This window comes from Schistocerca nitens, chromosome 1, assembly GCF_023898315.1.
Source record: "Schistocerca nitens isolate TAMUIC-IGC-003100 chromosome 1, iqSchNite1.1, whole genome shotgun sequence".
Taxonomy (NCBI): domain Eukaryota; kingdom Metazoa; phylum Arthropoda; class Insecta; order Orthoptera; family Acrididae; genus Schistocerca; species Schistocerca nitens.
In genome coordinates, this window is record NC_064614.1 from 775,497,180 (window position 1) to 775,569,268 (window position 72,089).

The following is a 72,089-nucleotide window of genomic DNA, read 5'->3' on the forward strand; positions in this document are numbered from 1 at the left end:
TAACTATAGACTTTTCCTATGAAATAATGAACTTTTAAGGGCCATCTATAGCTGGGGAAACGAGAAATGCTCTGACTTCTGCAACAACAACATAAGTGAAGTCGTTACATGTTTATTTTGTACCGAGGATGTGCTTTTTCATAAGATGCTGACCTTACTTGTCCTCAGTTCCTCACGTAATAAACTTAATAAACCACTGCTTCAGAATTCTCTCACAATTGTGTCTGCACAACATGTTAGTGAGGTGATACTTATAAACTCCGCTGACTTTTGGCAAAAGAAGCGAATTGTAACATGGCATCAAGAGAAATGTGTAGGTTTCACTCAAAATTCCGCATTCGTGACACTTATCTGAAAGTTACAAATGGTTAACAAACCAGACGAAAATAAATCGCTGCATTTTCGGCGGAATTCTTTTTACATACTAATCAAAGAGCAGGTGACAGATATTTTTGAATGTTCGCCATGAACATTAAAGCTTGGTTGACCTTGTAGACTGCATTGTTGGTTAGGTATGCTAACCGGTTGGTTTTGTTGCTGTTGTTGGGAAAAACGTCTATTGTTACCAAAATGTGGTTCTTGTTGCTGATAATTTTGACGATATTGATAATTAAAATTGTGTCTGTTATTAAAGTTCTGGTGGTTGTCGTTCCTAAAGCGTCTGTTGGCTTTGCTATTGTAATTACGTGGCTGATCGTAATTGCTGTACGTTTGTTGACCTTGGTTATTATAAGAAAAATTTTTGTTTAGAAAGGAATAATCCGATTGCTGTACTTCCAAAAGCTGTAACAGATCCCTGAATGCCGAGATATTTTCTTTTTGCTGACCCGTTAAAAGTGACACTCTTAATGATCGTGGCAATTTAGAGATACATAATTGAATAAGTGCAGATTCACTGTATGGTGCACTTAGGTACTGGTTTTGTTGGACCATATGCTCAAAAAATTGCGTGACACTGGGAAAATTTGAGTTCTCATAATTTGGTAAACTAATTAGTTGATCTTTAATTCCGCGCTGTGTCGTCTTCGACCAATATGCTGACTGAAAAGCATTCTGAAACTCTTCTACCGAATAGCATTGCCTCGCGATCGGTCTCATACGAGTTGCCGGTTCGCCTTCCAAAAAACTGCAAATAAATTCAAGTTTATGTGTTACGGGCCAAGTCGGTGGAAAAGCAAAGCTAAATTGTTGTATCCAATCCAGTGGGTGAATCTGTGTTCTGTCATTTTTAAATACTTTAAATTTTCTCACTGATAGAAAATGTTTGTAATCAAAATTATCGTCTCTGTATGACGGAACAGGTTCAGGATTGTATGAGAATCTGTTTGACTGTGACTGTTTGGAATCTAATTCACGTACTCTCTGTAGATTACCTAAATTATACTGGCTGTATGAGAGTGAGAAATGTTCGGAATTCGCCGTATGCTGTGACGTGTTATTAACTGAAATATTTTTTATCTCTGTTACTTCTTGCTGTGAACTTGACAATTTTCTACGTAATGTATTATTAGACGAATCTATCTCACTGATCGTCTGCTGTAAATTTTGGAATTCAGGTGTTTGGTTAAACAAAATCGGTGCAGTATCGTCTGATTTGTTGTCATTATTACTTTCGATAACATCAATACGACTGGCCAATTCATCATATTTTTCAGTCAGTATTTTTGCCTGATCATCGTTTTTAGTGTCAGAAGCATTAATCTGTTTTTGTAATTTACGTGTGGTTTCGTTCAATTTTTTAACGTCGGCTTTGATGACGTCAGAATCCTGTGTTAGTTCTAATTGTTCGAGTCTGTCTGTCACTGTCTGAAAGTCCGTTGTGTGTGTGTCTGTTTTCGATTTAATATCGGAAATTTCATCACGTAATTCTGAGTTCAACTGCTTGATGGTATTAATTTCGTCGGACACTATAGTAATATTGTTGTCTATGTATGTTTTTGCTTTCGCAAACAATTTACGTTTGTCTTCTTGTCTCTGTGCTGTGATTGTTTCCATGACTTGTCGTTTTACTTTATTCTGATCCTGTATAAATTTACGGAAACGCGTATCACTGTTTTGTAGGTGATGATTAAAACGTTCGTCAATTTGAGTGTTCTGTTGGTCGAATTTCGCGTCCATTTTTGCATCCAGTGTGCTCGAAAGTTCTAAACTCGTCCTGTAACTGTGTTGCCTTCTCAGAGCATTGTTTACCGACTGCACAAATTGCGTCTCTAAGTGTTTCTGTTGTAGCTGTTTGCATATCCCTTAATTCTTGAACAACAGATCTAATTTCTTCACTACTTTTCCTAGCACAAGCCTCAATTTCCTCATGTAATTGTTCCTTAGTATCATGAGACTGCGCGGCAACGGCTCTAATCTGTTCACTAAGCTGTCTCGAATTGTTGTCTACTTTTTCATTCAACTGTTTGGAATTGTTGTCTAATTTTTTACTAAGGTTGTCTTGATTTTCATTAAGTTGTTTGATCTGTTCATTAAGTTGTTTGGAATTGTTGTCTAATTTTTCATTTAACTGTTGTTTGAGATTTTCGTTATTTTCATTAAGTTGTTGTTTGAGATTTTCACTTTGTTGTTGTAGCAATCTTGCTATAATTAGTTCCAAGTCAATATTACCGGCTCTATTCTCTGTGCTGTTTGATGACGTACCTGCAACTGTCACGTTTTGTGTAACCATTTGGTTATTCTGTGATTCTTGAAAATGTTTCCCAATCGGATGTGCACTGTTAGTCACTACCTCGGAATTAAATAAATTTGTCGTACTCTGATTATACTGTTCATTTTCATTAGAAAAATTTGTCTGTTCGTCACGTGAATTTTGCAAACCGGTTGTGTTGAGCTGGGCAGCGCTCATTGCAACAGAACGCCCCGCATCATCAATTGTCGTTAGATTAACAGACGACACAATTGAATTTGTCTGTTCATCACTAGGATCAAAATCAACATTAGTGGTCGGTACACACTGATTGTCCGTAAATGAAGGATTGTCATCATTACACTACGTGTCACAAGTACTATCGGTCAAGTTGTTTAAGTCGGTTATTTAACTCATTATACCTCGCGATGTACTATTAACAGTTTTTCGCGGCATTTTTCTCAGAATAAATTAATCACAAATGAAATAAGCACAATGCAAAAAGCAACAAACACAAATACAACAAAGAGCAACGAATTGCCGATAATCTGTGAGAGAAAATCACAAAATTAGTAAAAGCGTTGCGCCAAATGCTAATTATATTTAAGTAAATAAGAGCAGATATCTGACTACTTATCAGAAGATTCACAAAGAAATACGATCCTGGTCCGGATGTCGCCAAGTGTAACCTCCCCACAAAAATTTTGAAAGTCAATAATAGTGAAATTGTAACCTCCCAGCAAGAATATGAAAGTCAATCTTAAGTGAAACGTTGTCTTCCCACAAAAGTGAATAATAAAAATGAGCCAAGCGTAACCTCCTTGCAAAATTAAAGAATAATAATGGCCCAAATGTAAAGTCCCCACAAAATTAACGTTAAGATGATTGCTCATTAAACCCACAATAATGTTAATTAAATAATGATCCATGAACTGAATAAAACATCTCAACAGCAATAATTAAACCTGACAAATTTTATGACAGCAGCGCTGACCTACGGCCCTGTGAAATAATTAAACCAAAATTCTTACCTCAGTAAAACTGCGTCTATATCTGCTCTTATTTTTCGGCACAGCTCCGTGCAATGCTGGCCCATATTTAATTCTGATTCTAGGAGGAAATGCATAAAAAAAATATTCCTTAAATTGAAATGAATGCTTTTTCTTCAAAAGAGTGGAAAAATTCTTTGAATTGAAATGATTACTTTTCTTTAAAAGATTTACTTTATAAAAAAATTATTATTGGGGCATTTCTTGAACAAATTAATTACAATTACGATACATTATTAGCTGAGCGCAATGCTGCTTCATTACCTTCTACAATAATATACATATCGTCCACCACATTCCTGACCAGACTCGTGGGCAGAGCACATCGCGGACGCATGCCGACTCGCCACACACAACTGTACCAGACTGCTACTGCACACAGAGTGCAACTCGCAACTGTTCCTGCCGACTCGGTACACGCAACTGAAGTAGACTGCTACTACTATCCAACTGTCGACTCGCGCGGTCAAGCGCAGACTAGCAACGATAAATAACTCTCTGGTCAGAGATTCTGTCATGCCTCGCCATCGCTGGCAATGAATACATACGTCTTTCAACTCTGAACAATAAAAAGTATGGGATCCTCCACATGAATACTAAAAACAAACCATTAAATTTTGGTTACATGATAAATAACAAAAAATTTTAAGGTTGTTGCTTTAGCTCAATAGCTAGTGATTAGTTACGAACAACTTAAACTGGAACCATCATGTAGAAAATCTTGTTGAGAAGGAGAACCAGGGACTGTGTTTTATTGGCAGAACATGCGGAAGATTCACCAGATCTGCTAAAGAGACTGCCTACACTACACTTGTCCCTCTTCTGCTAGAGTATTGCTGCATTGTATGGGATCCTTACCAGACAGGACTGACGGAGGACATTGAAAAAGTTCAAGGAAGGGCAGCTTGGTTCAAATGGTTCAAATGACTCTGAGCACTATGGGACTTAACATCTGAGGTCATCAGTCCCTTAGAACTACTTAAACCTAACTAACCTAAGGACATCACACACATCCATGCCCGAGGCAGGATTCGAACCTGCGACCGTAGCGCTCGCGCGGTTCCAGACTGAAGCGCCTACAACCGCTTGGCCACAGCGACCGGCTAAGGGCAGCTTGTATTACAATAGGGAAGAGACCATCACAGATATGACGAGTGAGTTGGGGTGATAATCATTAAAGCAAAGTTATTTTTCAGTGGGCGAGATCTTTTCACAAACTATCAGTCAGCAGCTTTCTCCTCTGAATGCAAAAATATTTTTTTGGCGACCACCTACATGTGGAGAAATGAACATCATAACAAAATAAGGAGATAAGAGCTTGCATAGAAAGATTTAGGTTTTCACTTTTCCTCGCACACTGTTAGAGAGATGGAATGGTCCAGGAAAGAAGACACGTAAAGAAGACCCTCTGCTAAGTACTTGGGTGAAAATTGCAGACTAATACACAGCGTTATTCATAAGTAACTCGGCTTTCAAAAGACAAGTACGCACAAAACTACAGGACATACAGAAAATACACGAGTATCAGAGGATAGAGCATCTCCTCAAGTTTTGAAGTCACGTAACAATCGCTGAATGTGGGCGTTATACGTGCACGGATTTCACTCACGTAACTGCTGCAGCGCCTGGTATGGCGCAACGCCAATAGCCCACTGGAAATATGATCACTGGGTGTAGGCGCAAACTAATTCTATACAACAATACGGAGTGGTTGATTGGCCTGCATGTTTTGATACGCGGGACCCTCTTGGTACGCCCTACAACTATTTCAAGGTGCGTATTGCGAATCTAAACTTTGGGAGGTGCTCTGTACTGTGTGTCTATTTTCAGTATGTCTTGTAGTTTTCATGCTGTAGTCTTCCGAAACCCAGGAGGTACTTATGAGTCACCCTGTATACACCGAGGTGCTAAATTCGTGGACCACCTCCTAACATTTAGTCGGACCTCCTTTTTCCCGACGTAGTGCAGCAACTCGACGTGGCATGGACTCAAAAAGTCGTTGGAAGCCATGCCGCCACTATATCCGTCCATACTTGCGAAAGTGTGCAGTATTTTGTGCAGGAACTGACCTCTCGATTATGTCCCATAAATGTTTAATGGGATTCATGCCGTGCGATCTGGGTGGCCAGATCATTCCCTCGAATTGTTCAGAATGTTCTTCTGACAATCGCGAACAACTGTGACCTGGTGACACGGCGCATTGTCATCCATAACAATTCCATCGTTGTTTGGGAACATGGCTGCAAGTGGTCTCCAAGTAGCAGAAATAACCATTTCCAGACAACGGGCGGTTCAGTTGGACTGAAGAACGCAATCGATTCCATGTAAACACAACCCTCACCTTTATGGAGCCGCCACCAGCTTGCACAGTGCCTTGTTGACAACCTGGTCCATGGCTTCGGGGGATCTGCGTCACGCTCGAACCCTGCCATCAGCTTTTATTACGATCTGAAATCGGGGCTCATCTGACAAGGCCACGGCTTTCCATTCATCTAGATGCCAACCGATGTAGTCGCAAGCCCAGGAGAGGCGCTGCAGGCGATGTCGTGCTGTTAGGAAGAGCACTCTCGTCGGTCGTCTCCTGCCATAACCATCTCACATTTCACCGCAATGTTCTAACGGATACATTCGTCGTACGTCTCACATTGATTTTTTCGGTTATTTCAGGCAGTATTGCTTCTCTGTTAACACTGACAACTCTGCGCAAACGCCTCTCATATCGTCCACGATGTTGTCTGTGGTGAAAGGTAATGTCTGATATTTGGTCCTCTCGGCACACTCTTGACACTGTGGATCTCGGAGTATTCAATTTCCTAACGATTTTCGAAATGGAGTGTCCAATGCGTTTAGCTCCAACTACAATTTCGCGTTGAAAGTCTGTTGAATCTCGTCGTGCGGTCATAATTACGTCGGAAAACTCGTCACATGAATCACCTCAATAAAAATGACAGCTCCGCCAATGCACTGCCCTCTTATACCGTTTGTACGTAAGCAATATACGCAATACTACCATCATCTGTATACGTGCATATCGCTACCTCATGACTTTTGTCCACTTAGTGTAATTTACTACGTAATGATTCGACCAGTCAGTTACTTTTGACGACAGTGACTTGATCGCATGAAGTGAACGTTCTGAAATCATAGGAGATGAAAATATATGTGCCCATTTCAATCATGATACTACCTCCAATTTCTAAGTTAGTGGTCAGCTATTCGGATTTGTGAATTTAAAAGATATGCAAAATCTGTCGTATTTATTCTGCACAAGACTCACAAAGCATTCAGAATATGTGCTAGGGATGTATGGAACGACTCTTTTACTCAAAAGTTGAATGTTTACCGGGATGAAATTTGCTAATAGATTAAAACCGAGTGCTGAATGAAGGAATTCACTTTGGGTTATATGGCACAGTGTTAAGACACTGGACTTGCCTTCGGAGGTATGGTTTTCAAATCTCATAGTGAAATGGTTCTTAAAAAGGGAAACTCGTCGTTCCTTTCCCTGTCTTTGCCGGGTTCTGATGGCCACGATGTTATTCGCTCCACAAACCAACATCACCATCGTTATTTTCCTTCTTTGTCGAGTCCAAAGGTCAGAGTTTAAATTGTTAAATAGATAGGGCTCTGTCTCTAAGATCTCGACGTTGACTGGACGATAAACCCTAACCTCATTTCCCTCCTTTTTTCGACCCTGTGTCAAGCTTCGCCGCACTTTTAATCTGGGAAAATAACTGTCCATATTTTATTAGCTCTCCTACTTTAATAGTGTGAAGTGCAGAGAACCACGTTATTCGAACACGTTCTGTAAGGAGTGGGAGGAACTGTGCTCCATGACAAGAAACAAACCTTACAAAACCAATCATCGGCATAACTGACATAAAAGTTTTCTGGGTATGGTACCATGTCATAATGTAAAAGGAAACAGTACTGGAGAAACCAACATGGCGGCACAGTTACAGCGGCATTCTTCTTGGTCTACTTTGATCATGAAAGCCTATGCAATTACATCGGCGTAATTGTGTTGCTATTGACAGTTGGTTTCTTTTCTTATACAATTTTTGAGTGATGACTGACATAAAATTAATGATCGTATGAAGTTTATGAAACGAAAATTCTATTACAAGCTCCTTTCATTAGAGGCCTCAGTCTGGTGCTTATCAGAATCAGTCACCCTGAAACAAAGCTGGGGTCTCCAGTGTTGAAAACAAATGCGATGCTTGATAGTAAGTAGGCGCAGAGGCCGGCGAGTGAACTCGTTTGCGGTACTGTCGAGTGAGCATTTCCGCTCTGTCGCCGCTCTGCAATACTGTCAGGGCCCGCCAGTTCGAGGACATCTTTCCACACTAACGACTTATGATTTGGTCCTCTCCCTTTTCCCCTGTACAGTTCCACATAGAGTGACCTGAATTTGATCATGGTTTTAAGAGAAATAACAAACATATGACCGCTAGTTTAAGGGAGGGTTATGGGAGATTTAGTTGTGCTGTGCACACAGAATGCTGTGGCTGGTAGATGAGCAGACGGCAGGGCACTTGTGGGGAGAGCACTAGTGGTGGGGGCTGTGGGCAGGCGCTGGAGGGGAAATGCTGAGCGCTGGAGGGGAAGTGCCGTTCTAAACTGAAGCCACACTCACATTTTTTGTAAATATTAAGCGGTGCCCCTTTTAATTATCAATATCGTCAAAATTATCAGCAACAAGAACCACATTTCGGTAACAATAGACGTTTTTCCCAACAACAGCAACAAAACCAACCGGTTAGCATACCTAACCAACAATGCAGTCTACAAGGTCAACCAAGCTTTAATGTTTCGCCGCGTGCACGTATAGTCCCAGCTACAACAAATAGTAACGCACGCCAGCAAGGAAATAACTACGTACAGAGAACACAGTATTTCAATTCCTATCGCAATGCACCGTATAGGAATGACTATCACGACAGACGTAAAAATAATGAGCAAAATTTTCAGCGTACATCTAATAACAGTCGGTCTTACCAACAGCAAAATCATCCGCAAGAACATATTCTCATGAATGAACCAGATAGTAGATATCATCCTGAGCGTAATACGTCTGGAAGAAATAACAGAACAGTTCAAATAGTGGAAATGCCACAGCATCTTGCCGACAATAATAACACGTCAGATAGGATTTGACTAGATACAGTACAGGTCGCATCTTCCAGTAACACAAGCACTACTTTAGACACGCAGAATGTTGTTCACGAAAATGTAATTACTTTTGACGACATCCGAGACACTCTTTTGCAGGAAAGACCAGTTGTTCAGAAAACCATTTCACATCCTGTCATCGAAATTAAAATTGGTTCATCGAAATTTTCAGCAGTAATCGATTCTGGATCACCTATGTCAGTTATAAATGAAGAAACTTTCAACGAGTGTAACAAAGAGAATACCTATCCTACATTACCATTAGGCAAAACGAAAGTGAAAGGAGCAGTATCGAGTAAAGGAGTAGACGTTAAATTACAGACACATTTATCATTTTCCATTGCAGGTCACACATTTCACTCAAATTTTTGGATTGTTCCTTTATTGACAACAGACGTTATTTTAGGTACTACTTTTCTGGTACAACACGACGCAGTTATTGATTTTCAAAATTCCTATTTAATGTTGAAGGATGAAAATGTACAATTGGCTTTAGAATTTCAGCACTCATTATCTGCGGAAGAACAAACAATTAATTGTACTGAGGTCATTTCCGTATCACGTAGCATAGACTGTAATTCCACATTGTTCACGGATACGTACGTGCATAACTATAATACTCCAGACGAAGCTGACTATGAAATTATGCAGATGATTTCTGATAAAGTTAAACAAAGCAGTGCAAATACAGACGACGAACGCACGCAACTACACAAAATTCTTTTACAGCAAGCTCCAGTTTTCGACAACATTCCTGGTACTATGTCCGGTTTCATGTATGAATTTCAAGTCAAACAGCACGATACATTTAAAGCCAAGCATTATCCCATTCCATATATCCATAGAGAACAAGTTAAGAAGGAATTGCAAGATAGGCTCGACCAGGGAATTATTGAAACGGCAGTTAGTCCGTACATAAACCCGCTCCATATCGTTAAGAAAAAAGATGGTTCACTTCGCCTCGTACTTGATTCGCGTCACATCAATGACATAATTATTAATGAAACAGATCGACCACAGACACTAGAGGAACTACTACAGAAATTTCACGGTACTGCTATTTATTCTACGTTAGATCTTAAATCGGGATTTTGGCAAATTCAGCTCCATCCGAACTGCAGAAAGTACACAGCATTTCTCTGTTTTGGTGACTATTATCAATTTTGTAAATTACCATTCGGTTTAATTATTTCTTCAGCAGCTTTTATTCGCGGTTTGAACACAATACTTCCGACAGAACTAAAAGACAGAATCACAACGTACGTAGACGACATTCTTATTGCAGAAGCTAACTGGTCTGAACATAATCTGATTCTTGAACGACTGTTGCAAACTTTTCGTGCACAAGGACTCACAGTTAATCTCAGTAAATCGCATTTTGGCAAAACTTCTATAAAATTTCTTGGACATGTAATTTCAGCAGAAGGCATTACGCCTGACTCGGAAAAACTTCAAGCTTTACGTGACATTACTGTTCCTACGACGAAAAAACAACTACCCAGCTTTTTGGGTTTAATTAACTTTTTTCGTAAATTTATTCATTAGGCCTACTCTGCTTTAGACACCCCCAGATTATGTCAATTGACAGGTAAAAATACTATTTGGTCCTGGGATAAGCAAGCACATTCTGAATTTATGAACCTGAAACATGCTTTGTTAAATGCACCACTTTTATCGCACCCGGATCTTACTAGAAATTTTTCCATTGCCACCGACAGTTCTAACACAGCTTTAGGCGTACATATTTTTCAGGAAATTGAAGAAGATGGTTGTACAGTAATTAAAAACATCGCATTTGCAAGTCGCATTTTGTCACCTGCTGAACGAAATTATTCTGATACAGAACTTGAAACATTATGTGTTGTTTGGGCTTTAACGAGATTTAGGCATTTTCTTTATGGAAGACACACCACCGTTTACACAGACCATAGAGCAATACAATTTTTACTTTCGACTGAATTTACACACGACAGATTAAGCAGATGGAAACTTTCCTTGCAGGAATTTAATTTTACAATAGTTCACATTCCCGGCACACAAAATGTTGTAACAGACGCACTATCTCGTTCTCTCGGCGACAATCAGCAAGACATCGCAACCAACTTCTGCAAAGCAAATTTCAGCGTCATGTACATTCAACAAGTTGCATTTGAAAATTTTATTTCGTCGTCATTACAGGACATAGCACAAGAGCAGAATAAAGACAACGTATGGAAAGAGATTAAACACCTTTGGCAAGATAGGAAAAATGTTAACGATTAGAAACCATTACACTGTACGCAATGACATTCTGTTTCGCCGCTCTCATCCTGACAACAACAATTGGCTATTATGCATTCCTGACGAGCTTGTTAACGAATTAATCTGGTATACTCATTTAAGTTACGCACATTACGGAGCTAGAAAATGTTTTCTTATACTGAGACAAAATGGTTCAAATGGTTCTGAGCACTATGGGACTCAACTGCTGAGGTCATTAGTCCCCTAGAACTTAGAACTAGTTAAACCTAACTAACCTAAGGACATCACAAACATCCATGCCCGAGGCAGGATTCGAACCTGCGACCGTAGCGGTCTTGCGGTTCCAGACTGCAGCGCCTTTAACCGCACGGCCACTTCGGCCGGCATACTGAGAACATGGAGAAACGTGTACGACGAGTTTTAGCGTCATGTAAAATCTGCCAGAAAGCTAAGTCAGACACAACTTCTCATATTCCTCTTATATCCCATTGTACCTGTTAAATTAAGACATATGGCCGCTGTAGACATTTTTGGTCCGATTCCCAGAACTAATAGAGGTTTTTGCTACATCTTTGTCGCTGTTGAACTCACTTCAAAATTTGTTACCTTCACTCCGTTACGCAAAGCTACTGCTAAAACTGTTTCGAAAGCATTTGTAAAACATTTTCTATTTCATGTAGGGCATGTGTTGAAAGTAATTTCCGACAATGGATCACAGTTTCGATCTGCTATGTGGACACGTATGTTACGAGCTAGAAACATTTCTCCGATCTATATATCCAGGTACCATGCTTCTTCGAACCCTTATGAACGAATAATGAAAGAAATTGGTAAACTGTGTAGAATATACTGCCATAAAAGACATATTGATTGGGACACACACATACACTCATTCCAGGATGTAATTAATTCCATACCAAATGAATCCACTATGCTATCTCCGTCTGTTATACTGAAAAATGTTGAACCACATAACAAAATTAAAGAATTAGTAACATTTCCTACATCTCGTCGACTACGACACCATGAAATAATTGACATTGCGCTGAACAACATCAAACGTGCCGCAGAGCGCCGGAGAAGACAACAAAAACAGGTTTGTATACGCCGTGATTTTCACATTGGACAGAAGATATTAGTACGAACACACTATTTATCCAACAAAGTAAAAGGTAGGTGCAGTAAATTTGAACTTCTATACGCAGGTCCATATCGGATTCGCAGCATTCCTCACCCCAATGTTGTACACGTCGAAACTTTGAGAACCAGAAAATCGAAAGGAAACCACCACGTCTCCAACATCAAACCCTTTATTGAATGAACATACTTTATGATTTATCACACTGTAATGCCATTTCCTAATTTTTTTATGACCATTTACGCAATTATATTCACATGAACACTTACTGATGATTATCGTATTTTTTTTTTTCTTGGCAAGTGCCCGGCAAGGTAAGGTTAGCAGGTCGCTCTTCTTGTCGTTACACATCAGACCGTGCCTATTTTTCCAGATAAACTTACGTATCTTATGAATAATTATGCAATTTTGCCTAGTGACATATTAATTTTATTAAGTTCTCTCCCCATTAAAGTCTTTAATTCTCGCCTCTATTATCTACACAACATACAAGCTGAACACAAAGAAGGTCACATTTCTTGTCATCATTTTTATGTATGTATGATTGTTTTCCTGTTTGTTTGTATGCACTATGAATTAGTTAAGATATAGCAAACACCAGTTGACTTTGACATTTTTGCCTTATAATATATCAACATCGTGACTATTTTACACCTTTTTTTTTTTTTTTTTTGCTGCTACATTATGATACTCTGTGTACATTTTTGCATCTGAACACTGTCTATTTTTTTTTGACATATTACGTTTTCTGTCATGCTATGCTGTATGCTTAATTATATCACTATAAACCAGTTTTTATCTAATGGGTATATGAATTAAATGCAAGACATTAATCTTTGTTCATCATTTTCAGAAAGAAATAACGTGTAAACGAAATAAATTAAACAGAAATGGGAATTTCACCTACGGAATAAACGAAAGAAGATGCAAAAACCTTATGAGGAAGAGTAAATGGATCAGGATTAACAAGCATTAACAAGAATATACTATACACATCGTAGAATAGCAGTCTTAACTATTTTTTTCTTTCAGAATACGAAGCGATTGATGCAAGCTGTCAGACAGAACTTCACATCTTAGTTTTAGTGAGGAAATGTGCTAGAAATAAGGAATAGTTGTGTAATGAATAATGAAGTTTTTTTTTTTGCAGATGATAATGAATGGTGATGAATAATGATGAAGAATATGCAACTATGAATAATGATGTTTTTCTTTACAGGTGATGATAATAATGGAGTTATGATAATGAAGTGATGGATAATGAAGTTTTTTCTTTACAGATGAGGATGATGTTGAAGTTTATGTATTTATGCTCTGTAGTTATTTAAGTATTTGTTGCAGTTCGTTTTGACAGTATGTGTTGTATTGCATAGTATGATGACTGAAGGTTTTGGAAAGGACAGCTAGAGAACACATTTTATACACATTTCACTACCTGTTAATTCGAAGTTCACTACTTTTCAGCATAAAATGCGTTTCTTCTTTCAGTCTAATAATCCATTTTTGTATATTTTGCAGGAGAAATTATTCATTAAATTAATGTACTATAAGCAGTTGTTCATTAAACCCATGTCATTTATGAATGCGATTACATATACTCTACTTGTTTCATACTCTTGATACAGCTGACTCATGACGAATGACGTTACACATCTTCATTTGCAGCAATAACTCAAAAGCAAATATTGTTATTAATTATCGAACCCAACGCAATGCATTGCTAGCACAAAAAATGCTTTGTAACTGGAAAATGAATGCCACTGATTAATGTACTAAGATGAACTGTGAGGACAATGTTTACTATAATTAGATTAATTATGCCATTTATTAACTCATTTTCAATTATGACTTCTGATGGTTTGTAATTAGGGAATGAGTGCCAATGTTCTCTGTAAATGACTTGTGATGGTTTGTAACTGGCAATGAATGCCACTGTTCTCTGTAAATGATTTCTGATGGTAATTAGGCAATGAGTGCCAATGTTCTGTGTAAATGACTTCTGATGATTGTAATTGGGCAATGAATGCCAATGTTCTCTGTAAAGTTACTCATGAACATTATTCTGTAATACTATGTACATGGTACAGAAATGTTCAATGACTAGGCAATGAGTGCCACCCATTACTAGTGTAATTCTCAATGAAGACTAGTATGTGACTTAATGTCCTTCACCTTCTAACCTAATTACCTGGAATTACTGCAATATCCGTTTGTCCTGTATATCCTCATGATCATGGAGCACTATCTTTGGTTTTTGCACTAATTCTACGTTGCTGTAACAGACAATAACGGGGTGTTGACACGACATGCTGTCCACCACCATGAGCGATGAAGATGCTATTATGGTCCCACTGTTTGGTGTACCTAATGTACTACCAAAAGGATAACATGGAATATTACTACGGCATTTCAGTGTCTTGGCTACACTGATTAATACTTCAAGGAAAAGAACTTCAGATTGCCTCATTCGGTGTTGTGCTTCTGTAGAAAGATATGGACTTTCAGTGCAGCTGCGTGCAACCTAGTATTCTTTAATTTTGCAAGGAGGTTACGCTTGGCTCATTTTTATTATTCACTTTTGTGGGAAGACAACATTTCACTTAACATTGACTTTCATATTCTTGCTGGGAGGTTACAATTTCACTATTATTGACTTTTAAAATTTTTTTGGGGAGGTTACAGAGTCAATTTCCACTTTTTGCAGCATACAGATATTGTGTCTAACAATGGAAACTCCAGGTAGGAATATCAGCAATGTAGGGAAAGACAGATTGCTACTTACCGTAAAGAAGATATGTTGACTTGCAGACAGTCTCAACTCAAAAGCACAGATACGCAAGTCAATCAGTGTGCTCTTTCACAAAAGGAATGAAGAAATATTATAATCGAACGCCCTATTGTCAGTATTGTCATAGGATAAGCCTCATCCTCAATGACCGAGCGAGGTGGCACAGTGGTTAGCACAGTACTCGCTTTCGGTAGGACGACGGTTCAAAACCCCGTCTAGTCATCCAGTTTAGGTTTCCCGTAATTTTTATAAATCGCCTCAGACATGGTATACCGGGATGTTACCTTGAGGGCACAGCCAATTTCCTTTCCCGTCCTTTCGTAATCCGAGCTTCTGCTCCGTCTCTAATGACCTCGCTGTCGACGAGACGTTACTCTTTGATCTTCCTTCTTTCAACCTTAATGGTATGGCGAAAGAAATCTGAGGTGACTTGTTCAAAGGAAATCACCTAAACAACAACAAACGTGAATTTTAAAGAATGGGTCTGTTTCTAACAGACAAAGAGCCCTCAAAGATAAATAATTGACCATTCTTCTTCTGTTAGAGACATCTCTCATATATACTACACTACTGCCCATTAAAATTGCTACACCACTAACATGACGTGCTACAGACGCAAAATGTAACCGACAGGAAGAAGATGCTGTGATATGCAAACGATTAGCTTTTCAGAGCATTCACATGAGGTTGTCGCCGGTGGCGACCCCTACAACGTGCTGACATGAGGAAAGTTTCCAACCGATTTCTCATACACAAACAGCAGTTGACCGGCGTTGCCTGGTGAAACGTTGTTGTGATGCCTCGTGTAAGGAGGAGAAATGCGTACCATCACTTTCCCGACTTTGATAAAGGTCGGATTGTAGCCTATCGCGATGCGGTTTATCGTATCGCGACATTGCTGTTCGCGTTGGTAGAGATCCAATGGCTGTTAGCAGAATGCGGAATCGGTGGGTTCAGGAAGGTAATACGGAACGCCGTGCTGGATCCCAACGGCCTCGTATCACTAGCAGTCGAGATGACAGGCATCTTATCCGCATGGCTGTAACGGATTGTGCAACCACGTCTCGATCCCTGAGTCAACATATGGGGACGTTTGCAAGACAACAACCATCCGCACGAACACTTCGACGACGTCTGCAGCGGCATGGACCCTCAGCTCGGAGACCATGGCTGCGGTTACACTTGACGCTGCATCACAGACAGGAGCGCGTGCGATGGTGTACTCAACGACAAACCTGGGTTCACGAATGGCAAAACGTCATTTTTTCGGATGAATCCAGGTTCAGTTTACAGCATCATGATGGTCGCATCCGTGTTTGGCGACATCGCGGTGAACGCACATTGGAAGCGTGTATTCGTCATCGCCATACTGGCGCATCACCCGGCGTGATGGTATGGGGTGCGATTGGTTACACGTCTCGGTCACCTCCTTTTCGCATTGACGGAACATTGAACAGTGGACGTAACATTTCAGATGTATTACGACCCGTGGCTCTACCATTCGTTAGATCCCTGCGAAACCCTAAATTTCAGCAGGATAACGCACGACCGCATGTTGCAGGTCCTGTATAGGCTTTTCTGGATACAGAAAATGTTCGACTGCTGCCCTGGCCAACATTTTCTCCACATCTCTCACCAACTGAAAACGTCTGGTCAATGGTGGCCGAGCAACTGGCTCGTCACAATACGCCAGTCACTACTCTTGATGAACTGTGGTATCGTGTTGAAGCTGCATGGGCAGCTGTACCTGTACACGCCATCCAAGCTCTGTTTGACTCAATTCCCAGGCATATCAAGGCCGTTATTACGGCCAGAGGTGGTTGTTCTGGCTACTGATTTCTCAGGATCTACGCACCCAAATTGCGTGAAAATGTAATCACATGTCAGTTCTAGTATAATATATTTGTCCAATGAATACCCGTTTATCAATCTGCATTTCTTCTTGGGGTAGCAATTTTAATGGCCAGTAGTGTAATTAAATATAAGAGTAGAAGAATTGCTTGTGCAGTGAATGAGTAATAGCTATGCTACCAACGCATGGGGTGCCACACTAGCCAAATGAAGTGAGCTAATACTTTACCGGGTTATTGATACTGCACTCCATAACACCGTAACAAAGATGAGTGGTTTCTCGAGAATATGTGTGTCTGTAACACATAAATAAATGTAGACTATTCTGAGGATATTTTCCTTTTACGTGATTGTTACTGTACCACCGAAAACTGAAGCCTTTAGACTTGGATTATTGCATGCACGCGCATTCTAGGATTTAATCCGCATATTCACTGAGGTGACAAAAGTCATGGGATATCTCCTAATATTGTGTAGAACCTCCTTTTACCTGGAGTAGTGTAGAAAGTCGACGTGGCATAGACTTAAATATCCATTGGAAGCCCCTGCAGAAACATTGAGCCAAGCTGCCTGCGTAGCCACCCAGAATTGCGAAAGTGTGGCCGGTGCACGACGTTGTGCACGAACTGGTCGCTCGATTATGTCCCATAATTCTTCGATGAGATTTACGTCGGGCAATCTGGGTGGCCGAATTATTCGCTTGAATTGTCCAGAATGTTCCTCAAACCAGTCGTGAACAATTGTGGCCCGGTGACATGACACATTTGTTTGGGAACATAAAGTCCATGAATGGCTGCAAGTGGTCTCTTATACGCGGGTGCCTGTTGGTGCACACTGCAGTTATTTCAAGGTGCGTATTGTGAATCTAAACTTTGAGAGGTGCTCTGTCCTCTGATGTGTGCCTGTTTTCAGTATGTCTTGTAGTTTTCGTGCTACCGTCTTCTGAAACCCAGGAGGTACTTACGAGTCACCCTGTATACACTGAGGTGCTAAGGTCGTGGGCCACCTCCTAACATTTAGTCGGACCTCTTTTTTCCCGACGTAGTGCACCAACAAGACTTGGCGTGGACTCAAAAAGTCGTTGGAAGCCCTCTGCAGTAATATGAGCCATGCTGCCCCTATATCAGTCCATATTTGCGAAAGTGTTACCAGCGCAGTATTTTGTGCAGGAACTGACCTCTCTATTATGTCCCGTAACTGTTCAATGGGATTCATGTCTTGCGATCTGGGTGGTCAAATCATTCCCTCGAATTGATCAGAATGTTCTTCAGACAATCGCGAACAACTGTGACCCGGTGACACGGCGCATTGTCATCCATAACAATTCCATCGTTGTTTGGGAACATGGCTGCAAGTGGTCTCCAAGTAGCAGAAATAACCATTTCCAGACAACGGGCGGTTCAGTTGGACTGAAGAACGCAATCGATTCCATGTAAACACAACCCTCACCTTTATGGAGCCGCCACCAGCTTGCACAGTGCCTTGTTGACAACCTGGTCCATGGCTTCGGGGGATCTGCGTCACGCTCGAACCCTGCCATCAGCTTTTATTACGATCTGAAATCGGGGCTCATCTGACAAGGCCACGGCTTTCCATTCATCTAGATGCCAACCGATGTAGTCGCAAGCCCAGGAGAGGCGCTGCAGGCGATGTCGTGCTGTTAGGAAGAGCACTCTCGTCGGTCGTCTCCTGCCATAACCATCTCACATTTCGCAGCACTGTCATAACGGATGCATTCGTCGTACGTCCCACATTGATTTTTTCGGTTATTTCAGGCAGTATTGCATCTCTGTTAGCACTGATAACTCTACGCAAACGCCGCTGCTCTCGGCCGGTAAGTGAAGACCGTGACTGTTGTGTCGTCCGTGGTGAGAGGTAATGCCTGTAATTTGTTGTTCTGCACTCTCTTGACAATGTTAATCTCGAAATATTGAATTCCCTAACGATTTCCGAAATCGAATGTCTCATGCATCTAGCTCTAACTACAAACCGCGTTCACATTTCATTAATTTCCGTCGCGCGACCTTATATCACGTCGGACACCTTTACACGTGAATCGCCCGAGTACGAATGACAGCTCCGCCAATGCACCGCCCTTTCATACCTTGTGTATGTGATACTACCGTCAACAGTATATGTGTATATCGCTATCCCGTGACTATTGTCACCTCAATGTAATCATCCTGTGTTCATCCGTCCTGATTCTAGACGTATATGAAGTAGTGACGAACGACTGGAATACATGTCACTTGCAAAACACGGAGCAATCCATGTGTGGTCTTATATTTCGAAATGTTAGCAGCGTACTTGAACTTCCCCGCCAGGAGATTGGGAAGGAGAACTTTTGAAGCAAGAGAATATTATCTTGGTACACGACGCTATGCACCTCACGCGAGTTACCGAAGTTTGAAATTACCGCGAACATGGTCCAAGTTTCAGACGCCGTAGCGAACATTCGACGGCATGTTCTGTGCTCGGGAGCAGCTATCCGAGACAGGTTTTTGTGCTAAAAGTACAAAAGTAAGTCGTGGATGCCTACACAGATTGCGGATGTGAGCGTTACTCCTCGTGACAGCAAATGACTAAGGTACGAGATTTTATGAAGGATTTGCCACTTGCTACGCGAAGTAACAACTCATGCTTCACTTTCGGCGGGAGTAAGATACTTTTCTACAAGGATGAGGAGACTGCTTCGATAAAATACTAGGATCGTATCTTTGACTAGGTGAACGATTATTTTTGGCTTCTTTGGGTTGCGATTCGAATCTTTCTTCATTCATCATGGATTATCATGGAGTTCCATCTGTTTTCCAGTGTCCATCTCCTAAATCGTGACCGCCTAGGCATAACGAATGGGATTTGTTTATCATTGCCGACGTCCCCTTAGATAGGAAATAATCGTCAGACGCAGTGCTGTAAGATGAAAACATGCTTCTAAGCTTCAGCAACGTAGTCTTCCGTTATAAACTATACAGATTAACAACCTGCTTCTAAAATTCATTGGGAATCACGCTTTGCAATTGCACACCACTTACAAGTAGCCAGATGGAATCCCATCGGAGAGCGTTTTAATTCTATGGCGTTAAGTAAACGGTCACTGCGCTTGGCGCCAACATCCTGAATTACTTTGTAAACCTCCGCACTGTGTATCATTGCTGCAAGGATCATTGACACTGATGAGGAAGCCATTTATCTTGTCGACCCCTTTGGTACTTACCTAGAGGAGTAAGCCTGTGCCGGCTTCTTCTCTCTTGACTACAACAACACATACACCCCATTACACACTACACCGACTACCTATCGAAATTATACACCCAACGATCGGAATGACACTTTTGATAAGACACTCGACTCACATTCCTGAGTTGCGGACTTCGGGCTTCAACTTCGCATTTTCAGTCATACTTAGATTTTCCGAAGTCTCACTAAATCGCTTGTTACGAAGAGCCTGGCCTCTTTCCTTCCCTTTGCCAGTCCAGACTGAGCGTATGCTCCGTCTCTTACGGTGTCATCGTCGATGATACACTAAGCCCCAAATTTCCTTTTCCTCTGTTCACTCTGTACAATAAAGCATCTGATATTCTGAATATACAAGCCGCCAAAGGACGTAGAGAGACTCTATCATGTAAAGAACCACACGGAAAGTATTTCAGGAATTTAAATTAAGATCTTTCGTGTTACTAAACGTAATTCATTTCGTCTGGTATACAAATTTCGACGCAATAAATCATTACATACAAAGAATAATGGAGTTTTTTCTCACTTGAGACTATTAGACAGACGTTTCCATTCCGTCCCCGTACATTCCTCCACACTACGCCACAGTATCCGAGAATTCAGTGGTGCTATTTAGTTTCCCTCGATTTGTATGTATAAGGGGCGTTCAAAAGAAACGAGGCTGATGCATAACTACAGAAATCAGTACCTGTATGTTAGGAGTGTTGACCCTGGCTGTTGAGACACTTGTCCCACTGTGACCCAAGGCGATGAATGGCTGTCACATAAAATTCCCGGAACTGCGATGTTAACCAGTTCCGCTTTTACAGATGGACTTCGCCGTCCACGAGTGCTGACGTTCTTCTTTGACCAAGATGGCCCCCTTCTGATTCACTTCCTGCAGCACGTGACAATACTGAATGCCCAGCGTTACTCGCAAACCTTGGCCACCCTTCGCCAAGCGATCAAATCAAAACGACCAGGCGATCTCACCCGTGGGGTCATTCTGCTCCACAACAATACGAAGTCTCATACGGCCAACACAGTCGCAGCACTCCTGCAGAAAATCAAATGAGAGGTTCTCAGTCACCCTGCATACATTCTGGACCTCTCTGCCTTAGTTTACGCCATTTTTGGTCCCCTTAAAACGGCTCTGAGGGGCACACGATTCACCTCGGACGACGACGTCCAGTTGTACGTGCGGAACTGGTTAACATCGCAGCCCCGGGAATTTTGCGAGACAGCCATTCACCGCCTTGTGTCACGGTGGGACAAGTCTCTCAACATCCAGGGTCAATACTTCTAACATACAGGTACTGGTTTCTGTAATTTTGCCTCCGGCTCGTTAGTTTTTGAACACCCCTTATAGACAGCGGTCCTCTCACATTAAAAAAAGTGTTACGTTGCCTGATACTCGCTTTTATTCGTTATTACGAAATGTTTTTCGCGTCTAATAAACTACTAAATTAGTTTCTTCATGTGTACATCAACAGCTTTGGCGTAATTTCTATCACTAAAACTATTTTAAATGTCCGCCGTAGACTGTAAATTCTTTATACAAATGAAATTTACTGCACAGTATGTTGCATTATGTGACTGGCCAGTTTCGGCCTATGACCATTCACAAATACACATTTCACCGTAGCAAATACATTTGAAAATGGCCACCAGCTAAAACTGGCCCGTAATGTAATGATGCAATAAATTTCATCTGTATCAAGAATTTCACATGACGTGTCCCTGCCAAATAATATGCCTTCATCTAACTTGGGCCACACATAGAAAGAACTGCTACAGTGTAGTATAGAAGGTAACTGAAAGAGGTACACATGTCACCGAAGCAAATTCATTTGAAAAAGGCCACTTGCTAAAACTGGTTAGTAACGTAGTAATGCAATAAGTTTCATCTGCATTAAGAATTTTACAGCCCATGATGGAGATTCAAAATGGTTTCAGCACTCAGAAGCAACAATGGTATGCAAAACTTATGGACAAAAGTAATTTTCGCATGACGTGTCCCCGCCAAATAACTTACCTCCATCTAACTTGGGCCATACATAGAAAAAAATACTACAGTGTAGTACAGAAAAAGAGAGGTTCGCAATGAGACTAAGAGAAATGACACATTTATTCAAATACAGTAATTACACTGAAGTCAACGCGGTTAATGGTGGTCTCCTGGACATTACAAATGGCGGAACATAGTTGTCACCAAGATGTGTGATCACTGCGGACGGTAGTGCGTGTTCTGCAGCGTGTCCCCATGCTAGCCACAAGTTTGATACGGAGTTCTTGTAGTGAGACTTTCCATTTCCCAACCAGCGCGACTGACAACTGCTAGATGGTGGTTGGTGCCGCAAGTCTGCGATACATCTCCCGATCGCATCCCACATTTGCTCGATGGGGTTTAAGCCGGTGGATGGGGAGGCCAGTCCATTCCCCAAATAGCTCTTGTTTAAGAGTTTCTCTACCTGCCCTATTCGATGCGGCCATGCATCGTTAGCCATAAAAATGAAGTCAAGGCTGAATACACTACTGAAAATAAGCACATGGGGAAGGAGTGTAGTGCCACAGTAACGTTGACCACTCAGTGTATCGTGTTCAAAGATCTGGTAGTCATTACATCCATGGAACATTATGCTTCCACACACCGTACTACCTAGACCAACAAAACCAACATGTTCGACAATATTCCTGGGTACATTACGAGTTCTCTTCACTCTCCATATGAGGTTGCGTAACGCGCCTGGGATTTCACAGAGCCGCGCGGGGTAGCCGCACGGCCTAGGGCGTCTTGTCACGATCCTCGCGGCTCGCCCCGTCGGAGGTTTGAGTCCTCCCTCGGGCATGGATGTGTGTGTGTCGTCCTTAGCGTAAGTTAGATTAAGCAGTGTGTAAGCTTAGGGACCGATGACCTCAGCAGTTTGGTCCCATAAGACATTACTACAAATTTCCAAAAATTTCACAGAGAAATATTTCTCATTGCGACCCCACACAGTACCAAACTAGATTTAAAAACGTTTTGTATTCTTTAGAAATCCGTAAACCAGCCCTATTACTGGTCATACATAAAAACGATTCTGGCGAATCCGTGAAAAGCGAACGGAGAAGACTCGTGCGTGAGACGTACTTGGAAAAGGGCAGACTGCCAGCAGCGGCCGAGATAGTGTACTCTGAAAAGGGCACGGCTCGGCGGATGTTAACAAGCAGTAGCAGCTGTCCAAAGTGGAGGAATAACTATGAAACTATTAGCCGACGACTAAATTATTGGACGTCGATGCCTCTTGCAAAAACTGTCATATACTCTTGAGTCCACAAGTAAATACTTAGTTCAGATCCAGGAAACAAGACGAGGTCCGTATACAACGCTTGCACTAAAAGATGCTCTGGTATGTCGTACAGAAAAACCCTCGATTGTCTGTGGATGTAACTTACCATGCGTGCCGCACAGCTGCCAGATGCGTCACTACTGAACGATACAGGATCCACGATGGTCCACTCCTCCCCGTTGTGGATCAGGACGTCCAGTATGGGCGCGATAATTTCTTCCGCTGCTGTCTAAACGTCCTTTGGGAGTTACGACTGGTACTCGGGTGACGTCTCAACGCATATTCATTCGGATTTTAGCCCGGGGAAAGAGCTGAAGATGTGTAATGTAATGCTGCAGGCACTCATTCACCGGTATGGCCATTCATTATCACTACTTAAACGGAAGAGAGATGCACTACGGAAAATGCGTGCATCACTGCGACCTTCGTAACACCTCAAAGAATCGGGTGTAGTTATTTCTGCAATGAAAGGAGTGCGTCATCAATAAATTCTTCAGGTACTTTTCAAAAAGTAATTTATTAGTTCCTAACATTTTTTAATTCAGGTAGTGAAGGGAGACGAAAATTTAATAGACATGGGTGACTGGAATTCGACAGTAGGAAAAGGAAGAGAAGGAAACGTAGAAGTTAATTATGGACTAGGGCTAAGAAATGAAAGAGGAAGCCGCCTGGTAGAATTTTGTCAGAGCATAACTTAATCATAGCTAACACTTGGTTCAAGAATCATGAAAGAAGGTTGTATACATGGAAGAATCCTGGAGATACTAAAAGGTTTCACATAGATTATATAATGGTAAGTCAGAGATATAGGAACCAGGTTTTAAATTGTAAGTCATTTCCAGGGGCAGATGTGGACTCTGACCACAATCTATTGGTTATGAACTGTAGATTAAAACTGAAGAAACTGCAAAAAGGTGGGAATTTAAGGAGATGGGACCTGGATAAACTGAAAGAACCAGAGGTTGTACAGAGTTTCAGGGAGAGCATAAGGGAACATTTGACAGGAATGGGGGAAAGAAATACAGTAGAAGAAGAATGGGTAGCTTTGACGAATGAAATAGTGAATGCAGCAGAGGATCAAGTAGGTAAAAAGACGAGGGCTAGTAGAAATCCTTGGGTAACAGAAGAGATACTGAATTTAATTGATGAAAGGAGAAAATATAAAAATGCATTAATGAAACAGGCAAAAAGGAAAACAAACGTCTCAAAAATGAGATCGACAGGAAGTGCAAAATGGCTAAGCAGGGATGGATAGAGGACAAATGTAAGGATGTAGAGGCTTGTCTCACTAGGGGTAAGATAGATACTGCCTATAGGAAAATTAAAGAGACCTTTGGAGAAAAGAGAACCACTTGCATGAATATCAAGAGCTCAGATGGCAACCCAGTTCTAAGCAAAGAAGGGAAAGCAGAAAGGTGGAAGGAGTATATAGAGGGTCTATACAGGGGTGATGTTCTTGAGGACAATGTTATGGAAATGGAAGAGGATGTAGATGAAGATGAAATGGGAAATATGATACTGCGTGAAGAGTTTGACAGAGCACTGAAAGACCTAAGTCGAAACAAGACCCCGGGAGCAGACAACATTCCATTAGAACTACTGACAGCCTTGGGAGAGCCAGTCCTGACAGAACTCTACCATCTGGTGAGCAAGATGTATGAGACAGGCGAAATACCCTCAGACTTCAAGAAGAATATAATAATTCCAATCCCAAAGAAAGCAGATGTTGACAGATGTGAAAATTATCGAACTATCAGTTTAATAAGTCACAGCTGCAAAATACTAACGCGAATTCGTTACAGACAAATGAAAAAACTGGTAGAAGCCGACCTCGGGAAAGATCAGTTTGGATTCCGTAGAAATGTTGGAACACGTGAGGCAATACTGACCCTACGACTTATCTTAGAAGAAAGATTAAAGAAAGGCAAACCTACGTTTCTAGCATTTGTAGACTTACTGAAAGCTTTTGACAATGTTGACTGGAATACTCTCTTTCAAATTCTGAAGGTGGCAGGGGTAAAATACAGGGAGCGAAAGGCAATTTACAAATTGTACAGAAACCAGATGGCAGTTATAAGAGTCGGGGGACATGGAAGGGAAGCAGGGGTTGGGAAGGAAGTGAGACAGGGTTGTAGCCTCTCCCTGATGGTATTCAATCTGTATATTGAGCAGGCAGCAAAGAAAACAAAAGAAAAGTTCGGAGTGGGTATTAAAATCCATGGAGAAGAAATAAAAACTTTGAGGTTCGCCGATTACATTGTAATTCTGCCAGAAACAGCAGAGGACTTGAAGAGCAGTTGAGCGGAATGGACAGTGTCTTGAAAGGAGGGTATCAGATGAAAATCAACAAAATCAAAACAAGGATAATGGAATGTAGTCGAATTAAGTCGGGTGATGCTGAGGGAATTCGATTAGGGAATGAGACACTTAAAGTAGTAAAGGAGTTTTGCTATTTGGGGAGCAAAATAACTGATGATGGTCGAAGTAGAGAGGATATAAAATGTAGACTGGCAATGGCAAGGAAAGCGTTTCTGATGAACAGAAATTTGTTAACATCGAGTATTGATTTAAGTGTTAGGAAGTCGTTTCTGAAAGCATTTGTATGGAGTGTAGGCATGTACGGAAGTGAAACGTGGACGATAAACAGTTCGGACAAGAAGAGAATAGAAGCTTTCGAAATGTGGTGCTACAGAAGGATGCTGTAGATTAGATGGGTAGATCACATAACTAATGAGGAGGTATTGAACAGAATTGGGGAGAAGAGGAGTTTGTGGCACAACTTGACTAGAAGAAGGGATCGGTTGGTAGGACATGTTGTGAGGCATCAAGGGATCACCAATTTAGTACTGGAGGTCAGCATGGAGGGTAAAAATCGTGAGGGAGACCAAGAGATGAATACGCTAAGCAGATTCAGAAGGATGTAGGCTGCAGTAGGTACTGGGAGATGAAGAAGCTTGTACAGGATAGAGTAGCACGGAGGGCTGCATCAAACCAGTTTCAGGACTGAAGACCACAACAACAACCAGCAAGATGCTGAAAATATGTGGTCCTGAGCAACATACAACTTTGTGAAGCAAAGCTAGAGTCTATAAGGCTTTAAATAAATATTATTGTATGTTCTAATAGTCATTTTTTGGATGTTGCGAGGAACATGTTATTTACATCAAATTTCATTAAGTAATAGATGAAGTGAGAAACAGCCGGAAGCATACTTTATCTCAAAGTATTCTGTAGGGCGTTATAGAATTTACATCAGATTCAGAAAACATTAGCTTGTCTTCAATAGACATCCCGAAATATGACACCGTATTACAGTCGAAATGAACAGAAGCAACTGAGACAATATTCAAGAGTTTTATTTTTACTAGTACGTTGCTGAGATGTGATAAGATTCACAATGACAACAAAAACTTGTTTAGTTGTGCGGCATATCCCCCCCCCCCCCCCCCCCGCCAATGAACTTATTATTACCCTGTTATACGGCCAAGAATTTAACGCCGTTAACGTTTTCAATACACGTCCTAAAGTCTTACATGTAGAACTATAGTTCGTTTAAAATAAGTTGTGACTTTTGACAGTTCAGGACAGCGAGTGTAGAGAAGCGTAGTTGTCAGCGTGTGCTGGGCCCGTTAGCAGGTGACCGCAGATAATGCCAGCTATCAGGCCTGGCCGGCGCGGAATCTAGCAGGCTTAAGTCGGCCGACCTTCCAGCTTTCGCAAACGATCTTAAAGAAATCATTGGGTAATAAATCCTCATTCTCGCCCATCTTATTAATTCGTCAGCTTCCTGATGAACCGCCAATCATTTCGTTGATGATCATAGTTATTGTGATATTTCGGTAGTAGGTAAACTAGTGCAAGAAATTCTTAGCTTGCAATGAAAAATAGATGTCGATATGAATTTGCGTTTGGTGCGTGTTAGGTTACATGTTGCCGCGTATTAAATGTAGAAGTATATTGAATTATTCTTTAAAATTGGAACGACATTGTTGTCTGTTTCCAAACTCGACAAAATGCAATATATGTAAAGCCTTCCATCACGTACTCATGCGTTAGGGTGGGGGAAGGGGGGGGGGGGGAATTTGAATGGAACATTCATATATTCCTCGTATCTCGCAAATGGTTTGAGGTACTGAAACAAGATTTCGACAAATGACAGCGTGCAAAGACGAGTGTTTTGCCATATGATTAATATGTGAAGCTTCCTTATCTACCGCGATATTCAAGCGACTGCAGATGTGGGACGAGAATTGCTGTGGGTAATGTAACAACATAAATGACGAAGCTACACGTTTATTTTTATACTGAGAACGGACCATTTCATTAACTACTGACCTGACTTGCACTCAGCTGTTAGTTTGATAACACACTACTTCAGGATTCTATCGCAATTTCAGCTGCATTAGAATGTTAGTGAGATGAATATTTCTAAAATCTGCTGTGTTTCGACAAAAGAAGCAGATTTTAACATGACAATAATAGAAGTTACGTACTACTCAAAACTCGTCACAGTTCTTCATGGATCAGTGTCTCAACTACCTTGTTTGTATGACTGACATATCAAGACCAGTACCTTCGTGTAACATTTGCATCGGCTTCTTTTGTCAGCATTTCAACCTAGGTGAGTGTAAACTTCTCGTCTTTTTTCCACATTACTTTTCATCTAGGCCCATATACTGTCAATCGCATTTAAATGAGCGAGATACGAAGGAAGCCTGATTTACCGTTAGCCAGTTCGTCGACCTGGTAGCGTTTAGTTTTGGTTTGTACAACACTACAAGTTCCATTAAATTAGTCTTATACATGCTAGGTTCAACTTCAAATCACGGAACATTTCTTTGTATCCAGAGCAAAATATCCGCTTTCCTCCATTGCATTTTTGGAGCGTTATGTGTCACAACACAGAGGTATGACGTTTCGTCCATTGCTATTGTCGAATTCAGCAGAACGTTGTCTTCCCAGCCAGCGAACGTGTTCTTGGACGACACTTTTATTGCAAATCTCGTATTTAGGTACTCCACTGTTGTTATTAATGCAACGCCAACACAAAACATTTATTCATAATACTTGACGACTACAGAACACTTCCACCCCAGAAAATACCACTTTACAGCGAGAGATGACGAACTTTGATATATCTGATGCGTGAAACAACGTGGTACTGTTTATTCATGATGTGGCAACAGGGGCGCTTTACCAGCCGAATCTCTGATGGCGTGGTAGGGACAGCCGTCTCGCCATTAGTGTTACATTGGCAACAGTATGTCCCCCTCTGGTCAGCTAAACGTCAAAATTCGCAACTAATTTTAAACGCATTATAGATGCAGTACTTTATATCAGATGAACGTGTTGTTCCAAAGGTTGTTCCTTGAAGCTAGTGATAACGCATTCTGTGTTCTTTCATGTAGAAGAAAAATACTAAACTGATTGATTTTCTATTGCAGTGTCACTTTGCGTGATGCCTCTTCAGATCGAATAATAGTCAAAATGTTGGAGAACTAATAATTTTAGCGAATAAAAGACACAGAACAACATTTTATGCCTCGTAATTCTACAGCTATGAGATTGCTGTCACTATAATTACTACCTAGGAGATGATGACGATGATAATGAGAATGCACCTGTGAACGTAGCAATTTCAGTTTCATATTACTGCTCCAAGACCACCTTTCCGTAAATCTCGTAGCTATGTGCCTCGAGTTGTGTCTGTGTTGGTATCAGAGAACACTGGAATTATCTCGTGTTCTTCAAATCTTACCCAATCGAAACACCTTGACTAGCCCATCTTTGTATACTACACTGTGACAAGTTGATCAGTTTAGTTTGCTTCCGTTCACAACATGGAATGCGTACATACTTCTACAAAGGTCACATTTGTAGGCCTACCGTTATCAAGCAACTTTTTTAAAAAAAAAGGAAAATCACTGCCTCTAAACTTCTCCGTATTTCTACAACGTAAGTATATCAGCATCAGTAAATCAATCTATATGTCAGTCTCCTATTGCTAAGAAATAATTTAACAAAGCCTTTCCTCTTCTATCGTTCTTTCGTGTAATATCAGAGAAAGTGTAAGAGGTCGACTCCGGCCGTGGAGAATATATCGCTCTGATTCAGTAAACAGCAAAGATTATATATTGCAAGTGATTTCCCGCAATGGTGTGTGTTTCAGTAAATTTTCGACAGTGTCTATTGAATAATAATGTGAGAGAGCTCTATAGGCATTCGTTATACACCAACAGTTTTGGTTGGAAGTTTAGTGTGAAGCAGATAGCACTGTCGTAATATATTTTCGGTGAGTCGTATTTTAGATGATGTACTGCTGGTTACTATATTTAAAAATAATAATCTAAATAATTTAAATTAAGTCGTACACGCGATCCATTGTCTTTGTTTTACCATTATCGAAGCAGTGGTGGTTTTCATTAATGAAACGATTACGGTCTGACGCCAAGAGTGTCACTAACAAAGGGCCTTTTTTCTGGCCATATAAGTTTACAGTTATAGTGCCGTTCCTCACTTTAAATCTTAGATGTGATGAAGGCTTATTTGTAAAGTCTCTCAGTATCGTCTAGGTTACATTAGAAGATCATAACTTGTTTGGGAGTGGGCAAAGTAACTAACGTGGATGTAAAATACTGATTGCACTAAGAGACTGATATATACAGGTAGACCAATGACTATTCGCCGTTTACATCATTCGTTGTGTATTTAAAATGGCGGTAGCATACTTCATTATTATATGTGAACTCAAGTATTACATAACACCGTACCTATTTCATCTGGATACGTGCGAGAAGTGTTTTTCTGGGTCAACAGAAGCGTCCGATCTTACCCGTCGGCTTTGACCCGTGACGTAAGCGTGTTGTGGTGTGTGACGTCATTACGGCGCGGAGTTTGATTTGCGATTGTGGCGTGTTTGTAGATGTCTTGTTTTTCTTTGTCGTGCTCTCTGGTGGTGTGTTCATGGTTTTCGTTTGTTTCGTTTGTTTCGTGTGGTGGGGTCAGTTTTCTGTTGCTCAGGTGTTGGATTTGAAGCGGAATTTCTAATAGTGAGTTAATGGTTAATTTAATGCTCATTGCTGTACGTCGGGTGAGTTTGTTATTAAGTGTATTCGGTTGTGGTTTTTTGTTCAGGAATGGATATGAAAGACCGGATTAATAGTTCTCGGTTGAGGGCTATGATGGGGGAGACAGCTTTAGAGCTGATTAAATTTCTTCAGCTATTTGGCTTAATTGCTGAGGTCGTGAAGTGCGGTGTGTGCCGTGAACCTATGAAATTGGTTAAAGTTCCGGACTCTCGGACCAGGGACGGATACATGTGGTGTTGCCGGAAAGATGGCATATGGCGTTCTGTAAGGCGTGGTACCTGGTTCGAGAAGTCTAGATTGGCCATGCGTGAGATTGTGCTTATTACGTATTATTTTTGTTACAGTTGCGGACAGAGTTTTTGCGCGTTTGAGACTGGTGTGAGTGAGAGGACTGTTTTAGACTGGTATTCCTTTTGCCGCGAGGTGTGTTCCGAATTTATTAAGTACAGGGGTAAGTTGGGTGGGCATGGGGTGCTTGTGGAGGTGGATGAGTCGCAGTTTGGTAAAAGGAAGTATGGGAGGGGGAAGTCTGTGGCTGGTCTTTGGGTGTGGGGGGCTGTTGTTCAGGGGGGTGGGGGTACTGAATGTGTTTTTAGGATTGTGGAGGGGAGGTCGAAGCCTGAATTAGTGGGGTTAATTGAGGAGTATGTAGAGCCGGGGTCCACAGTAGTTTCAGATGCGTTTTCTTCATATAGGGGGTTGGGTGAGAGGGGATTTAATCATTTAGTAGTGAACCACAGTCTAGAGTTTAAGAATTATGATACTGGGGCTTGCACTAACACAATTGAGGGGATGTGGGGAGCGGTTAAGTCAGTTCTTGGGAGGGGGAAGAGGCGCTCTTCCAACCTTCAGTCTCATTTAGATGAGTACTGTTGGCGGAAGAGTGTCCCAGAGGGCTATTGCATTCTTCGGGTTTTTTTAAGGGCTGTGGGTAAAATGTATAGACCGAAAGTGGTTAGTTAGGGTGGGCTGGGTAGGTGGGTGGGTGGTTTATTTTGTTGTATAGTGTTTGTGTGTTGTATTTTGGAGTTGTGGGGGAGGGGGTTGACGTTTGGGTGGGTTGGGTTTTTATTTTACTTCAGTATTTTTTCGTTGGTGTGTGTGTGTGTGTTTTTGTATGTGTGTGTGTGTGTGTGTGTGTCTGTGCGTGCGTGCGTGTGTGCATTTGTGTGTGATTGTGGTGGCCAATCTAGTTTGTGGAGCTGGAACTTTTTTGAGGTAAGTTCCGTTTTTTTTTGGTTATTTATGTATGTTTTGTGTATTGGGTATAGGTTGGAAACATCCGATCTCACGCGTCGGCTTTGACCCCTCACGTAAGGGACCTACACATTGATCTGTAGCGTAGCCCTGAATACGAGGTTAGGTTGGGAGTTTTTTTTTGGAATGCGGCCGCGGCAGCGGCCGCCTATGATTCGAAAATATTGATTTGACACTAATGAACATGTATACGTAATATGAAGCAATTTGATGAACATATTGATCTGTAGCGTAGCCCACTTGAGGTTAGGTTGGGAGTTTTTTTTTTGGAATGCGGCCGCGGCAGCGGCCGCCTATGATTCGAAAATATTGATTTGACACTAATGAACGTGTATACGTAATATGAAGCAATTTGATGAACATATTGATCTGTAGCGTAGCCCACTTGAGGTTAGGTTGGGAGTTTTTTTTTTGGAATGCGGCCGCGGCAGCGGCCGCCTATGATTCGAAAATATTGATTTGATCAATATGTTCATCAAATTGCTTCATATTACGTATACATGTTCTTTAAACACGTATTGGTATTTGGTCAGTTTTGTGATGTTGATTTACTTCGTTGTTTTGCGTGGTTTTGAATGGCGGTCGGTCGCTACATTTCTGTATATTTAGTTTCTCCGCACCCAAAAACCCCTAATTTCCCACGCTTGTCCCGTTACAGTCATTAGGCTTTTTGTGAAACTTGTGTATTTCAGTGTTTACAATACGTATGCGATGTTTTTATATCCGCCATATTGGAATTGTTTATACTCGTTTCCGCGGTATTTGTGACGTCATGGGTCAAAGCCGACGGGTAAGATCGGACGCTTCTGTATTTCCGTTTTTCTAAATCAGTATTGTCTTACACATTATCATATATAAATTACATTCGAAAAAAGTTATTGAACGCTCCTGGAAAAACTGCTTGCAAATAATTTTTTTGTTTTATTTTCTTGTTTAGTTTTCCTTAGAAATTTTCTCTTTGCAGGTCGTAGTTTTTTCGATGTACGTTTTTTCGGTATAACGCGCATTTCTAGAGAGTCAGTCATGATTAGCAGGCCTACCGTTTGTAGCAGTTACTGTATGAGAACCTCTGGTGTTTTACCATGCCAGAGTGTGACCTTGTTGGACTACAAAGTGTTGCAGCAATCCTAATACATATTTTGTTTTTTCTTTTCATCTCCACATGCTATTTCGGCACAGTATGTAACTTACGTAGTTAATTTCTAATCGAGTTTCTCAACTTGATATTTGACTGTTTGTAGTTTATTCTGTGTAATCAGTACCGCTGGAGGGGCTTGTTTTATTTTTATGTCATGCTTTAAAAACTGAGAAAGTGTACTGTGTAATTGTTTCTTGTCATTGCCTTCTGTTTCCCTACGTATCCTCACATCATGCGAATAGTGAAGCTCTTGAATCACTCTTACCCATTAACACCGCGCGCCGTTTAAGGCTCTTTACTACGCCAAATATCACAATAATAAAACTCAGTGGAGACAGAGCGTAGCTTCTGATGATACTCTTTTGCTTTTGGTGCAATATATTTCCCACTGATATTTGCAACAACTTAAAATTGATTTCGTGGAATCGGCTACGTACCGACTATCCTTAAGGTTTTCATCTCTTATTTGTTGATACCAGGGAAAGTCAATTTTATTTTGTTGTTCATCTCATGTAAGCACAGTCGATTTCAAGTCTAGAAGATGTGATAGTACTGTGTTAAAATCTTTTGTATTTACATGAGATAAACATCAAAATAAAATAAATTATCTACATCTATACGGAAATTGACATTCACTGAAATGTGTACCCAAAACTGCCTCCTAGGCTGCAAATCAAGTATGGACCCAACCATTTGTTGCTAATGCTCTTCATTGTTCAAGAAATTTTCTTTGTAAAAAAAAAAAATACTGCGCTTTGTAGAACGGATGTTTCGCATAATTTGAGAGAGCATTTTGTAAGGACTCTGTCCTCGCTATGTTTTTAGTGCAGTCTTTCTTCAGCTACAGCTAAGAAACATCATCGTGGAAGAGCTACTGTGGACTTTGATGAAGGATCGTTGGCAGGACGCTTTGAAGTGGTTCATAGCTAAGTACGCATCTTAGGGATGTTTTCCTGAAGCAAGTAAATTGTTTAGGGTAATTCTGGTATATAATAGTAGACATGCAGATTCTCCTTCAAGTTTTAGACCAGTTTCCCAGTTTATTTTTAAATACTGGAAAATGTAATTTGCAATCAGTTTTGTGTTTATTTTGAAAGTCTGGTAACAATTAATAAAACAAAATATAATTGTAGGGGAAAAATCGACTATTAATGCCACGGACTCTGTACCTAAATTATGTTTTTCAAGTGTTTGGAAACAAGGTCTTTGCTCAGGTCGTATTTTCTGATCGAAACGACACCTCAGATTACGTATAACATGTATCACTTCTATATAAATTGAAATTTTATATTATTAGAGTCAACAGCCAAAAACTTTTAAAATCCTATCTAAAGAATCATAAGCAAGTTCTCTGTGCACGTAAGAAACATCTAACGCAGAACAAATAAATGCAGGTGTTCCGCAGTGTTGTGTCAAACATTGACAGTACGCCATGCGGATCTCGGAGCGGTGACTATACTTAGGATGTTGTCATCTGGAAAACCGATACTGCATTCCACGGATCGGAGCGTGGATCTCTTAATCGGGTAGATGGGTTAGGAAATTTAAAAAGGGATGTAGATAGGCAGAAAGTAGATACAGTGGGAATTACTGAAGAGCAGTCGCACGAAGTACAACAGTTCTGGTTAGGTTAGTACAGGGTCGTCAACACAGTGTCAGGTAAGATCAATGCAGGTGTAGGCCTAATAATGAATAAGAAAAGTGGACTGCGGGAAGGCTACTATGAATAGCAAATGATCGCGTTATCATAGCCCAGATAAACACGAAACCAATACTCGCGACAATAGCACAAATTTATAAGCCAACTAACTCCACAGATGATGAAGAGAACGAAAGAACTTAAGATGAGAAGGAAATTATTGAGATAGTTAAAGGAGACGAGTATTTAATTGCGATGAGTGACTGGAATTCAGTTGCAGGAGAAGGAAGAGAAGGAGAAATGGTAGGAGAATATGGACAGAGGGAAAGGAATGAAAGAGAAAGCTACCCGGTAGGATTTTGCACACAGCAGAATTCAATCATAAGCAATAGTTAGTTTAAGAATCATGAGAGAAGGTTTTACATGTGGTACAAACCTGAAGATGTTGAAAGATTTCAGATTGATTATATAATGATAAGACAGGAATTTAAAAAACAAGATTTTAAACTGTATTACATTTCGAAGGGTAAATATGTATTTTGACGTAGTTTATTAGCTATGAACTGAAAGTTAAAACCATAGAAATCGTAGAAAGTTAGGAAATTACGGGTATGGAACCTAGATAAGTTGAAAGAACCAGATATTATTGAGAGTTTCAGGGGAAGCATTAGGTGATGTTAAATGAAACAGGGGCAGGGAATACAAATAGAGGACGAATGCGTAGCTTTGAGAGATGAAATAGGAAACGGATACTGAATTTAATTACGAAAGGAGAAAATACAGAAACGAATCAAACGAAAAAGAATATAGATATCTAGACAATTAGAATGACAGAAAGTGCAAAATGGCTAAACGGGAAAGGCTAGAGCACAAATTCAAGGCTGTATAAACGTATATTGCTAGGGCAAAGATAATTGCCGTCTATAAGGAAATTAAGAATACCTTTAAAAAAAAAAGAGAGAAAAGCATTGCATGAGTATCAATAGCTCAAATGGCCAGCCAGTACTAAGCGAAGTAGAGGACGTCCACATAGGGGAACAAACTCGACAATATTACAGAAAGAGAAGACAAGGTTGGTGAGGATGAGACGGGAGATACGATACTGCGAGAAGAATTTTACGTAACACTGAAAGTCAAGCGGAAACAAAGCCCTCGGAGTAGACAACATTTCCTCAGAATTATTGAGATCCTTTGGAGAGACAGTCAGTAATGACAAAATTGTTCCACCTGGTGTGCAAAAGATACGAGACAGGGAAAGCAGTCTCACAATTCAGTAAGTATGTAATAATTCCTGTTCCGAGGAATTCCAAGTGCTAACAGGTTCTAATACTACCCAGCTTACAGTATGGCAAGTCATGGTTGCGAAATATTGACATGAATCACTTGCATAAGAATGGGAGAGCTGCTAGGGCGACCTCGGGGAAGATCAGTTTCGGTTCCAGACAAAAGTAAGAACACACGATGCAATATTGACTCCACGAATCATCTTAGAAGTTAGGATATGGAAAGGCAAACCTACGTTTATAGCGTTTCTGGATTTAGAGAATACTTTTGACAGTGTGGAATAGCCTACACTCATTGAAATTTTGAATGTAATAGGATAAAATACAGGGAGTGAAAGTCAATTTAAAACTTGTACAGAAACCAGACTGCAGTTATAATAGTCGAAGCACATGAAACGTAAACCATAGTTGAGAAAGATGTGAGACAGGTTTGTAGCCTATCGAAGATTTTATTCAAGATTTACACTGAGCAAGCAGAAAAGGGAACCAAGGAAAAATTTAAAGAAGGAATTAAAGTTCAGGGAGAAAAAAATACAATCTTTACGGTTTGCCAACGACACTGTCATTCTGCCAGAGACGGTTAAGGACTTGGAAGAGAATTTGAACTGGATGGATAATGTCTTCATAAGAGATTATGACATTAGTATCAATAAAGATAATACAAGTATAATTAATGGAACATAGACGAATTAAAGCAGGCGATGCTGTGGAAATGAGATTAGTAAAGGAGACACGAAAAGGAGTAAATGAGTTTAGCTATTTGAGCAGCAAAATAACTGATGATGACCGAAAGAGAGAGGATATAAAATGTAGACTCCCATTAGCTAAAATGTTGCAGGAATTTGAAGAAGAGAAGAGATCAATGTTTTGTAAACTCAATAAAAAGGAAGGACAAGAAGTTGTCTGGTGGTAAGCCACTAACTGGACGTTTCACAGATGCTGAAATAGAATTTCTTCAGTCTTGCTATGGTTTGTAATTACGGGGAAACGCTGCTTCCAACGACGCCGAAAACATAAGATCAGTATGGGCATAAACTCTTAGCAGGTACCAATCACATCAAATGCTTTAACTGAAAGGTTCTGAGTCATAGTGTGGGTTTCAGAACGTGCTTAGCAAACAAGAAAATCCTCCTTATTTGAATCAGTAATGTCAGCTATTAAACTGGTATTTAAAGATCTGAGTGGTTAAAAACTTTCAGTACAGTCTCCACAGGTCAGACGCAAGACCTGAATCAATCTTCCATATTTACAATCTGGGAAACTGTACCGAAAAAGTTTTTGTAATTGTAAGTAGCTTGACGTTTGGAAAACTGGATTCTCTAATATGTTGCAATGACGAAGCAAAAAGCTATGGAGAAGGGATAGAAGTCGGAGAGACCATATTCTCTGCACTCATCACTGCAAACACGAAGCATCTCCTCAAATCAGAAAGACTTACTCTTTAGCTGACAAAAGAACTTAGAACTAAGGCAGCTCTCACACGCTCTGTATTAATGACACAATTATATTGAGTCAAAATACTACGCAAAAGTATTATTGTGCATTTTTTTGTTTGGCCTCTTGAGTTTGTACTTTATTTAGCCATCTAAAACAAACTGATATAATGTAAACTGAATTGTATTAAGAGAATACGTAGATACGCATTTACAGAGATCGCAAACAGTCACAATTTTGTCCATCGTAAATTAGATTTAGACAGTTTTAATTCATCACTTCACACTGTTTCTGAATTTTCATTACCAGCAAGACACAAAAATGAAATATGCATACCATTAAAACCTGTAAGTTCTTCCCAACACTTTTAAGGATATTAAAAATCATATTATACAGGCGAATGTCTTTAGTGAACAGAACAGAAGAAGCTGACTCAGGGAGATAATGTCACACCTTCAGCATTGTTTTCAAAAAGTCCAGCTTTTCAAAGTCATATTTGGGACACGAAAACAAGTCGGTTCAGAATCATACTCACTTGCGGGATGTGTTATGTTTATGCCCTGGATGCGTCAGTTAAAACTCAGCCTTCATAGCAAAGATTTCGGTGACCTACGATTTGGAAATCTCATCCGTTTTCTTTGTCTTGCAAAACACAAGCAGAAACTATGCAGGAAAATCGAAAAGAGTGCAACAACCTTTTTCTGTGAATATTTCAATGGCAGCATAAATTCGTAAACCTCTACAGCAATTATAAATTACTGATTAAAAAAGTGAACTGTATAATTTATCTTGTACATCTGTTGTTTTCTATATCCTTCTCTAGTTTAACTAACGTTGCAAATGAGGTAAAATAATTTTAATGATTGAAAGCTTACATGATCTTATATGTATACTGCGACAACTGTTGCAAAAAATTAATAAATAAAATAAAATGAAATTAAAAAAACATGTATGATCACTGGACAACTGATTTGATATTATTTGTCAGTTCTAAAAACTGCTGCAACTAGAATAAGCACTTTTGCTTAATGTCAAGGCATCATGATTTTCAAAAGGTATATTACGCTTCCTGATCAATCATGGGCTTGTTATTGATTTATTATTTTTTATTTATTATTACTTATTCTTTTTATTATACAGCATGATTCAGCTACCACCACCCATGTCATTTTCTGCAACCAGCAATGCTATAGCTGGCCTTCAAAAATTTTCATATTCTTTCGCTCGCTACGCGCAAACTGTTAGTCCTATACGAAAAATTAAGACAACCATTTTATAGAAAATTATTTAAATTTTGTGCTTGGATACGTTTCCGCTAGAGGCTGTAGTTTTCGAGCTATTCAAGAAAAACATACGAAAGTGACCTCCAAACGCAGCACCTCTCCCACACTTAGTCCCAACCGGTCAGGATTTCAAGTATACTTTTCATGGCACTCCCTTCTACCACTGTACAGAACTTTACGGCTACACAAATTGTTTCCCGCATTCGACTTATTTTAATCTTCACTGAATGGCCTTATTACGCCGAGCTCTTACAAATTGCAAAATGAGCGTTTATGTAAATTTTACGTAACAATTTTGTGAATATAACAGAATAAAATAAATGATTACATCGTTGTATTTATCAGGTGTTGTGACTACGAAACTAAATACTGTAACTGCCAGGGTTATGTTTAGATCGAATTTTCAACGTAATTAGTTACAGTGTAACGTTTATAAAAGCAGTTTTTAATTAATAATGCTAACGAAATAGTCTGCTACGCTAGTGGAGTAATAGTTAAATCGATAGAGACCAAAAAAACGTCGAATATCGGGAGTTGTTCGTGTAGTCGAAAATTTTTGTACAATGGTAGGAGGGAGTACCACGAGCAACATACTAGAAATCCTGACTAGTGAGGGATGAGTATGCGGGTGGAGGTGCATTTGGAGATCACTTTTGTGATTCTTTAGAACAGAACAGTTTTCATAATTACCGGTACTTAAAAATTGAGTAAAAATTTGAAAAAGGACTACACAGTTTTGTTACATGTGGAGCATACATCCACCCACTCCCCCCTCCCCCTCCCCCCCCTCCCAAGACACACACACACAGAGAGAGAGAGAGAGAGATAGAATAATAAAAATAAATTTGCACCAATTTCATTGCTTTTTCTGTTGTTATTAGTTCATGTAGGTTTCTCTGTGCTGTGCTTCTCATATAAAGCGTACCCAAACTGTCTATTGGAAAAACAAAATGTAATACTTTAAGTCAAAGTTACTGGCGATCTGCATGAGAACAGTTTGAGCTACACCGCGTATCATTAATTCTAAGCCACCATAACATAGTTTATGATGTTTAGAGATCAGAATTTGCCAGTTGATGCAATAGAAACTATGAAAGACGTTTTATGTAAACCTCTCAAAAGCAGCAAGCTACACTACATTTCACCATTAACTCATTATCCTGCTGCAATACGCTGTTAACAGCTACCAAACCTATTATTTTGCATTTATCTCAGTGTGGAACAGAAAATCTGCTGGTAAATTCTGCGTGCAACAAACATGTTTGATGTCAGTAGTAAGTTGGGTGATGTAATATAGAAGCCGTAGCTGGTGTGGCATCGTCTTCACACTTGAAAGGGGTACATCTATTGCCCCCTCGCATTATTTATGATTTCATACACTGATAATGTAGTAAGTTTGTTGCTTTTCTGCCTAACTGAGTATGTGCCGATACTTGGGAATATGGAGCACTGCTGTTTTCTTTTGAGATCAGCAACATTTTCCCCCTGCCAGGCCCTGAATGTCTGTCCGTACGATATGAATGCACGGGTGAGTATTTTCAAACGGACCCGGCTACATCAGAGAAGTTTCTTTCCCTCAAAGCGTAGCAATCCCAATCTCCTTGTGTCTGCTCCATAGATGTCCAGTGACACAGCGTGCAGCAAATACAAGACTTTTGGAAAACTTTCTTCGTGTTCGCTCTAGTGGCTTGCTAAATGGCGCCCTCCCTCTCCATACAAAAATCGAGGCTCCGTTTCGAACTGAGGCAGTCTTTTTTTCCCGACACTCTTGCTGTAGTCTCCAAGATGTGTGTGTCTCTGTTCCAGTAGAACACACGTTCGGTAGGTTAAATCTGTCCTTGGTGTGGCACTGACTGCCACATGGCATCTAACCTATGTTTTACCGTTAGAAATCCTTTCTATTAGAGGTAGCTCAATTCGCTGGGTATAATGAAACCATGAACACATAATAATAATGATTTAATGTACCAGATTTTGCTGGAATTAATTGGTTTTTATTTTGGCAGGTTGTCTCTAGTTCCCTTATCTGTTCTCAGCCTTCCTCTCTAATCGTATGGTACTAATTACCCTAAGAATAATGGATCCCTATGTGCATGATTATCTTTCCCTTGATCAGATTCCATTGGAAGTGTTGGGTTTTGCTGGTAGTATTGTACTTAGATTTTCTTCTCCCCTTGTGTGATTGGTTGATCATTTGGGGCGATCCGGTCGTATCTTTTTTCATTAATGCCGAAGCATCATATCGTATGTCCTGGCGAGAGATGATCCTTGCTGATTATCTTAGTCGCTTGGATAAGTATTTCCTGTGTGTAAGTGGCCATAGTGAAAGAATGTTTGTTCGTGACATAATGATTGTTTTCTGTGTGGAAGGGGAGTTCTATGTACTAAATGTCTATTGTATCGGAGATGACCTCCAATTGATTCACCTTCTTTCCACGCCCCACTCGCGTTAGTATTTGACATCTATTCAATAATCGCGACGTTTCACCCCTAAGAGATATTCTTATAGAGTAGTAAGAGCATCCTAGGGATGTGTTGAGTCTTGGTATGTGTAATGAATCCATAAAGAATCAGTTATCACTGTAAAGTCGTACACTGTCCCAAGCTTTCTTTTGCGTTGTGTGCATTAATGTTTTAATTATTAGTTCAACTAGGGCTTAATCTATCATTTTACCGTTGGTTCAGTAGACCTTGCACGTACGCTGAGCAATGATTGTATTTAAGTAAGAGTAACAGAAGTAAAATATTTCATCACGACTGCCCTGTCTGCCTCGATAGCCGAGTAGTCAGCGCGACAGAATGCCCTGCAAGGGGCCCGGGTTCGATTTCAAGCTGGTCGGAGATTTTCTCCGCTCGGGGACTGGGTTCAAGCCCTCCCCCCTAGATCCACCAGCGGCCATTTCATGGAGCGCCAAATTTATATTCTTGAAGAAAAAGAACCTTGTTTCACAAAGCGCCTAGCATCCAGCGCACGTTGGTCTGTCGATTATTCATATGATTTTGAAACGCATCCCTGTCTATTTTTGAACGTTTCTGAACACATTCTAAGTTGATTTCTGGACGAATCATAAGTTGATTTTTGAATGCGTGCATAGTGTACGTGATGTCTCTGCCAGGGGAATCCCCGTCGCGTCTGAAAAAAAAAAAAAGGGCTTTCCCGAATGCCAATCGCTGTTTCTTTATGTGGTTGATTGGGTGTGCGAATGCCGGCTGTTGTGGCCGAGCGGTTCTAGGCGCTTCAGTCCGAAACCGCGCTGCTGCTACCGTCGCAGGTTCGAATCCTGCCTCGGGCATGGATGTGTGTGCTGTTTTTGGGTTAAGTTACGTTTAAGTAGTTTTAAGTCTAGGGGACTGACGACCTCAGATGTTAAGTCCCATAGTGCTTGGAGGCATTTGAATTTTTATGGGTGTGCGAATGATCACCGTTGTCTTAATTATTAGCGAAATCCGATTCAGAGTGCCAGAGTTGAAATGAACGACTAACGGCGTTGTTATGATTACTTTCGAAATCCATAGATTCAGAATGCCAGAGGCGAAATGAACGACTAACAGGGATAACAGGTAAGAAAGATTACTTATTAATCTTCTCACTGTATCCAAGAAAATGAAATTTTGACAGAAAATTTTTGCCAGCTCGCTACACTACTAAGGGCCAGTTCCACAGTCCCCGGTTAGCAGTCGCTTAAGTTCTATTCTCGCAATAGCGCGGAAAACGCGTTGTACGAACACGTAATAACACCTAATCGGAGAATAAATGCGGGATAATTAAATGGGTGATTCTGGCAGGGTCAGCGAAGTTAACCAAAGAATAAATTTTGACAATGGCAGGGATAGTTACAGAATTAGTGATAACAATATTGTTTGTTAGAACGAGAAAGGACAAGAAATATGGACATCACACAAATTATATGGAAGAACATGACGATTCCAGATTTATAGAAGAATTTCGTACTACTAATACTACTTTTCGATCTCATGCTTGAGAAACTGGAGCATATGAATGAAATGTGAAACTATTTCCTAACATAAAACTTTTTGCTTGTACCAGGCATTTGATATCGGAACTTCGTGAATTTTATTCTGTCATGTTATTTATGTAAATGAGGTAGATAAAAATGACCATTTGCGCCAAAATAGTCTCACTTATTTAGTGTGTGTTACAACTGCTGCAATATTGGAAAGGCCTATTTTGTTTTACTTATATGTAGCAGACAGTGAAAAAATAGACGTAATCAAATCGAGAAACCACGCCAGTCTTTGGTGCTATTCATATTAACAGCTTTTTCAGTATTATACAACGACTTTTTGATTTTTCTTGCAGCAAAACATTTGACGAACTTTAATGAGGTAATAGATTCTTTCGCAGAAAGGAAAAAACGCCGTGTAAACTGAAGCACGATTAGAGAGGAAATAATGCTGGGACCTAAGGATTGAAGAAATGTATATTGTCTTGCCTGCCCCTTGTCTTTACTGGTTTTATGTTTTCTGTATTTAATTTCATGTCATATCAAAGAAAAAGTTAGTAGCTAATAGGCAATAAAGAGTGGAAATTTTCTGAAGAGTTCTTACTCTCCCGCTTACGAATAATCCCACCCAGTATTAATTGTGACTGGGAGCGTGAGAGGCATCATAGGACCTTTTAATTTCCACTGTCCTGAATGTAGGTTTGACGGCTTCCGTAACAAAACGTACACGTTTGAATATCGCAGAGCGAAATACAGTGGCGTGCGATAGAAGAATGTGTGTGAAGAGGCATGGCACTGCAGTTTGGCACACATACGACTAAATAACTTGTCTTACATTTCCTCGAACATATATGTTTTATGTATCAAATACTCTCAGAAAGATGTGCGCTACAGAATGAAAATATTTTTGAAAAATCAGTTTTTTTTTTTAATTTCTCATGTCCTATGTCGAACGCTCGAGGGGTAGGGGGGCGCCGCTATCAATTCTTTGGCCCGGTTCGGAAATATATATCCTGGGCTGACTGAGTGTTGCCTTGTGTTCATCATCATATCATCCCCATCGACACGAAAGTCACCGAAGTGGTGTTAACTAAGAGGGCTCGCACCAGGCGACCGGTCTGCCCGACGGGAGGCCATAGCCACACGACATTTCATTTCATTTCACCACTGCCTGAGTAATGTCAGTAATCGAATGAAATGCATTTGATATGGTGGAAGAGAGAATGGTAGTCGAATACTATAAAAGAGAAGAAGCCAACCTTGGTGATCCCCAGGTTACGTATAAATGAGCGGAAGTAGGTAGGGGTTGTTTTTCACGTCACAAACATTAGTGACATCGGTTTCGAAAAATAACAGACCTCTTTTACAGTTCGTGTTTGAAATCCTTGTCAAGAGTGAACTGTCGGCCTTCAAGCATGTATCGAAATTTTTACGGCATCAAAGGCAGCATGAAATTCTGTGTCATATGCTAGCTAGCTGGCTTGTGAAGGTGGAATTGCTTCTGGTTGAAAAATGCGAGAGGTTGCAAATGATCGTTGCAACGCAGTTCTTATTGCACTCGATGATACATCCACTCCCATGGCTAGATGTACGTGAGGTGATGGGTTGATTAAGAAAGCTGCATCTGCGTTGGCGGCACGACCTGTATGAACACCATAGACTGGCCAAGGCGCCATCATATTTTAAGCCAACTGGAAACTTCAGACAGCAGCCTGTTCCTGATAAGAATAAACCTGACGTAAACAAACACAAACGCTATGATTGGTCAGAAGCCGTAGCACACTTGCTCTTGGAAGTAGGTCCTACTTATGTATTAGATATCTTGTTACTGGCTTAACGTTAAATGAAAATTTAAGATATTCTAATGTATTAACTGCCACTGTAGTGTCCTGTCCACTCGTCCCTTATAGGGTGCCTAAAGGACGCTGCTTTCTCGGATAGCTATAAAACAATTCAAGCAAATAACATTAATGGTTTTTTTTTACAATAAAGTAGATTGACAATGCTTAACTTTGGTCGCTAGCAAATGGCGAGATGCAAATAATCAGTGTCCTTTGCTGTATACAATGTCCATGCCAGTTGCCACACAAGGTCATATGGATCACTAATAATGGCTGTTCTAGTGCCTCTCTTCTAGTGTGTTGTTTCTAGTCCAGGTCTGCTAGTGCCTCTGCTAGTGCGCGTTTTCTACTCTCCGCCCGAGGCTGGCAGGAGCGGCGCTTATATTCTCTTCGGCTGGAGGCCACTCGTGTCGTGGTTCGGTCCTAGTCAACGAACTATTGGTTGACGTCATCTCACAGTCTTCTCTGCTCTTGCGTTCTTCATCTTCGTATCTTCGTGCCGGCGCTTGTCGTTACGCCAGGACATTCCTCCCCCCCCCCCTCCCCCCAAAGTGACAGATCGTCCTCGTGTAGGGAGTGTGACCACAGCGGGGGAGGTAGGAGTGTGGGCGCATCGCTGGATCGGAAGCTGCGGCTGCAGGGGACGTCAAGTTTCCGGTCGTACCCTGCCATCCGGCTTTCGCTCTGGCGGAAACGTACCCCGGGAAACTATAGGGTCGCCCTGCGGTGTCGTGATGACACCCTCCGGCGGCTGCTGTGGCCGCGCTGTCCTCTGGATCCGTGAATCGGGTAGAAGAGACACTGAAAGATCATCGTGTGCATGACAGAGGCGAAGTAGATATTGATGTTGGCGCTGCAAGCCATCTGGACCTGAAATAAGATACATGCAAGCGCCAAGTCGACGGAAGTTTTCGCCTCGCGCCCACCGTCCGCTGCTGCTGAAAACCCAGTACAAGACAATTATCATGCGGCGCGAAGAGATGCCTGCGGCCTTCCTTGGGGCCGGTTGCTGAGGAGGGTGGAGCAGGTGGAGCAGTCCGGTGGCGGCGGCCGTGAAGCAATTCCGCTGGCGATGGTTCACCTCGTGGGTGCGAACGGTAGGAGGCGAGAAACTGTTGCAATACTTGATCCCTGGTGTGTGCGGAGCGAAGTTTGGCCATCTGCTGCGTGAAGGTTCTGACAAAACGTTTCGCTTCGCCGTTTGACTGTGGATGGAACGGTGCACTAGTTAGATGCTGTATGCCATTGCGTGCACAGAATGTTTCAGATTTATTTGACGTGAATTGAGGGCTTTTGTCTGACACTATGACTTCAGATAAACCTTCGAGGCAAAAAATAGAGGACAAAACCTGAATTTTGCTACGTGTCGAGTTCATTGGAACAGCAAAAGGAAACTTGCTATACGAGTCAACCACAATCACCCAACGAGTGTTCCAAAAAGGTCCCGCAAAGTCAATGTGCACATGTTGCCATGAAGGTTGCAACTTAGGGCAAGCAGAGAATTTTTGTGGCGGAGCAGACTGATTTTCCGCATATGGGTGACACTGTGACATCATCTCTTCTATTTGGGTTTCCAAACCCCCAGTGTCCTTGGTTAAGTAACTGCAAAACTTCTTTTTGAAAAGCTTTAGGGATCAACACACATGATTGACCAGTGTCATTTTAAACAAGAATCACACCTTTCTGTACAGCGAGGCTATGCCGTATCGGCAAAGTATCGGCGCACAACTGAGTTCTTTGTGCTATTCATTGAGTGAGGCCAAGATGTGCGAATGTGTTTTAGCAAAATGTTCAAATCTGAGTCAGCTTCCGTGGCCTGTACAGTTTTCCTATAGTTCAGCGGAAAAGACTGAATCAATTCACAATCCTGAGCATCAACGTGACAACAAGATGCGTCAGAAGCATCAAAGTTTGTGTCAGGGCCAATCGGAAGACATGAAAGTGCATCTGCATTACCATGTTGAGCTGTCGGACGTAACACAATCTCGTACTGGTATTGAGACAACAACAAAGTTCATCCTTGTAATTTTTTAGCAGTTCGTACAGGAACCGGTTTCGTCGGATGGAACAAGGACTGCAAAGAATTGTGATCTGTTACTAAGTATAATTTTCTGCCATACAAATAGTGGTGGAATTTAGTAACACCATACACAATAGCCAAAGCCTCTCTTTCAATTTGTGAATAGTTACACTGAGCTTTATACAGTACTTTCTGTGCAAAAGCGATAGGCCTTCACCAGTTCTGTACGAAAGCACTGCACCGATACCGTAAGAGCAAGCATCAGCTTGCAGTACAACTGGCTTGTCGGATCAAAGTGTACTAAGTGTCGATCACTGAGCAATGCATCTTTCAGATTTTGAAAAGCTGCTTGGCACTCATCTGTCCAAACAAAGGGGACATTCTTTCGATGCAGGCGATCCAATGTAGCCGCGATTTGCGCAGCATTTGGTATGAACCGAATATAACATTTCATTATCCCTAAGACTGTGACATTGCGATGAACTGGCAAATCGCGTATGGCTAACAAATGTGACTGAAGAGAATGTACACCATGACTGTTTGTGACATAACCAAGATACTGCAACTCAGATGTAAAAAATCACACTTGTCCAGTCTACACTTGATTCATGCATCAGATAACGCACGAAACAAAGCACGTAAATTTGCAATATGTTCTTCAGGTATGCGACCTGCTACGACAATATTGTCTAAATAGTTTGAACAGTTTGGCACTAGTGCAGTCAGCTGTTCCAAATACTGTTGAAAAACAGCGGATGCGGAAGCACTACCAAAAGGCAAACGCAAATATTGAAACAAGCCCAAATGAGTATTTACCACACATACTTTTTGAGATTGTTCATCGACCAGTATTTGAAGATACGCGTCACGACACGAAAAGCAATTTTTGAAAAGTAGCGTCCAGCGCCTAATCTGTCGTCCATGAGATCCTCTGGACGTGGCAATGGAAAAATATCAATTTCAGTTTATCTGTTGACTGTACACTTAAAATCAACACAGAGGCGGATGCGACCTGGAGGTTTGGCAAGCAAAACCAATGGACTTGCCCAGTGACCAGTTTGTATGGGCGCGAAGCTCCGCTATCCTGCAATTGTTTGAGTTCAGCCGCGACTTTGTCACATAATGCAACTGGAAAAGTTCTGGCCCGGCAAAATTTCGGCTGAGCATTGTCTTTCAGAGTAATATGTGCAACAAAATTGTTAGTCTTGCCTAAACCTTCAGAAAAGAGTTACGGGAATTCTTGTAGCAAGCTAGCTGCACTGTCATTTGCATGGAATGCAAACACTGACAACACATTGCCCTGAATGTTAAAGCTAAACAGATCAAAAGAATCAAGACCAAATATGTTCTCACACTCGCGGGATTGTAGTACCGTAAAAGTCATATGCGAGCGATATATGGCAGGCAAAGTACACTTTCCGAGACCGGTAATGTCTTGTCCATTACAAGCCGTCAGTTTCGTGCTAGTTTTATACAGGCATGGGGAACCTAACCGTTCATATGTGTGACGACTGAGCAATGTGACAGAGGCACCCATGTCCAATTGAAATTTCCCACGTTTCCCACAAAGAAGCAAATGAACAAAAAGTTTATTTGACTAGCGTATCACTGAAGAAACTGCACGCTTGCTAGGTTTGCTAATGCCTTTTTGCAGACTTGGAATATACTGCATTAATGGTTCAAATGGCTCTGAGCACTATGGGACTCAACTGCTAAGGTCATTAGTCCCCTAGAACCTAGAACTAGGCAAACCTAACTAACCTAAGGACATCACACACATCCATGCCCGAGGCAGGATTCGAACCTGCGACCGTAGCGGTCTCGCGGTTCCAGACTGCAGCGCCAGAACCGCGCGGCCACTTCGGCCGGCTACTGCATTAATGACATGGGCCTTGTGACCAGATTTTTGTGAGTGGGCCGAATTCTTATGTTTGTCCCATTGCAAACATACGGATTGTACATCTTCTTTCCTAGACAAGCATAATACTGAGCTTGTCGGGAGGGGCAGTTTTGGCGTTTGTGCCGTGAATAATACCGAGAGCAAGCCTTTATTCTGTTCGCCTGTGTAGCTGCGCGTTTAGCGAACTGCTTATGCGGCGTGGAGAGGTGTTGTTTACTCGGCGTGGCTGGCGCAAGCTGCCGCTGAATGGGCCAATTGCAAACAAGGGACTCAACCCAACAATGAACAAATAGATGGCTGCTCCAATTTAGCAGCTGACTGGGTACCTGAATTGTACTGATTTAGTATTTGCACTTCCTGCTGAAATGATGAATTGGACTGTTTCAAAATCTGTTGTCTGTGTTTGACTTCAGGTACATTGTACACGATCACATCACACAACATAACGTCTGTATATAAAGCACCGCAAGCATATTTGCATTTGCATGTCTTGTAATACCCTACAAATCTGTTACCCACTCGTGATAAGTTTGTTCTGACGTTTTTTGCAGTTAAAGAATTGAACCCTAGCTGCTACCACATGCCCTTGTTGGTCATAATAGTTTGTTAGCGACTCTACAACTTGCTCATACGTCAGGCGAGCAGCATTGGCTAGTCGCTACTGCACCATGTTGAGCAGGGTGGAGATTTGCTGCATATAGAACTGAAACATCTGCATTAGCTGTGTGGCAGATAACAATTGCGGCTGTGGCGCCTGAGCAGGGGGCGGGATAGGCCGGGTGGGCATTTTGGAAGACACAAATGCAACTAACAGACCAGGCAAGCAAGAAAAATACGTACAAAAGCAAAGAAAATTTCTGCAACGCCCACCTGAAAACACTGATTAGCAAACACGAAAAGAGTCGGTTAAAGCAAGGAAACGCTCCTGCAAAGTACAGGCAAGAAAGAGTTAAGGCTCCAGCAAACGCAAAGCAAAATTCCGTGGCCACCGGGCGCAGTGTTTGTTTGTAACTCCTCATCGCCAATGTGGTGTCCTCCCCAATCATGTCTTATAGGGTGCCTAAAGGATGCTGCTCTCTCGGATACCTATAAAACAATTCAAGCAAATCACATTAATGGTTTTTATTACAATAAAGTAGATTGACAATACTTAACTTTGGGTCGCAAGCAAATGGCGGCATGCAAATAATCAGTGTCCTTTGCTGTATACAATGTCCATGCCATTTATCACGCAAGGTCATATAGATCACTAATAATGGCTGTTCTAGTGCCTCTCTTCTAGTGTGTGGTTTCTAGTCCGGGTCTGCTAGTGGCTCTACTATTCTGCGTCTTCTGCTGTCCGTCTGAATTGTATTTTTTTTTCCTTTATTGTATTTTAATTCCCCATCGGGGCGGGCTGGCTGCAGCATATGCGCTGCTCTTCAGCCGAAAGACATAGAACAAACAATAGAAGACATTTAAAAATAACAAAAGAGAAAACTTGATGAACATAGATATAAAAAAGGGGGAACATTGTGGAAGACAATAGATAAAAAAGGGGTGACTGTAAAATGGAGATAAAAACAGTAAAAAAAGTAGCGCACACAAAAAACCACACACTGTGACAATTAAAAGAACAGAAGGCACAGTATGACCGGAGCATAAAAGTATCGACGGATGGCGTAGCACATAACATACACTGACAGTAACACTAAGTACAAGGCCAGAACAAAATTAAAATCACACCTCTCGACGCACAGGAGAAACAGCACCAAACACAACACTGATGTGGCACACTGACGATGATCAAAACGGAGGATCTGCCAGGCGCAAGGAGATGAGGGAGAGCGGAAGAAGGGAGTGGATGATAGGGGGGGGGGGGGATGGGCGGGGGGCGCACCGCAGAGGGCCAGGTAGGGAGGGATGTCGTCTGAACTGGCAGGAGCGGCGCTTATATTCTCTTCGGCTAGAGGCCGCTCCTGTCGTAGTGCGGTCCTAGTCAGCGTGCTATTGGCTAACCTCGTCTCACAACCCTCTCTACTCTTGCGTTCTTCATCTTCGTGCCGGCGCTTGTAGTTACGCCGGAACAGCCATCAATGTTTTTCCTAATCAAACTTCTTAGCTATGTAGTTTTTATTTCAGAAATCGTTTACAGTCACAGTCCTGTACTGTTGTGCTCCGATTGTCGCACTGTTAACACGCAGTAAGAAAGTGGCAGAGACTGCTTCCTATCTGTAGCGAAACACGTTCTGGAATAGAGTTAAAGTGCCGAGAAATAGGTTGTTCTTAAAGTTTCTCATAAATTTATATAAAAATAATTAGCTTTGAAGTTTTCCGAGGGACTGTATTTGATACAGCTGAGATACAAACACACATTGGATGTATAACGGAGTCGACAGCGTAGTAGTTTGATAAACTGGTGCACTTCATGGACAGATGATTCAAGTCCTGCCTGGATCATCCTCTTTTTTTCATTCAGTTTGAAATATCTGCATCTTGTAATTGGAAAATTGATCATCATTTTTATGAATAATGCACGTCTCCTTGTTTCTAACTATAAATTTGCACGTGAAGTTCCTGTTCTCATTTCAAATATTAATTCTTAACTATCGATATTTTATGAAAGATGACTCCAGTCTTCCTTGGCTTAGTTTCGCCTTTAATACCGCAAGTCATGAAGCCTTGTGGGCTGCGCCCGCCTCCTTGATCCTTTCCTATACGGTTAATTACCCTCTTTCGAACTTGAGCGGAATTCAAGATCTTATTCCAGCCGATATTAGTCCTCGTGTTATCAAGGAAAACTGGAACCACGTCAGGCGTAATATACTCAGAGCCCATTATAACAAGCTGAGCGTTATAATCGTAATTAGAAACCTTTAAGGGCAGGCCAGGGGGATCAAGTTTATGTCCGCAATTTCCCGGGGACGCAGGTGAGTGGTGGGAATCTTAGTAAATTTACTCCTCGTTTTCTGGGGCCTTGCACTATCGTGCGTATTTTAGGCCCGGTAAATCTGTTGGTCAAGGAGAACAGTTCAGGTAAGCAGTATTGGGTTCACCTTAGCCGAGTTAAGTACAGGTAGCTCAGGGGTTGAATCACTCACTCCCTGTGTTAAGTTTGAGAGGGGGAGGTTGAGCCGTGGCTGGCTCATGTTATGCGTCGGTTGCTATTTTGTGTTTAAGTCTCCCGCTGTTGTCGCGATTATGCTGTTATCCTCTCTCTCCGTGAGTGGCAGCAGCGGTGTGTATGGATATTCGCACCTTGTACTGTCTTTGGCCTGGCGCTTGTAGTTCCAGCTGTGCAGTGTGCGATCAGTTGGTCGGTTGGCGTGGAACAGCGAGGAAATCTCCGCAGTGCGTGGTTTGTCCGAGGCCACTGGCGGCATCCATGCGCTGTTCCCATTGCTACGAGGTCCATGGCTCACCGATCCTGGACACAAAAGTTGAGTTTTGACTTAATCTACCACCAGTCACGAAAGTTCACATTGAGTCGTCTGGATTTCGTTGTCGGCTGTTGCGACATTACTGCCAACAACAACGTGTGTTTTGAAGTTGGCAAATTTTAGCCACTCTCCGGTGGAGTTTAATTGTACTTGGTTATTTTGAATTGAAGTACACCAGCGGAATCTTCTGCCTTGTGGCTGTTAACATTCCGGTTACCTGTCCTGGCCGTTGACGTAAATTCAAGCAGTGTATTTTCCTCATCATGTTGTCGCTGTGCAGCACGGGTGTAGTTTAGCAGCTCAATGTATAATTGGTTGTGGGCGCCAATAACTTCTATGTTGTTTCATTGAACTCCCTGTTTTTTGCTGGTCGGATGGAGTGGAACTTATCTTGTCAGTGGGTCCGTTGACTGTCCGTCGGTTGGGTTGTCGCGATCTGAAGTTTTCCCGGCGTATTTCCAATTTGAACAGTTCTCGGGTATCCGACCGGGTAGCGTCGTAATTTCTCCACAATATTTCGGCAAACGTACACGCTGCCATCTTCAGGTGGTTCCTGACGAATGTTGTACTGTTCCTCTCCGCGCCCTATATATACTAGCCGTTACCCCCTCCACCGTTCCTCTCCTGGTGTCTTTGGTGCGGCCGGGGCGGCGGCTACTGGAGGTGGTGGGGGAAGCGGCGCCTGGGTCTGAACTGTGGTCTGCAGTGTCCCTGCTGCCGCCGTCAGGGGCGGTCCTCGATATCTGAGAAGCATCTTCCTCTCCAGGCTGAGTGCAGGGTTCCAAGCCTGACTAAGTTGATGGCCGCTGTCTTTATTAACTAGATCGTCCTGTTGTCGGATTTCGATGGCCTCTTTAGTAACGTAGTCCCAGAAGTAGGAGGATTGACAGAGTATTTTTGTTTTTTTCTTTATACAGTGGTCAGCCACGGCTGATTTAGTGGCCTGGCGTAATTCGGTATGGCGCTTGTTTTCGCGGCACCGCTGTTCTACAGTGCGGACTGTCTCCCCAATGTATGATTTTTCGCACTGACAGGGAATTTGATAAACGCCTGGTTTTCGAAGGCCTAGCTCATCTTTCACTGAACCCACTAGAGTCAAGGTTTTTGCAGGGGGGTCGGAATACACATTTCACATTGTGTTTCCCCAGGATTCTGCCGATTTTTCTTGAGGTGTTTCCGACAAACGGAATGCACGCCAATGACTTGTGTTCTTCTGTTTCTTCTTCTTGGTCTCTTGGCGCAGTCTCTCTGAGTGCGTGTCCTATTTGCTTCTGGTTGTACCCATTTTCCGAAATGTTGTCTCGAGGTGCTGCAGTTCTGCTGGAAGGCTCTCCTAATCGCAGATCGATCGTGCCCTGTGAACAAGTGTGCGCAAAACGCCTTCACGCTGGGAGTTGTGGTGGCAACTGAAGGCATTTAGGTACAAATCGGTGTGTGTAGGTTTTCTGTATACACTGTGTCCCAGCTTGCCGTCAGGTTTCCGTTTCACCAGGACGTCAAGAAACGGTAGGGCACCATCCTGCTCCAACTCCATCGTGAACTGTATGTTGGGGTGCAGCGAATTGAGGTGTTCGAGAAATTAATTTAAGCTGTCCCGTCCACGTGGCCAAACAAAAACGTGTCATCCACGTAGCGGAAGAAACAAGTCGGTTTTTGTTTTGCTTATTCTGGTGCCTTCTCCTCGATATTCTCCATAAAAAAGTTGGCTACAACCGGCGACGCCATCCGTCTGTTCATAATAATTTCCGTCGAACAGGAAGTATGTTGAGGTGAGCACGAACTCGAAGAGCCTTGTTAGGTTGTTGTCGAATTTCTTGCTTATCAGATCGATGGAGTCTTTCAGTAGTACCCTAGTGAAGAGGGACACTACGTCGAAGCTCACTAACAAGTCGCTATCCTGGAGCCGAAGTTCTTGTATACGTTGCATAAAGTGGATGGAATTGCGGATGTGGTGTTCTCATTTTCCCACAAATGGACTAAGGAGACCTGTCGGGTGTTGGGCCAGTTCATAGGTTGCTGGTCCTATGTTGCTGACTGTTGGACACATAGGTGTCCCATCCTTGTGGACCTTTGGTAGCCCATACAGTCGTGGCGGTGCAGCCGCTCGTGGTCGAAGTTTCTTCACAGTTTGTTCATCAAAGGTACTGCGAAGAAGTTCAACGGTTCTTCTTTGAAGGCGACTTGTCGGGTCTCCCTCTATCCTTCTGTACGCTGCGCAACAAAATAACCAAGTACAATTAAACTCCACCGGAGAGTGGCTAAAATTTGCCAACTTCAAAACACACGTTGTTGTTGGCAGTAATGTCGCAACAGCCGACACCGAAATCCAAACGACACAATGTGAACCGTCGTGACTTGTGGTAGATTAAGTCAAAACTCAACTTTTGTGTCCAGGATCGGTGAGCCATGGACCTCGTAGCAATGGGAACAGCGCATGGATGCCGCCAGTGGCCTCGGACAAACCACGCACTGCGGAGATTTCCTCGCTGTTTCACGCCAACCGACCAACTGATCGCACACTGCACAGCTGGAACTATAAGCGCCAGGCCAAAGATAGTACAAGGTGCGGGTATCCATAGACACCGCTGCTGCCACTCACGGAGAGAGAGGATAACAGCATAATCGCGACAACCGCGTGAGACTAAACACAGAATAGCAACTAACGCATAACATGAGCTAGCAACGGCTCAACCTCCCCCTCTCAAACTTAACACAGGGAGTGGGTGATTTAACCCCTGAGCTACCTGAACTTAACTTGGCTAAGGTGAACCCAATACTGCTTATCTGAACTGTTCTCCTTGACCAACAGATTTACCGGGCTTAAAATACGCCCGATAGTGCAAGGCCCCAGAAAACGAGGAGTAAATTTACTAAGATTCCCACCACTCACCTGCGTCCCCGGGAAATTGCGGACATAAACTTGATCCCCCTGGCCTGCCCTTAAAGGTTTCTAATTACGATTATAACGCTCAGCTTGTTATTATGGGCTCTGAGTATATTACGCCTGGCCTGGTTCCAGTTTTCCTTGATAACACGAGGACTAATATCGGCTGGAATAAGATCTTGAATTCCGCACAAGTTCGAAAGTGGGTAATTAACCGTATAGGAAAGAATCAAGGAGGCGGGCGCAGCTCACAAGGCTTCATGACTTGCGGTATTAAAGGCAAAACTAAGCCAGGGAGGACTGGAGTCCCGTTTACTAGTGTTTTTCTGATGATAAATAATCAACGCGGACTTAAGATTTCGGTTAACACTCTCTGAAAAGGACCCCTATGGATAATACGGGGTGGTCGTGATATGCTTGACACCATTCAGAAAACAGAAGGCCTTGAAAGGAGCTGAAAGAAAAGCAGGAGCATTATCGCTAACAAGCTGCTTGGGTGTGCCAAAAACATTGTAGACATTATTTAAATGATAAATAGTGGTGGCAGTGGTAATGTTACGGCTCGAGAGGAGCTGAGTAAATCTGGAGAACGCATCCATAATAATTAGTACGTATCGATGACCCTTCTTAGTACAAGGTAAAGGTCCTAAATAATCGATATAGAGCTTGTGCATAGGACAGGACTCTCGTTCTGAACTCAACTAACCCTGTTGAAGAGCATTCTAGGGTTTGGCTACATTAAACAAGCGGCATTTGGATATCATCTCTCTCACATCCCAGTCCATGGAGGCCGAAGTTAAATGCTCCTTGATTTTTTTGGAATACCTAAATGGCCACCCACCAACTAATCATGAAAATAACGAAAAATCGGGCGCACCAAAGTTACAGGCAAACAGATCTTGCACTGCTTAGCATTGCCCACCCTCTAACAGAGAATACCACTCTTAACAACATACTCATCCAACAGCTCTCCTGCTAACACACGTTGCTTAATGGGTGCCTAAACATGGTCCTGATCCTGATGCTGAGCCACATCTTCAAACAAGAGGGGAATTTCACCCAACACCATACAATTAAGACTGTCTCCCTCTACCTGCTGGTTTCTCTCGCTAGGTGTAGTTTCGGCGAACATCCAGCTGAGGACATCCACAAGGATATTTCCAGAGCCCTTCACATGTTTAACTTCAAACTGAAATACCGAAATGCATAGTGCCCACCTGGCAATACGGCCAGTTTTATGCGGCCTCGCCAACACCCAGCTCAAAGTCTGATTGTCGGTTTCTAATTGGAAAACCCGATGTTCAAGGTAGAAGCAGTACTCTAATGCAAATAAAACAGCCAAAGCCTCGCACTAGTAGACAGAGTACTTGAGTTCGGCATCAGTTAACCGACAAGACGCATAGGCTAATGGCTGTCTCTGCCCCTCAAACACCTGGAGGACAGCAGCTGAAATACCAGCATTAGAAGCATCATTTTGAACAACAAACCTTTTATTAAAATCGGGTACCCCAAGAACCGGAGGATTGGCTATTGCTGCCTTAATGTGCTCAAAGGCAGCCTTCTGGGTGGCTCCCCATTCAAAACGTGCGCCCTTCCGGCGTAATTGATTTAAGGGTGCAGCCAACTGAGCAAAATTGGGAACGAAACGCCTAAAGTAATTTGCCATGCCTATGAATTTAGCAATTCCCCGCTTATCAGTAGGCAGAAGCAAGCCTGTAAGGCTTTAGTTCACTCTTGGTCAATGCGAATATTCTGACCCGACTCTATATGACCTAAGAAAGCTACCTGTTGCTTGTCTAGCGTCATCTTACTAGGCTTAATGGTCAGCCTGGCTCCCTGAAATCTCAAAAGAACTTGCTGGATGTGCTCCAAATAATCCTCAAACGAACGACTATAGATAACCAAGTCGTCCAAATAATAATACACACAGACTAACTTCAAGTCGCCTAGAATATTATCCAACAAACGAGTAAGCACAGCCACTCCAGTTGCTAGCCCAAAAGGGACTCTGTTAAACAAGTTCCAATCAGTACAAAATGCGGTAACATGTTTACATTCTTCAGCCAATGGAATCTGACAATAGGCCTGACTCAAATCAATGACCATAAACCAATTAGCGCCGGCAAACCAAGTAAAAGAATTATGCAGATCAGGTAGGGGAACCGATTCAAGGACAATCTTAGCGTTTAAACGGCGGTAGTCAATCACAGGTCTGAAATCGTGCCCCTGATCTTTAGGTACAAGAAATATTGGGGAAGCATAAGCAGATGTAGAAGACCTAATCACTCCTTGTTGGAGCATCTGAGATATTTTAGCCTTGAGTATCTTCACCTTAAGCGGGACTGCAAAACCGGAATATTGTCAGACAGACGGATATGATAATCAAGAACGTTAGTAACACCCAGGTTATCATGCACAATAGGTTTAGTGCATTCGCAAAGGCCAAACTTATCTTCAGGAGCGAACTTAAAGGAAAAGGTGTGCCCGGAATAATCCAAGACCAACCCAGTTTTATTCATGAAATCACACCCAAAAATTAGATTAATTGGCAGTTGTTTAACCAAGGCTAAGGACATAGGGCAGGAAAAATCGCCAACCGATATACTCCCTCAGACCCAACCATGCAGAGGCAACACCTGGCCATTGGCTACCTGACATCTCTGCACCGGTGAAGGGACCGACCGAAGTTTCGTAAGATGCCCAAATTCCAGAAACCACTCGAAGCTCAATAATGAAAAGGAACTACCAGAATCCAAAAGAGCACAAACCGGCTCGCCACCTACCTGAGAACAAACTTAAGGCAAGGGGGGTGATGAGGGAGCAACCACCTGAGTACGCCAAGGTCTGAAAGCTTGAACCCAAGTTCATGATGCAACCCGGTGTCATCTATTGGCCCCGGGTGCACGAGGCTGAACACAAGAGCACACCAAATGAACCATACTGCCACATCTGAAACTACACCAGGGCTCCCTTTTGATAACTTCAGCAGATGTAGATACTCCAAAATCAGCACCGATGTCCCGCCCCTAAACCTTGTGATGTACATGGTTCTCAAGCAGTAATGCGGATGCTGCTACGATCACGTCATGGAGCTCTTCCCAGGTTGAAGGCTGCTTACAGAAGACAAAATGCAACTTATCCACTGGACGCATTCCCCTAAGAACGATAGAGACCAATTCTTGTTTAGGTAAATCAATTAACAAGGCCAAAGAGGCTGTCTGAACTCTGTTGACATACTAACGTAACTGCTCCTCACCCCGCTACACTTCCCAAATGTAACGACACTCAAGCTGTTTACGAACCCCAGTGGTCAACCTTTGCCTAATTATGAGCTCCCTTAATTGCTACTAAGAAAACCCCTCTGCCATGGCTCGCAAGAGGAGGTTCTGCAACTCGCCTCTAGCTAACGGGTACGACAAAATTACTTGGTGCAAAACACGAAAGATGGTCACGTGTTGTTCTAGGCAAGCAATATTCACAATAATTTTTTCACCTGATCAAGTCACAAAACACCCAATTCAGTAATACCTCGAAAGAAATAGGGCAGAGTATTAGGCAACTTGGCAAACATAGCACCTAACTTGACAGAGGATGTAACAGTACCACCCCCGGGCTGGCTCTCACCCTTTCCCTGACAGCACAAGTCAATATCTTCAACCTTCCTCCCATCCAGCTCCAAACACATAAGCTTAAACTGTAACAGCGCAAGTCAATATCTTCAACCTTCCTCCCATCCAACTCCAAACACATAAGCTTAAACTGTAATACACTCATCAAAGTTCCCAACTCAATGGTTAATTTTTTGTGATAATCTTCCAAATCTAACGTGCTTAAAACTGCTATCCGATTAGTTAAATGTATTAACTGTGCCCGCACACTATCCAGCTGACTGTCACTAGATTGGGTTCCTTCCAAACGACCAATAGTGTCCACAAGGCCTTTAATAGCCTCAAACAAAAATTCAATTGCCGCTCCTGTCTCACCCACCACTGCCGATGTAACGTCAACCGGCTGAAGAACGACAGCGTGAAAACAGGCTACCAATTCCAGAACACTGCCCTCAACCAGTTGGTGCCTTATTGCCAACTTGTAAACAAGGTGGTCTTTTCTGAGCAGGCCGATCCACAGACAGTCTGACTGCCATTATGATAAGCACCTGAAACAAGTAACAGCCAAAACAATATGGTGTCACAGAACACAAACGAAACAAGAGTGAAACTGACATCAACTAGAATGGCAAGCACAAGCACAACCTTGTTCTGCTACCAGTGAGATGCGCTGCTAAACCTGCAGGACAGGACAGGTAGCTTAAATTGTGGAAAGGGGTCAAAATAAGTGGCTGTCAGTTACACTCAAACATACAACTTTATTTATTTGATCAAACATTACAAGAGCCAAGAAATTTTTTTTTTTAATTCAGAGCATTCATTTTTGGAACTTAATTACTGGCTTAATGCACCACACAATCTCATGCCTTAAGGCAAGATCACTTTCATTTAAAATCGGCTGAAAGCCAATAACTTAAGACTCAAACCAAAATTAGAAATCTAAAAGGCAGAAGGCCTTATCTTAAATCAGTTCTTTCAATTAGGCCGAAGGCCCAAACAATCTGACAGCTTAAGAGCAAAACAGCTTTAGTTTAAAAATTGGCTTAAGGCTCATCACTTCAGACTCAAACCAAAATAAAATTTTTCAAAGGCCAAAGGCCTTACCTTAGAACACTTTGTTAATTAGGCTGAAGGCCCAAACAATCTTACACCTTAAGGGCAAAACAACCTTAATTTAAAAATTGGCTGGAAATCATACAAATACAAACAGCAAGAACAAATAAGAAAAGGCAGTACACCCTATGGTGCTCAGACGTTTCTGAGGGTCGGCCTGGAATTCAAATACTAACACTCACTTAGGTGAGACAGGCAGTTGGCCCAACCGTTCTCGATCTGATGACAGCCCAACCGATGGACAGCCAATGGGCCCACCGACAAGATAACTTCCGCTCCACCCAACCAGCACACAACAGGGAATTCAATGAAACAACATAGAAGGTATTGCCGCCCACAACCAGTTATACATTGAGCTGTCAAACTACACACCGTGCTGGACAGTGACAGCACGATGAGGAAAATACACTGCCTGAATTTATATCAATGGCCAGGACAGGTAACAGGAATGTTAACAGCCACAAGGCAGAAGATTCTGCTGGTGTACTTCAATTCAAAATAACCAAGTACAATTAAACTCCACTGGAGGGTGGCTAAAATTTGCCAACTTGAAAACACACATTGTTGCTTGCAGAAATGTCCCAACAGCCAACAACGAAATCCAAATGACACAATGTGAACAGTCATGACTTGTGGTAGATTAAGTCAAAACTCAACTTTTGTGTCCAGGATCATTGAGCCATGGACCTTGTAGCAATGGGAACGGCACCACACACTCCGACTGCACATTGACCCCGCCAGCAGCCTCGGCCATACTACGTGCAGTGGAGATTTCCTCACTGCTCCATGCCAACCAACCACCTGATCACACACTCCACAGCCGGAACTATAAGCTCCAGGCCAAAGACAGTACAAGGAGCAAATATCGATACACATTGCTGCTGCCACTCGCAGAGAGAGAGGATAACAGCATAATCACAGTAACCATGGGAGACTAAACACAGAATAGCAACCCAGGCTTAATCCAATGCATAACATGAGCCAGCCATGGCTCACTATTAATTTAACAATATTATGAAAAGATAGATTGCTACTTACCATGTAGAGGAGATGTTTAGTTGCAGACAGGGAGAATGGAAAGACAGCTATATATGCGTGTCTGGCCAAAGTGGCAAGAGACAGTACTCTTGTGTGTGTGAGTTGAGTTTGTGTCAATGTGTGATTGTTTTTTACTTTGGAAGAAGGACTTTCGGGCAAATGCTTAAATGTCTTTCCATTGTGCTATCTGGACCTCAACATCTCTTCTAAGTGAGAGTAGCAATCTATTGTTTCAGGAAACTGTTGTTATTCCATCTTGGACTTCCCACTTTTTGATCTATTATTTCAAATTTATCAGAAATACTAAGAATAATGCCTTTTTAGTCATCATTGCAAGGGGTATAACAGCAGCATCATTAATCAAAAGTAAAAGTTCAGGCATCAACACAGAACATCAAAATTTATGGTTGGTATTGATGGTTGGTAGTGATGGTGAAACTGCTGAAACTGCCCAGAGCCAGAGGAAATTCTCCGTGGTGCATGCGCAAATTTTAATTTTCTGCCCAGAACACTTTCAGTTAATCAATGTTTCAGTTGATCAGCATTCAGGTAATCGATGTTCTATTGTACTGTCAATGATTAATGTGATAGCATATATTCTTTGGAATATCATCACATACTGCATTGGTTGAAATTTCTCACTCACTCACTTGTCGATACTCTCATTACAAAGGCTTCAGGTATGTGGAATGAATCAGTTTATACATTAATAGGCAAAATCAACCACAGCTGGCTACTACTGTAAAGAATCCTATGCTAACATGTTACTACTAGTACTAATCTGCTCAAACAGATAGTTGTGATAATTAGAAGAAAAACACCTACTTCAGAAAAGACCACTGCTCTTCCTCAAATACTACTCAGCTGCTGTTATTACCCAATACTTCAACACAGCATTTATGTAATGCTACACAGACCACCATCAGCTGTCTGTGTGCTGTCAGAGTCAGGATTTATTAAATACAAAATTTAGAGTTATGCAGAATTTAGATTGTTGGGACCAAATATTCTGATAAATTGTGGAAGGAGCCTAATGACGTATTCATGTATTTTGTTTTTAAATATTGCATTTTGGAGACTTTCAATTACCTGTCTGTTGTTACTGGCCACCTACCATAGACTTTGCACTGGAACATAAAACTCCTTTCTCAGCTATAGAGTCTACATGTAAATTATTTCGAGTTTTAGTATTGTAGTTGTAAATTGTCAAGTTCATCCTGAATTTATTCAGATTGCTTTTAACCACAAATACCACTAGGGAGTATATGTATTGACATGAAAGTGTTAGAATTCCTAGGTCCCTGAAGAATCTTCTGCAGGCTGTTTAGTTATCAGCTTTACATAACATTCTTATTGTAGACTTATGTAGAATAAACGCTTTTTTCACTTCAGCTGCAACACCCCAGAAGGTAATGCCAGAGGATACAATTGAGTTGCATCATACCTGTCTGTTTTTGACAGCGCAGCCAAGATATCATACACTTCTGTAGCTTTGTGTCCATTCAGACAGATAACCGCATAGCTGTACTTAATGCTGTCAGCAGTGATATGAGCCAGAATTAATTAACTTTCTACAAATCATGACACAGGATTGTTGTGCTAAAATGGTGATGGTCTTTGTGACAATGGGGATCGGAATTCTCCTGAAGATAAATAGAATAATTAGGATATCTGCCTACTGTCCTTCATTATATGGACTAGTAGAGACTTAAAATTACCAGCTGCCTCAGACAGCGCACCTCATAACACAGGACAAATACTCTACCAATGGTCTTGCTTGTCATGCGAACAGCATAAAGATGCCATGAATGCAACAACCATAGAGCTGATCTATGGACAGATGTTATGTCTACCAAGATAATTTTTAAGATTATTTGTTTAAAACAGACTACAAAGTGAATAAGATTTACAAAAACATGGTTCCTCACAGATACACTGTTACAGACAATAGGTTCAGTTTTGTGACAGACAAGCACTCTCAGTTCTACTGTCCAAAGATTCAGTTGTAAACATATGAGAAAGACATGACAACTCACGTTGCACAGATATTAAAGTACATTTCAGTTTTCTTTTAATATTGACACTTCCTCCAAAGAACAACAAAAGGTGATTACTGAATTTCACATGGATTTAATCTTCTGCACTCCAATTTTTTCATGCAGCATCTCGAATCGAACCCTTTCCAGTGGCTTGGTTAGTAAATCAGCAAACTGGTTGGTCCTGTCAATGTGTTATAATTCAGGATCCCCATTCAAAAATCTTTCCCTGTTGCCACTGTCATTTGTAACTGACTGGTCCATGATACAGACCCATGACTAATAGCTGCGACAATACCTGTTGTTGAATGTCTCGTGTCCTTCCCATCAGTGTAATCAGCGTCACTGTAGACTTTCAAACTCTCTTTGCTGTTGTACCTAATTCCAAAGTCCACTGTATTCTTCAAGTGCCTAAAAATTCATTTTGCGTGATTCCAGTCTTGAACTGTAGGATCTTCCATCCCAGTAGCTGTTTTGTTCACTGTGAAAGCAGTGTCCGGACAAGAGACTGTAGTCAAAAACATCAGACAACCTACTGCCTCTAGATACGGAATTTTGACTGTGATCTTCTCTTTGACATTATTTTCTTCATGTCCAATTGGAGAAGAAACTCCATTAGACTCAGCCATTCCAAATCTTTTTAGAATTTACTTTGTGTAGTCTTCTTGGTTCACTTATTCTTTCTGTTCTCTCATCATGGCTGACAGCTTCTGATTCCTTTTTCTCATCAGTAATTTGATTAGGCTGACTCTGTTGAACAGTGTCTTCACCAACAACTTCAAATTCAGCAGCACCAGTGTGCAGATTGCATACAACTTCAGGGTTGTATTTTACATCAGGACTTAGTACAACTTTTCTTGGAGATGGAATTCAGAGCCTAAAGCCATTTCTGTCATTTACATGCCCCACCAGATGTCCTAGGACAGCATTGTCATCAAAATTTGGACAAAAATTCTTATTCACATGCACATAACATTCTGTTCCACAGATTCTCAGATGATCCAGGTTGCCTATTGGTCGTCCATACCACAGTTCATATGGAGGTTTGTTTTCAGTAGAGGACTTCCTGGTCTAATTTAAAAGATGTACAGCAGTACTGCAAGCTCCTGCCCACAGTTCCTTTGGCAATTTCCTGGGGTTCAACATAGCATGTACACACTCCACAATAGTGCAGTTTTCTTTTTATGCAACACCATTTTCTGGTGCTGTGTAAGATGGAGTGATGCAATGCTCTATGCCTCTGCTTGCCAGCAATTCTGAGACTTTCTTGTTATCAAACTCTTTTCTTCCATCACACCTGAACTGTTTGACAAAATGACCATTTGCCTGGGCTTCATTGAAGAATTTGAGGGAATAGGATATAGTTGTAGGTAAACAACTAGGAATCTCTCAGATACAGATTTATTAGCACTTTGTTTCTACACAGATACAAGTCCAGAGGCTAACTGCCGTTAACTGCCAACATCCTCCCAAAGCCCTCTCCTCAAAGATAGCACACTTGTACACTGAACAAATATCGGTATTTATGGTGCTCTACGCCACATAGCGCCCCCCCCCCCCCCCCCCCCCGCACAGTATGGAGTACGTTCCTGTGAATGGTGGGGGTGGGGTGGGGGGTGAAAGGTTAGGGTTAGGAAGGTAACGTACAGTTCTTCTGCATCAGGCAGATGCGGTTGACTGGTAGGAGACCAGAGGGTGAAACCCAGTATGTTGACGGTGAAGTCAGCAAGCGACGCCGGCGGCTGAAGACGACGTCCCGTCCTGGAGTGGAGGTGTAGCACTTCGTCAGCAAGCAGGCGGAGAATCACCTTGCCAGAAGGCCTAACAAAGGCACGTAAATTGCCACACATAGCACTTGTGCTCAATTTAAAGCGGCGCACCACACAAGTTTCTGCACTTCCTCCCTCAACATTGTCACACGTGAGTACCACACACACCGTATCGCCATCTACGACAACAGATAATTTATGTATGACATCAGGGTGTACATGTGTTGTGAATTCTTGGGTGGCACCTGTACGAGAATGGTAGGGAGTCAGGGAGGTGTAGGAAAGCCATGGCAGGGGGAAGCACCTGGGAAGAGGGGGGTGGCAGGTGCACTGGACTGCACAGGTGACAACCTCGGTTGATCAGCTGACGGACGAGGGAGCGTGACCAAAGGCAATGAGGAGCCAGCGTGGATTGAACGGCGTGACAAAGAGCTGTCACAAGAAGATGGTAACACAATGGTAGAATCTGAGTGGTTGGCAGTTCGACTGCAAGGGCTATGAGGAGTGAAACCTCGAAAAGATTGACCACTCGAATTAGATGAGCGCGGAGAAGAAGCAGTGCTCGGCAGAGAAGAACGCTGTGGAGAATCAATACCCGAATGTATGGTATGAGAAAATGGATGGCCGCTCAAAGCAGGAGTGGGAGAAATAGGGGCAGAATCAGGGAGGTTCACCTGAGGCTCAATGAAAGCTGGTTTCACTCGGTTGAGTGAGACCGTGGTTACAGAGTCTTTTATGAGGAGATCCATGTTATTCTCGGAGCGTTTGACGACCTTGTAAGGACCTGTGTAGGGCGACTGAAGTGGGGCTTTGATTGAGTCATCTCTGAGAAACACGTACTCACTAGAATCTAGCGTGGCGGCTGAATTTTGCTGCATTGCAAGCGCACTCGCTCGAGAAGTGAAGGGAGTTGAGAGGGCCATGGAAGTGGGGTGGGAGTGACTAATTCTCCAGGCAAAACCAGAGGTTGGCCATACACAAACTCAGATATGGAACCCTTGAGGTCTTCCTTGAAAGTCGCACGAAGGCCAAGAAGCACGAAGGGCAGTGCTTCTGTCCATAGTGAGTCATGGCAACGCAAGGCAGACTTTAAGGTGCAATGCCATCGCTCGACAATCCCATTGCTTTGGGGGTGGTATGCGGAAGTATGAATTTTGATAATACCACTCATTTTACATAAGTCAGAGAAAACTGAAGACTCGAACTGTCGTCCCTGGTCAGTGGTGAGGTAAACAGGTGAGCCAAATCGAGAGATCCACGAATCTAAGAATGTTCAACTTACTGTCTCTGAGGTAATGTTCAGAATAGGCACAGCCTCAGCCCACCGAGTCATCCTGTCAATAGCTGTAAACAAGTAACAGAAACCCTCGAAGGGGGGCAAAGGGCCAACGAGGTCCACATGAACATGGTGAAACCGGCCTGGCGGCTGGGCAAAACAGCCAAGGGTTGGGGAAGTGTGCCTGTAAACTTTGTTCTGTTGACACAACACGCATGCACTGGCCCAAGACTGACAGTCGCAGTGCATGTCTCTCCAGACAAACCATTCAGTTACCAGACGGGTGGAAGCTTTGTCACTAGGGTGTGCTAATGTGTGTAGTTTGTCAAAGACCTGGCATTGAAGGGGCTTAGGAATGAATGGCCGCAACATACCAGTCGATTCATCACACCACACTAAGTCAAATATGCCAGGGAAAGTAGAGCGTACCGGTTGGAGGGAAGAGCTGTGGTCCAAAATTAACTGCATGGTATCGGGGTCTGCCGATTGCAACCGAGGTAGGTCCGTTAAGTCAAGTAAGGTTGTGACAGCACTAACGCATGAGAGAAAATCAGCAACCACATTGTCCGCTCCTCGGATATAGCGAATGTCATTTGTAAATTGCAAGATGTATTCGATGTGACGAAAGCGTCGTGGGGGCGGATCAGCCACAGAATTTTTTATGGCAGGAACCAACAGCTTGTGATCAGTAAACATATAGAAATCTCGTCCCTCAACATCAGTTCTGAAGTGTCTTAAGGCCTCGTAAACTGCAAGTAATTCTCTGTCGAATGCTGAGTATTTCTTCTGCGCGTTGTTTAGCTTTTTTGAGAAAAACTGCAGGGGGTCATAACATCATTGTATGTCTGACTCAGTACTGTGCTGACAGCATTGTCACTAGCGTCAGTAGTGATAAACATTGTGGCATCCGCACGTTGATGAGCAATAGTGGCAGCGGAGGCCAACAGCTGTTTGAGTTCGTTAAATGCCTTGTCCATGTCTGGTGTCCATGGGACCTGGCGGGTGCCAGAAGTTTGTGGGCCAGTGAGAGCATCTGTGAGAGGAGCCTGCACTGCAGAAGCGGGTGGCAAATGTTTACGGTAATAATTAACTGTTCCGATGAACCTGCATAATTCCCTATAGGTCTGGGGGTGTGGCATCTCGAGAACAGGCTTGATCTTGTCCTGCGGTGGTGTCAGACCATCCGACGACACAACATAACTTAGGAATGTGACGGATGACTGGTGCAATTGAGTCTTTTTATTGTTCAGTTCAATACCAGCGGCTGCTAGAATATCTGTCACGACTTGAACACGCTCCTCATCCTGCTCCAAAGTAGAAGCAAAAACCAATGTGTCGTCCATGTATACAAAACAAAAGTCTAGATGGGATAAAGTTTGATTGATGAAACGCTGCCACGTTTGGGGGGGGGGGGGGGGGGCGTTTTTCAACCCAAACGGCATAAATTTGTATTGAAACAGCCCAAAGGGAGTGGTTATGGCAGTCTTTTCAATATCCTCCGGAGCCATAGGATTCTGATGAAATGCGTGCTTACAGTCCAAAACAGAGAAGTACTTTGCACCTGTGAGCGCATGATTGAAGTCCACAATGTGTGGGACCGGGTATTTATCAATGATGGTGAGGGCATTTAAACGCCTGTAGTCTCCAACCATACACCAAGTACCGTCTTTCTTTTGGTCAAACAGGATAGGACTAGCCCAGCAACCAGTAGGAGGTTCAATTATTCCCTTTTGTAAAAGATCATTTAATTGTACTTTTGCAATTTTCATAAAATCCAGCTTGAGTCGGCATGGGCGTTGCGATATGGGTGGCCCATAGGTTAGACGTAACTGATGAACTGTGCCATTAGTGACTACGGCAATATGTGGCGTGGCCTGACAGTCAGATGTCCGTGAAGCGAAGCAGGTGGTGGCAGACGGACAAAGCTGTGGCGCTGAGGGCACGGAAGTACAGGTGTGCCAACCGCTCGTAGGCTGCGTAAAGGCCGAACGCATGTTAACATGAGCACTCGGGCATACACTGTCATTACAAGAGGGAGTGCTGACACAGTTTACAGATTTCACAACATTGTCGTCCCGTGCATGGGCACAGGAACACCAGATTGGCATGGACTGACTTTGTCTGTAGCCTACGAGTCGTCTGCTTATAGTGTCGCGAGGCGTTGTTGTGTGGAGGCCAACTCGTGGTGTATGTTGCGGAGATGGAGCAGCATTTCCTTATGTTCCATCCGCAACTTTGAAGACTTGGCGCACTCCACTAGCCACTTGTTTGTCCAAGTTTGCAGCTCCAAGGATAGGTTTAAACACTTCTTAGCACAGCACACATGTTTGGTGTTAGCCGAACTGTCACTCGGCGGAGCGAAAGGATTATGTTTGTTTAGTGGGGGGTAAAACACAGTATTTTGCACAAAATCTAGTGACAACTGATAGTGCTTGAGGAAATCAATTCCAAGAGTAGGTTCTTCAATTGTTGACACTAAAAACGTCCACTCCAGCTTGCACTCAGGCGAAAGTTTCACTTTATACAGAGTAGAACCCGAACACTGTAGGGTAGACAAGTTCACTGCACGAAGTACTGTTTTGTGTTGTTGCACTTTATTGGTTGCTAGGCAAACCGGCAGCAAAGAGACGTCTGTGCCAGTGTCTACCAGAAAATGTACACCTGTTTCTAAATGGCGAACATAGACTCGACCACACTTACTGTTGTTGTCCGAAATGGAATGCAACGTTGGATGGTGCCCGTTGTTTACATCGCAGGAGGTGGCACCACAGCCTACCTGCGGTTGGAGTTTGGGTAAGAACACGGTGACTGGCATTGGCGAGCTTGCTCCCCCAATCTTGCGTGGAAGAAACAGTAAGGTTGGGAGGGCCTGTGCTCCTGTGGGTAGTTGCTAGGTGACAGAGTATGTGACCCAGAGTCTTCCACAGAGGCCGATGCATTGTCGTTAAGGGGAGCTGAATGTGCAGGCAGGGCGGCTAGTTTAACAAACTTGTTATTGGCAACACCAGACAAGGGCGTGGTGTCATAAAGCTTCTTAGTGTGGTCAGGTCCAGAATGCAGTGCACGGAGCTCACGTTGCCTGGCGGAGTATGCTCTGTTGGCAGTGCGTAAATGTTCATTTACTGGCCTATCTTCATACGCAGAGATTGCAGTATGCACTGGCAAAGGCAGCTTTTCTGTCCAGATTTCTGCGAGCGTGTCAGCAGGCGTAACTTGCTCATTGACGAGAAGACGGATGAACCGCCACAGCTGGGACGGAGACCTGTTGCCGAGACACTCTTCGTAGATGAGCTGTCGCACATTTTCTCTCCTGGTTTTTGAGACGCGCTCCAGTATCGTCTGTTTCGCCACAGCATACTTCCCTGCTAGGGGGGATTCTTTGACCAGATCGTAAATTAAATCGACGCGGTCGTGAACATGGTTCATGAGGCAGGCGAAGCGTGCGTCATCGTCCAAAGCACAGACATTGAATGTTTGCTCAACCAGGTTAAACCATAACTCTGGGTGAGCGGGTTTGAAGTCTGGTAGTTTCGGCAGATTCTGCACTGCAGTCACTGCGGAGGTGTGCCTGTTTCTTCGGACGCAAGTAGAGCATGCAGAAGATAGTGATTCTGAATTATTGGCGTCCCGTAATGCTAGTATCGCTAAATTCACTTGACGCCAGGGGGGGAGGCAGCTGAGAAGCGACGGACGCTCGAACAGTCTGAGGATCATAGTCAAAATGTGCATTCTCATTGACGTTGTAGCCCGGACAGAAGCCACAAGTACTTAAGTACGCTAGTGAATGTTCGTTATGCACACTGTATTCACTCGACCGTGAGTGGTGGAGCTGGTTGTAGATGTCCGGGTAATTACTGTCCAGCACAGAATTGTTGACTTGATTAGAAGCAACACAAGGATCCCACACATGTCCACTAGGATGCACACTCAGTGTGATATTTGCTGTATGGCGAGCATTGAGCACCTGTTGACTAGCTGGCGCGGAAGGATACACATGTGGCAGGAACTGATTCGAGTTTGAATTTACTACTGGATTTTCCAAAGTAGCCAAACTTCGTTCGACGCCACGAACTATATTGAATTGTGCATTTGACACAGGAGTAGGAATGTTCCAAACAACACTCTGTGGAGAACACGTGGAAAGGTCTAGGCTAACAAAGCCAGAGTCCGCGACCGTTGGTGGTTGGAAGAAACTGGCAACACTCGATGAATTCCACTGCATGTTCAGGCTGAAGGATTCCGAAGACTCTTGTGGCATGTCCACTACGACGGCAGGAGTGCTGGAGAGATGTTGCTGAAATCCGGGTGGCAGTGAGTGCTGAAAGTCCATTGTCTGAAGCTGAACAACAGTACTCGCGATCGTGAAGAAACCCGACGTGGTAGGCGCATAAATAACCTTCGGGCGGTAACTCGGACGTGTATTACACAAAAAATGGGGTCACCAGTGAGGGAATAGGATATAGTTGTAGGTAAACAACTAGAATTCTCTCAGATACAGATTTATTAGCACTTCGCTTCTACACAGATACAAGTCTGGAGGCTAACTGCTGTTAATGGCCAACATCCTCCCAAAGCCCTCTCCTCAAAGATAGCACACTTATACACTGAACAAATATCGATATTTATGGTGCTCTATGTCACAAATTGTTCCAGGACCGAGCTTAAGAAACAAAATTTTATGGAAGTTGCTAAAATCATGATTATCACTGCTAGCATTCAACCGCGATTCTTATATATATTTTAACAACGCGTTTCAAGAGACAATGCTCTCATCATCAGGTTGTAAAATCTATGTCATGAATTAAACGGACTAAAAAGACCAAATATCTTCACCAATAGTGGGGAAGTCCATAGAGTAAAACAGAATTAAAAGTATATTGGACTGTGAGTCCTCGTCTTACATTGAAGTTGTTGACACAAGTCAATGGCCGTCCCATAGCTACTCGAATATGCTGTCGACTGCGCCGGCTCGGGAGCTGTTGTGGACTGACGTGCCTAGGTGTTGTGGCGTGGTTACAGCCGTATGCTTGACGGTAACGCTATGCTATTGGGCGCCTCATTTCCTTATTGCATTGGTCTGCCATCGTTAGCCTATCGCAACTCCGTCATTGACATGCTACAAGTTTAAAGTCGCATGCCTGCCCTAAAATAATTCTAAAAACCCGCTAAAAAATCTCATTTCTTTAAAGTTATCTTGTACATTTAGCATATTGCTTTGTTTCTTTTCATGGATAGCTATCTCGAATTCCAAAACGGATATTGTATTTGATAATACAGAAGTAGAAATGTTAAATAAGGCATTAAAGTTTAATATTGAGCCGTCATTTAACAAGAAGGTCGCGAAAGAAGTAATTGCCCTCACTAAAATGACAACAGAAATTGCTAAATTAAATAATAATGAAACAGGGCATGTCGGTCATAAGCTACATAAAATAGTAAAAAATGAACTAAATAAGAGAAACAGTGTTAATCATAAGACTAGAGCAGACCGACTAACTGTCGATTCTATAAATAAAAAGCTTAATGAAGTGAAAGCTATTGCCACGAAAGCGGATAAGGGGAATACGGTCGTAATATTAAAAGAGGAGGAGTACGTTTCGAAGACCTTAGCGTTTTTTGTCGAAAATAGCATTACGGAAATTCCGAAAGACATAACAGCCAATTTCCAAATTAAACTAAAAAATGTTCTTAAACGCACGCACTTCCTGCTGACAGAAGCCGAAAAAAGAAGATGTGTTATCATGAATCCAACGGCCCCCAAATTAAGATCACAGGTGAAGATACATAAAGATCTGCATCCGGTTCGTCCGATTGTTAACGGTCGAAATAGTCCAGCATATAAAATAACGAAAATGTTGGACCAAATTCTGAAAAAGACTTACGTGTATAATAATAATTATTCGGTGCGCGGTAGTATGACCTTGATAGGTGAAATTAAAGATACGCCAGTCACTGACACTTCCCGTTTGGTTTCGTTGGATGTTAAGAACTTATACTCCAGTGTTCCGGTTAACGAAACTATAGAAATCATTAAGAGAAATTTCCTGAAATACGGTAAAATTTCAACGCAAGAGACAATTGAATTTATTGAACTCCTTCAGCTCATTACAAGTTTTAATTATTTTACGTTTAATAACAAATTTTATATTCAGGACGATGGGTTAGCCATGGGGTCCAGTATTTCAGGAACTATGGCAGACATTTTTATCAATGACCTTGAAGATAAAGTTCTAAATTCTGACGATAACATTATGGATAAAATTGTTTATTACAAACGTTATGTAGACGACACCCTGTTACTTGTCGATGGTTCCCGTGAGGACATTGAGGAAATAGTAAAAAAGTTCAACGACGCACATAATAAAATAAAATTTACCGTGGAGTATGAAACTGACAATAGTTTACAGTTCCTGGACCTGAATATAAAAAAGCAGTTTATAGAAAACAAACTACTACTGATGCTGTGATCCCGAATGATTCATGCCATCCGCAGGCTTATAAAGAAGCTGCTTTCCGTAGTCTCGTGCACAGGGCAGTCAATATACCTATGTGTGAAAAAGATAGGGAGACTGAAATTAATACCGTTAAGAGAATAGCGATGAACAACGGTTACAGAATAGATATGGTTAAAAAACTGTTACGGAAAAGTAATAAGCGCAAAAAGAATAAACACGATGGAGAGAAA